The sequence below is a fragment of the Gossypium raimondii genome, chromosome 6, assembly GCF_025698545.1.
Source record: "Gossypium raimondii isolate GPD5lz chromosome 6, ASM2569854v1, whole genome shotgun sequence".
Lineage (NCBI taxonomy): Eukaryota > Viridiplantae > Streptophyta > Magnoliopsida > Malvales > Malvaceae > Gossypium > Gossypium raimondii.
In genome coordinates this window covers 28937878-29009966 of record NC_068570.1, presented here as the reverse complement: position 1 = coordinate 29009966, position 72089 = coordinate 28937878, and the positions used below count along the sequence as shown (strand labels likewise).

Here is a 72089-nt window from a genome sequence, read left to right as displayed (position 1 = left end):
TTTTGTAGGGATTTTATTTGATTACCCGAATTATGGCTGGAAACATACTTAAGAAAAAAAGCTTTGTTCTTGTCCCTTACTTTCAGCCAGTTTGCACGAGCGTGTTGCTCTTAAAAACGTTTGTCTTTATCAATTTCTAAGCTGAGATGGACTCTGGTATCAATGATGCGCGCAAGATTTTCATCGTTAACATCTTCTTCTAATAGAGCCTCCAACTGTCGCGTGAGTTTCTCATTTATCCCCTTACATTTACGAGCTATACCCCTCGACCACAGAACAAGGTTAGTTTGCAAACCTACCAACTTTTCCAAAAGAAGATCTCGTGAACCATCCCAATACGAGAGGACAATATCTTCAAAAGAATTCTTCAAGATCCACCATGCTTCAAATCGAGAGCTCATCATTGTATAGGCGTTTGTAATTTGATCAGTGTGAATGAGTATTAGGCAATGGTCAGATAAGGAATGAGGAAGATGTTTAATAAAAGCACTAGGAAACATGTTTATCCACTTAACACGAGCCATTTGTAATAGTGTGTTTTTAGTGGAATTAGAACAGTGTTTTCGGGATCACAAATATGATGAGTAAATTATTATTTTAGTTTCCATGGGAATAGTGGTTAGCATGATTAGTTAAGTGAAAAGGACTAAATCGCAAAAGGTACAAAAGTAGAGTTGTATTAGTTAAATGTGTTAAATAGCTATGCAATTTTAATCTAAGGGACTTGGATGGTAAATAGACCAATTGAGTTGATAGTGGATATTTTTGGACTTGGTTTTGTTGAAATTATGAATGTTTTAAAAGAGAAAAATGGTAAATAAGTAATTAATGTTAAAATAACTTAAAGAAAATTCATTCATCTTCTTCATTTTACAAATTCCTCAACCGAATTCACCATTGAAGACATAGCTAGGGTTTGGCCAAGCTTAGCTCACTTGTATGGTATGTAATTTTGTCTCATTTTTAATTATTTTTTTTTGGGATCGTTGTAGCTTAATCTAGCTAGCCTAGAGGTTAATTTGTAAAACTGTTAAATATTTAGGGTTATGACATGAATGCTATTATTTGATTCTTGATGTTTAATGAAAGATTATGAGTTATTATTGATAAATAAACAAGTTTTGTAAAGTGATTTTGATTAAAATGACATTTAATGACTTGTTTGTATGAATGGTAAAAGCTCATGGTAAATTTATGAAATAATAGTTTGCATGGATTGATTTAAGTCCCTAGAGAATTTGACTAGCTTGAGAAGAGGATTAAAATGTTTGAATTTCAATTTATGAGCTTAAGGACTAATTTGTGAAAAGTTAAAATATTAGGGGTAAAATAGTAATTTTGTAAAAATATGAAATGTGGATTAAATTGAATGCCAGAGATATTAAATGGATTAAATTTATCTATTTAGATCAAGATAGATCACGTACAGATCTAGATCGGGGAAAAGTTAAAGCCTCAGATTAGTTGATCTCGTTTCTATGCCCTAGTCATCGAGGTAAGTTCATATGTACCGATTGCATATTCATGTTAGTCAATTGTATGTCATTATGCATTTATAATGATATTAATCAATGTGTATCCATAGAAATGCCATGACGGCTATCGAGTCCCGGTTAAAACTTACAAATTCGTAGGATACAAATGACACGTCGTTAGGGATTTCATGTTTCGGGTGTTAGTCTTGAATGTCCTACCAATGGTTGTGGTCCTGCATTTGTTGCAGATACTCCACAGTTGTGTGAGCAGCATCGTGTAGCTTACATTCCACCCACAACTCATCTGAGCAGACCCATTTCATAGCTCGTATGAGCAACGATGTAAAGAAAATGTTATAGTTATATGTTTAAGCACATTTTGTGTGAGCTTTCCCTAGTATCCGATGATTTTCTAAATAGTTCAATGAGTATGAGAAGGAATTGGAAAGGTAAGTTTCGAAATGGTGTAATGCATATGCATATGAAAAGGTGAATGAATCAAATGAAGTATGTTCATGTAGAAATGGCGTACCTTATGTTTAATTCAAGTAAGCTACGTAATAATGCACTAACTTGTGTATTGTTGATGATGATGCTTAGGCTTGTGCCAAGCTTGTGGTTAGATTACATTATGCTTATACTTAATGTTATTTAGAGGAAATGGTAAGTTATGTTTCATGTTTTACGAACTTACTAAGCATTATGTGCTTACGTAGTTTTCTTTTCTATGTTTTATAGATTATCAAAAGCTCGATCAGTTTGGAAGCTCGTCAGAGATCTATCACACTATCTAGCATAAAACTCAGCAGTTTTTGATGTTTTGACGAAGATTATAATGGAATGTATATGTGGACTTATAATGATGTTTAGTTGAATGCTTAGATGGAGATTTGGTATGTATAAGTTGTTTGGTTTGGTACATTTGATGCCTTGCTAGTTTATGTCAATGTGACTATGTTTTTGCATGTTTGGATGTCTAAAATGGTATGTGTTTCGTTGGTTTGATTATGGATAAGATATGGCATGTTTCGGGAATGTATTGAGTTAGATGTTGATGATTGAAATATGGTAACATATACATGTTTAGGTAAGTTGTGGATGGATGTATTTAAGGTGCCTTGTATGACATATTGGTTAATTGATTTTGGACTATTGAATTGGTCATTACATGTAAGTTTTGGTCATGTTTTGATGTCTTGATTATGTGTACAAAAGGCCTTTAGGTGTGTGCATGGTTTGGTGTTGGAAATGACTTGATTTTGGGCAAATTTATGTCCACACGGCTTGAGATACAGGCGTGTGACTCAGCCATGTGTGACACACAGCCTGACGACATAGCCGTATGTCCCCTGTAGGTTCTATTGCATACAAGTCAGCTAGTTACACGACCTAGCACATGGCTTGACACACAAGCGTGTTGAGCTGTTTTGAAAGTCATAGGACCTAGCACTCGGTCTGACACACAGGCGTGTGGGGATATTTTGGGAGTTACACGGCTTGACACACGGGTGTCTGACATGACCGTGTGACCCTACTCAGAGAGTTACATAGGTGAGAATATGGGTAGGACACGGCAGCGTGTCCTTAGTTTGAAGGTTACATGGCTTGAGACACGGGAATGTGTCTTAGCTGCAGTGAGGCACATGGTACATGTTTTGACCATGTGAGGCACTACTGCAGATGTGACCCTGTAGTAAAATTTTTCTAACTTTTTCTTAAAATTTTTAAATGTTTCCAATTTTGTCTCGAATTGTTTCTAAGACATTTCTAGGGCTTAGAGGGCTCGATTAGGTGATGATATGCATGTGAATGAATGTAGTATAATATGTTTTCAATGATGTATGAAATGTATGCTTTAATGTTCCATTTGTATGATAATGTTTTGTAACCCTAAATCGGTGACAAATATGTGTTAGGGTGTTATATTTAGTGGTATCGAGCAATGGTTTAGTCATTCTCGGATTGAGCGTAACATGTATGAGTCTAGAAATACATTTCATTATATAACCTTCAATAGTGTGATAACTCTTGACTCAAATTGAACTATGTTTGCATATATATAAAATATCACTCAACTGAGCTAATTTCGATGAAGTTAAAAGTAACGCAAGCCTCCGTTCATGGGGAAATGTTTAGTGGTAGTAGGCTCGTGTCGAGGGCCGGGGAGGAGAGGCTAAGGAAACCTTTTTAGATGATGTCGAGTGGTTTTCGAGTTCGTGTGAGCGAACCTAATGGCTTAGTTTGAAGGTTACATGGCTTGAGACACGGGAATGTGTCTTAGCCGTGTGAGGCACATGGCCCTGTGTTTCAGCCATGTGAGGCACACGGCCGTGTGACCCCTGTAGTAAAATTTTTCTAACTTTTTCTTAAAATTTTTAAATGTTTCCAATTTTGTCTCGAATTGTTTCTAAGACATTTCTAGGGCTTAGAGGGCTCGATTAGGTGATGATATGCATGTGAATGAATGTAGTATAATATGTTTTCAATGATGTATGAAATGTATGCTTTAATGTTCCATTTGTATGATAATGTTTTGTAACCCTAAATCGGTGACAAATATGTGTTAGGGGTGTTATATTTAGTGGTATCAGAGCAATGGTTTAGTCTGTTCTCGGATTGAACGTAACATGTATGAGTCTAGAAATACATTTCATTATATAACCTTCAATAGTGTGATAACTCTTGACTCAAATTGAACTATGTTTGCATATATATAAAATATCACTCAACTGAGCTAATTTCGATGAAGTTAAAAGTAACGCGCAAGCCTCCGTTCATGGGGAAATGTTTAGTGGTAGTAGGCTCGTATCTGAGGGCCAGGGAGGAGAGGCTAAGGAAACCTTTTTTTAGATGATGTCTGAGTGGTTTTCAGAGTTCGTGTGAACGAACCTAATGGCTTAACGACCTCCACCCCCACTTGTACCTCAACTGGTCCCTGTAGTTCCTCAAGGTTTGGAACCAGTGCGAGGAAACAAGTCTCCAATTGATAAGATTCATAAGTATGAGGCTGAAGAGTTTCGAGGTACAATTGAAGATGACTTTGAGAAAGTCGAGTTCTGGTTAGAAAACACGGTGAGAGTTTTTGATGAATTATCGTGTACACCGACGAAATTCTTGAAATGTGTTGTTTCATTGTTGAAAGATTTGACTTATCAGTGGTAGAACACATTGGTTGCGGTAGTATAGAGAGATCGAGTAAACTGGGATTTATTTGAGACTAAGTTTAGAAAGAAATATGTGACTTAGAGATTTTTCGATAAGAAACGTAAAGAGCTTCTTAAATTGAAGTAAGGCCGTATGTCAGTATCGGAGTATGAGAGGAAATTTGTGTGACTCAATAAGTATTCCTGGGAATGTATATGATAAAGGTTGCTATGTGCACTCTGTTTGAAGATGGGTTAAACGAAGGCATCAAGTTGTTAGTTAGGATTCTTGAGTTGAAAGAATTTGTAGTTTTGGTTGATAGAGCATACAAGGCAAAGAGAAAATTTGATTTTGAGGCTCGTAACTCTGGAAAAAAGGCCTATGGGAAAGTTATACTCATCTCCTAGTTTAAAAGTTACACGGCTTGAGACACGAGCGTGTGTCTCAGCCATGTGAGGCATATGGTCTGGCCACACGGCTGTGTTACCCTTATAGTCAAATTTTTCTAACTTTTTCTTAAAATTTCCAAATGTTTCCAATTCCGTCCCGAATTGTTTCTAAGGCGTTTCTAAGGCCTCGAGGGCTCGATTAAGGGACGATATGTATTTGAATTAAATGAATGTAATATAATATGGTTTCAATGATGTAAGAAATGTATGTTTTAATGTTCCATTTGTACGGTATTGTTTTATAACCTTAAATTGACTATGGATACGAGTTAGGGGTGTTACATCGCTCCTCTATCTAGCCTTTCTCGGATGTTTGTTTCTAGTAAATTTCCCCTATCCTGTGTGTGCCATGCCATCGAATAACCTAAATCTAATAGCTGACATTCTTTTAATACATTTCTAAAAACCTCCATGCGTCGCTCATCTCTAGGGAGACCTCTCTTCTTTTCACACATGTATGTAATCTCATTAAAATCCCTGTAGACTAACCAAGGAATTCATTGATCCTGACCCAAAAGCCAAAGTCAATCCCATGATTCCTCCCTACCGCGGGCATATGAAGATCCATAAAAATAAGAAAATCTCCACCTACGCACTTCATCGTCTTCCTCAACCCCCACATGAACATGACTGATGGAGAAACTTTTTAAACTAATAGTGACTTCCCTTTCAATGCGAAGCAAAGCCCTTCTCTTGATCCCTCTGCCACTACCTCAATACCATTAAGGAAGCCATACAAATGTTTAACTTTCTCCATTCTAAATTTATTGATTTTTGTCTCTATAAAGAAGACAATTTGGGGATTATGTAGTTTCAGCACATGCCAAAGCATTCAAATCTCCCTAAAGTTCCCCAAACCCCGGATGTTCCAACTTATAATTTTCATTGCGACCGATCAGCTTGCCTTTTTGGCAGCCGTTGATATAAATTGAAATTTTCTCGAACCCTGCTCAGTAATCTTCTCCACCCCACCTTTGGCTTACGTGGTGTGGTTCTCACCCAAGGTTTGTCGAGGGCATTTTTTCCCTTCTTCCCCTTCTAGCACCACATCCTCAGAATCATGTTCCTGTGATGTCTCTTTAGATACAAGAGATGGGTCCCCTATTAAATTCAAACCCAACATGGAATCAAAACTCTTGTAGTTTCCATATTGATTTACAGATTCCTATGTTGTGTGGCCTATCCACCAATTTTGCAAGCTGCTTCCCCGATTTTATTAGTTCCCATCATCTCTTAACCATATACTATCCATCGCCAGGGTAAGTTTTGATTATGACCTAAAAGACAGATCCCAACCCATCTCAGCAACCTCAAAACCTAGAGACATCCTCTCATCACAGAAAGAATCGCTATGGCCTAGCTTGCCACAAACGAAGCATAACAAAGTCAAACGTTCATATTTAAAGTGAACATAGCCTATATTTTTGACTGAAAACAATAATCCTTTCTTCATTTTCAAGGGGAGATGTATATCCATAAAAATCTTAATTCTCATAGAACTCCTTAGGCCCCTAGCAATACTCTCACCATCATATTCAACAAAATGTCCAATAAAGTGACCAAGCTGTCTGGCTAAGACTTTGGAGAAAAACCTAGGAGGGATATCATGCATTTGGACCCAAAAACAGACATAAATCAAAGGAACTTTTAGGGGATCCTCTCCAATACCCAATCGATGAAATAATAATACGTGGTTATTAAATGTCTAAGGAAACCCATTAGTTACTCACTCTAAATCCATCAGATGAAAGAAACAAAACAAGAAACATTTCTCCCTTAAATCCAACATCTAAATACCTTTGAAGGGATGCCAAAGATTAGCTAACATACTCCGCATGGCTGGAAAATGAATAACACTTGTTGTCAAAAAACGTCCAACCAAACAGAAATCAGGTTCTTCTTCTTCAATTGGATCGCTCCTTTGTGCTTCTTAAATTTCATTTTCTTGATCATCAAGGGACGATGCAGCCAACGCGTTCTCCATCTCTAAGACAAACCCCTCAGATACGTTTTGTCCCACTAGTGTGTTAGAATTGAAAAATCTATATTCGTACCAAGAAAATTGACAAGAAACCTTAGAAAACAGTCATCGTTGTAAACAAAAGAACAAAAATAATTAAAACCCTAATCATGCTTTAGAGAGAAAGCAAACAATAACGTGCAAAGAAAGCAGGCCAATTTTGAGGATCAAAATTTATTATAAAGAGTATTTTTGAATATTGAAAAAAAACTATTAAATGGTATATTATTCAAGTAAGTATTTGGTATACATATAGTGAATTTTTTTTATTTCACAAGCAACTTTAAAAATCTGACATGTGTCTTTTTTTAATACTTACTATACCCTTATAGGATACTTGTCAACCCCATAACCCTGCTTGTGAGTTCTAAAAACTCTGCTAATAGTGTACCAAATAATTTCCCATATTGTTCATTTCAACTTTTTTTTTCTTATGTTATTACAATATGTATTCCTTTGAACTAAACATAACAATACCCATTCCATCCCACCCAACAAAACTACTATAATACTCATTTCATTTTTTTATAACTCTTTTCCATTCCCATATAAAAAACATTCTATTTATAACACCCCTAGCCCGACCCGATCGTCGAGTCCAAGCTATTGGATGCCACATTCATTTCCGGAGCAACTGCAACCAAATCCATAGTAAATAATCATTCACACATGCAATTACATGTCAATTATATTCAAACTATGATAAAAAATAGTTTCGAGTCTTAATCGAGCTTATGAAAGCTCTTTTTACAACCTGAGAATGTAATAGGACCAAATTGCAAAGTTTTAGAAATTCAAGGTCAACGTCGTGATTCATTTCCTCCACATCATGACTCGCCAAAACAATATGTCATGTGATGACCTCAGGCCATTCGACGTCGCCACGTGACTCACTATCAATTGATGTTGCAACGAAGTAGGTTGCTCATCGGGACATAGACTTTGTTTTTCGGTAAAAATGAACCATTTGGTACCTATTTCAAAACTTCCAACCAAACCTAGCATTTTGTGCACCAAATATAAAGCTCAATTGAATCAAAACACACCAGAGCATATCAAAACAAATCATTTAATCATTTCTAATGAAAACCAATTCATTATGAGCTCAACTTATTACAAAACTAACCATTTTTATATAATGGTTCAAATACCATTCAAACCAACCAATTAAATCTTCAAACAATAATCTTACTTATGCTATATCACATCAAAACTCACCAATTGATACACATGTATACAATTTGCGTCTTAATGGTTTATAGGCATCAAACTTGAACTAAATCAACTAGCACATACCTCAAAGATATAAATCAAACTTACCATTCATATATACCAATTCATTGCATGCTTCAACTTGGCCATATCATATCGTTCAATATGCCATTCATATCATACGCAGAACAACCAAAATATACCATTTCAACTAGACATCACCATAAGCAACATAACATACCAAACTTTTCAATTTACCACAACTTATATACATTAAGAACATCAAGGTATCTTATAAATACATACCACAACTTTACCGTCGCCAAACGTGCGAGCATTTGACTAGAAAATACCACACCAAAAATATTGTAACACCTCTAACTCGTATTCGTCGCCAAAATAGGGCTACAGAGCATTACCAAAAGTTTACATCTCACAACGAACAATTATTCAACATATTCAAAATGTAACATAAATCATGGCAATATTATTCAAAGTCATACTTATTGTCCCTTATACGAGCCCTGGAGGCTCTAAAAACACATTTGAAACGAATAGAGACTAAATTGGAAACATATAGAATTTTTGGGAAAAATTACAAGTTTTTCATTCTGCAGGGATCACACGGCCATGTGACTCACACGGCTGAGATACACGCCCATGTCTCAAGCCGTGTGGGTATTTGAAGTAGGGACACACGACTATGTCCCAGCCCGTATCTGTGCTAGTGTAACTCTCTGACAAGTCACACGGCCAAGCCACACGCCCATGTGCCAGGCCATGTACCCCTCGAAATGGCCTCACACGCCTGTGTGCTAGGCCATGTGCTAGGCTGTGTAACTGCCTGACTTGCAACCTTTTAAAACCTATAGGGAACACATGCCGTGTCGCATGGCCATGTGTCGCACACGACTGAGACACACGCCTGTGTCTTTGGCTGTGTGGACAAAAAATAGGCCACTTCCAAGCAAATTTTCTCACCCAAAGCTTAGTCACTTATACAAACCAAATGCACCTATTTTCATGTATTGAAATTATACCTAACATAAGCATATTAAAGCTAAAACAAAATAGTATTTAACCATACAACCAATATGCCTAAAAGACACCTCAACCACAACAATTAAACTTGATTAGTCATTTCCTAAGTTTAGCCAAAAATCAATCAACCAATTAAACCAATTCTATGCCAACATTTACCATAATGTTCACCCACCATTTTTGTACTCACAATCACCAATATGACTATTCAACACCTATCATTACTACCTTAACAACTTGACCATAAGTCAACCATACCCAAAGCTACCAAAACTAGCCATTTAATAACAAAGTTCAGTATCAAATTTCATACCTCAATAACCACAATCAAACATATCAAAACAACATTCCATAGCATGCATTTGATTTACCATTCCATCATTCACCATTTAAGCACCAAATTACCAAAATGTCAACAATTAAAACATCACACTTACATGCCAACATAAGAACCTAATCATCAACCAAAACATCATATTTACAAGCCAAACATAATGGCTTTCATCAAACAAAATTTCATATACATGCCATTATAACCATGACTCAAAATTATCAAAATCTACTGATATAGCCGATGGATAGTGTGATGTATCTCTTACAAGCTTCCAACCTGAACGAGCTTTCGAATATCTAAAGACAGCATGGAAAATAACACAGAGTAAGCATGTAATGCTTAGTAAGTTCGTAAATAAAACAATGCTTACCATTTCATTATATAAGCTTAAAAGCAATTTATGAACTAATCCAACATAGCTTGGCACAAGCCTAAGCATCAACAACAATTCAAGTTAATGATAAACACATAACTTAGCTAATTCATTACATAACATAATAGCTTTCATGTACATAACATATAAGCATTCATACTTTCATGAACATGGCTATGCATACTATTAGCATCAACAACTCATACCTTTTCATGCTTTCATGGCTAATCAAAAAATCTATTGTTCCTTCCCTTTGTATACCCATTGAACCACTTAGAATAATATCAGATACGCAGGAATCTCACACAATATGTGCTAACATATGGTCGAAACCATTTCTTTCTTTTTCTCACATAGATGCTCTCTCTCGAGCCACAAGCAAGTTTGCTCACCCAAGCTGTCGGTCAGAACGTAGCTACACGGTGCTGCTCACACAAGCTGTCAAGTATCCGCAACACATGTCAAAACTCAGTCACCAGTAGGACGTTCAGGACTAGCACCCGAAACACGATAGCCCTAATGGCATGTCATTTGTATCCTATATATTCCTAAGGTTCAAACGGGATTTGAAATTCATCGAAACATCGTTGGATTTCTTCGTAGAGACATAATATAATAATACAACGAAATAGCTTTAAATTAAACATGTTAAAATGCTATTTAAATGTATGAACTTACCTCGATCACAAACGAGGAGATAGGATCAACTAATCCGACACTTTTTCTTTCCTCCAATCTAAACCTGTACGATGCTTATCTTGATCTAAATAATCAAATTCAACCCATTCAATAATTATTCTATTCAATTCAATCCAAAAATCATATTTTTAAAAAATTACACTTTTGCCCCTAATGTTTTAATTTCATTACAATTTATTCCCTAATCTCATAAAAATGAAATTCATGCAAATTCATCCTTAAGACAAGCTAGCCAAATTTCAAATAGGTCCCTAGCAGCTCATACTTTTCATTATTTCATAATTTTACCATTAATATTACTCATATTTCAATTTAACCCCTAATTCACATTTTCATAAAAATTCACTTTACAAAAGTTGTTTAACTAACAACAAACATTCAGTTTCTTCCACCAAACATCACAAACAACCAATATACATTCATGGTAAAACCTTATACTTTCTACAGTTTTGTAAATTAGTCCTTTGGTTAACTAGATTAAGCTACATCGACTCTAGAAACATAAAAAATATTAAAACGGGATGAAAATTGACTTATATGCAAAGGAGAGAGATGGTTGAATGTTTGAATGCACAACAATGGTGTTTTCTTAGGTTAAAATTAAGCTAAGGAAGAAAAACAAAGATGATAGCTTTTGTTTTTTTATCATTTTACTATACTTTAATTATTAAATTACTTAAATAACCTTTGATATTAACCTTTAATTCACTTAATAAAGTTTCTAGATATGTCCACTAGAAACTTATATGGTCTAATTGTCACATAAAACCCTCAACCATTGAATTTCATGGCTATTAAATCCCTTTAGCTTATAGAACCCAAAATTTTCACCTTTTGTAATTTAGTCCTTTTTAGCGAATTAAGCATGCAAACAGTAAAATTTCTTAATGAATTTTTTATATGATGCTACTAACATGCTGCACACATTAAAATATTAATAAAATAAATATTTTCATGTCGAATTTGTAGTCCCAAAACCACTATTCTAATTTCATTGAAAACAGGCTGTTACAAATATATTAAATGAAATCAGCGATGTCTGTAACTATACGAGTCAAATTGTAATATAGATGTGTACAATGGAACACAAAGAATTGTTTTGATGATCGTACCCAAAGGAGGATGAATTAAATCAAAAAGCTACTTCTACAATAACAAGTCTAAACAATAATAACTAAAAATTATATTATGACAAATAATAAAAGAGATGAAAATCATAAAATAAAATAAATTGAATTGAATTAACAGAAAACTGACAAACAACTAAATCAGAATAACCAACAAAATATTAACTCATTTCAGTGGTTGTAATTAACTTTAGAATTCAGGTTTAGATGGAATTAACTATTAATTCACTAGTATTACCTCCCAGCCTCTACAAATTATGTAACACCCCACGCCTGGCTTGTTTGCCGGATCTGGGTATGGAGCGTTACAAATCTACCGAGTTCACCTATACCTAATTTTTTTCAACTAAACTTTTATGAAACTGACTAAAATAAAACCAATAATAATTCTTACATGAAAATCATTTAGCTCATCTAAAAGCTCAGTCTCACTAGATTTCTTTTTCTCTATAGACTATTTGTTTACAAAAATACTCTTAAAATATTGCTAAAGACTATCCGTCCTAAAAATCTAGATTCTAGGGATGCTATATGGCTTCGTTGTTATAGATCTTGAGGCAAAGCCATCAATGGTACCCCTTCCTATGTGCATGAATTTGATCCAACAACGATCCTCAATCTCCACTTCATTTGGCTTGGTCCCTCCTCGAAGTCCTCAATCATCCTTACAAGTCCTGCGAACATTAGCCACACTGTTGTAAGTTCAAATGACCTTAGTGAGTTCCGTCACTAGTTCACACATAAATAAACCATATCGCATGAGAGTAGCAAATGTAAAATATGTCAGACCCTAAATGTTGATGATCCGAGTTGAAGGCGAGTAGAGGTAAAGTTGTTTGTGCTGGAGTAATCTGGTAGTTAGTTCACTTAATTATAAACTTCTGTCAAACTTATGTTCTGGCGAATTGAGTATACCCCTATGGGTGAATATCAAGGTTTAGTCTTTGATGAGTTTTTTAGTAAAAGAAAGAATTTGATAAAAGAAAGTAAGGATTATGTAAGATACTGCCAAAAGTATAATACGCCTAATTAATTTAAGTTTTGTGAAGAGCAGGTTTTGGTAACTAGATTTGATTGTAAACCAGCTAAACTGACTGGTCAAGTAACCTATAGAAAAGACTCTCATTTATATTCTTCCAGATTATGTAGACCATTAAGAAGAAAACTTTTGAAACGTTTGACACTTGTTAGGTTCCATTAAGTGCATTGGGTTATATATATATGTGAGTAGGGTTTGTGAGAGGGTTTTTCTTCTTCCTTCAGAATGACTCTTTAATTCTTTCTTTTTCTTAAATATTAAATGTTATTTGTTGGTTGCTCTTTTTATGTAAGAGGAAGCTAAGATTCTTGGACTAATCATTGGTTATTTCATCTCTGAGTAAGTGTTACAGCTCTGCATGTTAAGTTTTGAAAGAGTAAGATCGTAAGAGTAAATGAACATTAAAGCTTTAAGTATAAGGTTTTGTATGAGGTTGTCAGCGATTGATATGTTAAGTAAATTGTATGTATAAGAGTTGTGATAGTGAATTTATGTTCTTTAAGCAGTTGATGCTGCTGGGTCGAGAAGGATGTCAGAGTTTGGAGTTTAGAAATGCAGTAGGTGAGAATAAGGCGAGTCTCTATTCTGACTCTTTCATGTGTACTGTTTATTTTGAAGGATACTTAAATACAAATGGTAATCCTACTAAGCGGTAAACATGAAATGTAACACCCCTTACCCATCACTGTCATCGGATTACAGTTACGGGAAGTTACAACAATTAACAAAACACAAGTAAAACACTTCATTTCAAAAATTTATGTTCGGAATAGTTAAAAATAATTTCATTTAATAAACATGTCATTCAATCATATAAAAAGCTTAATTCGAACCTATAAGGCCTTAAAAATGATTTAGAAACAATCAAGGATTAAATCAAATCAAAATATGAAAACAAGGTAAAAATTGAAAATATGGGTCATGCGGCCGTGTGGTTAGGCCGTGTGAAAGAGACTAGCCCATGTGGCCTCACACCATGTACAAACTGAAAATAGGGTCACACGGTCGTGTCGCCAGACTATGTGCAGTTCAAGATAGGGTCATATGGCCGTGTCACCAAGCCATGTAACAAACGACCGTGTGGGGTGGTTGTGTGAAAGCCGGTGTCTTAGGCTGTGTGCACCCAAATGAATTCATATTCAAGTCAATTCATCAACCATTTCTTAGGTACCAAGCCAAACCATTTCCAACCACTTTCACCTTTTCAAAACACATATGAACACACCTAAAACATACCAAAACCACACAACCTAAGTGCCTAACCAATATGCACTCATTAGCCCCACAATTTATATATATCAACAAGTAATATAACCAATAACATAACCATCTAGTAAATCTTATTCAAACATCAGCAAAGCTCAAAATACCGAATGCTAAGCTCATTCATTTCTACAACATATCAGGGACCAATAAATTTATCCAAAACTATAAACTAGTTAGACCAGAATGTCCACTTCACATTTATGCACAAATGAGGCATCAAAGCTTCTACCATATCAATGTAACAAACATCAATTCATGCTTTCCATATTAATGACACAAAACATTTCTGCACCCATTAAATCCATCAAGACAATTCAATTAGACTTTTCCACCAACATCACAAATTAAACACAAAACATGATATTACTATGATATATCATTATGAACCAAATTTACAAATCCAACTAGAAAACTAAACTCATTAACTTCAATGCCCTATATACATGCCACAAACCAAAATAGTCAAGTCAAAAACTATCGAACAAAGGCTAGATAGTTTGAGCTCTGAAGTTGATCCATTCGACTAGTTCTGCAAAACGTCAACTACAAAAAACAAGAATTAAACTAGTAAGCTTAAGAAGCTCAGTAAGTTCATAATTATTTAAACAAAACTCTTACCTTAGTTTACAATTAAGTAAATAAATATAACTAAATTTAATACGAGTTCTGTTAATACATTTAAAATAATTAGGTGAGCATTTCACATATCAATCGTATAATCTCTCAATCATTTAATATGACATATTTCCGTATCATTCAATAGGAAATATTCGACACATATAAAACATATCAACCATTTGATTATGTCAATTCATAATCATATTCCATTTCTTTTAAACACATGACTCTGTCACCAATGTCACACTCACAAAGCAAGTGTTTCATATCTATAGCTATAAACTTTCCAGATATTTCATATCGTTTTAAACAAACTTTAAACACATAAACATTATTTATTCAATTTCATCATTTAACATTTTAATATTCATATAAACATATGATCTCCAAATAATTCATGAATTCAATACATATATTTTTTTCAACAGATGGCCTGATGAACTATAGCAAAGTAATTCGAATACTCGGGTACCCCAAAACACACTAGAGAGCATCAAAATGCTAACAAAGGCACTGAAGTACAAATCGAGGCACCGAAGTGCAAATCCGTATAAGCGCGCATTCTAACCCTATTAGCATCAAACCTATCCTAATTGTTTACTACATTCAAACAAGCATTTAAACAAAATTTTTAAAATTTATAAATTAGAGGCTCTTCCATAATATTCATACACATGCGATAAATTTGTTACGTTCATTCTGAGATCGTATATCTCATATTTCACAATCATTCATCAATTCCAATTAAATATTCTCTCACCTTATACTTAATTGTAAAATATTTATAATTATAAACCGATATTAAATATTCAACCACAAATCAATTTAATCTAATTCAAAACAATATAAATTCTAAATATTTATATATACATTCATCACATTTCAAGTAATTCTTTCTCACCTTACATTCAACCGTAAAAGCAGTTAATATCCTCAATTCAATATTAATAATTCAACCACAAATTAATTAACTAATTCATACTTCATATAAATTTAACATATAAACATATATCTATTCTATGAACTTACCTAGTATATGCTATCGGTTGACTCGTAGGGACTAATTCGTGATTTTTCCCTTTTTCCCCAATTATCCTCCATTCGGTTCAATTCTTGATCCATATAATAACTAAATTCAATATATAAATTTAAAATACATTATTGTATTCATTTTTATGTATATGACTTCTAGTTTTCATTTTACAATTTTTCCTTGAACTTTTACACTTTGTTCAATTTAGGCCATAAAATCCAAACTATTAAAAATTTCACATTTAAGCCCCAATACACATAGCCAATTCTAATTCCATCCATAATCAGCCTTCAATCACTAAAAAAATTACAATATTTTCATGCTAAGTTTAACATATTTATATTTTAGTCCTTAATTGCAAAACAAACAAAATTCACTTAACAAAATAGTCTTAAAACATTTCCTAGCTTCAAAATCTTCCAAAATCATCAATGGTAATTTTAACAAACTTTAGCAGTTTTGAAAAAGGAGATACGAGTTAGCTAGACCTAGTTGCAACAATCTTAAAAACGTAAAAATTATAAGAAAAGGGTTGATTTGCTTACCATACAAGAGGGCTGAAGGTTTCTTGAAGCTCTTCAATGGCTTCTTGGTTTCTTTTACTCTCAATCAGTGAAAAAGATGATAAAATAAACAAATGTTTATTTTTTATTTTACTTAATAATTAATAAAACAAAGTTAAAAGTAAATGCTCCAACCGTCCATTATAGTAAATTATGTCATGATTTCCTTTTAAATACTTAAACATTTACCTTTTAAACCCTTTTAACGAATACAAATCAATAGTGATTAACTTTTATGATTTTTACAATTTAGTCATTGTACCTTAATTAGTCATTTAATCACTAAAATTTTCGGATCAAAATTTAATACACCTATATAAAAAATCCATAAATATTTAATAAAAATATTTACGGGCTCGGTTTATAGAGGCAAGATCCCAATATCTTATATTTCAAAACCACTGTCTTCTAGTACAAACCACTTTTACCTTGACTAACAAACCATTTAATAAAATCTATAAAATCATGATTCACTATTATGCTATATTTAACTCATAATTATTAATTAAATACATCTATGGAGTATTATATCAGAATTGTGGTCCCGAAACCACTGTTCCCGACACCAATATAAAACGGGTTGTTACAACTCCCTCTTAGGAAATTTTGTTCTCGAAATTTTTACCTGAAAATAGGTTTGGATAAAATAATTTCATTAAATTTTCCATTTCTTAAGTAGCTTCTTCTATACCATATCGATTTAACAAGATTTTTCACTAACGATAGCTAATACTTTTACAGGTTCTTTTGAATGTAGAAGTCGGGTTGTATTTCTATCTTGTCAGAAGTTATCACGTAAGAGAAATCTAATCTATACCGTCATAGCATTAAAACATGGAAATAATTATGCATCTTTTCAAGTTATAACAGAAAATTCAAATTATATACTATTGGCCCCATTCTCTTGAGAACCTTGTACAGATTAATGAAACTTGAACTGAGTTCTTTTTTTTTTTGGAAAAAATGGAGAATTTTCTTTCATAGAAAAGACTTTTAGAAATATTCTGTCACTACTCTGAAACCCAATATCCTTTCTTCTCAGATCCGTATACAGTTTCTGACAAGCAGATACAACTTCCAAACAATTACTGATAATAGGAACTTTACACTCAGTTTCATGGATTAGTCAGTCCCGACTGGCTTCTTTTCATTGAATTCTTACCATTATAATAGAGTTTTTCATTTACGCCCGTACAAAGCTTCAAACGGTGCCATATTAATACTAGATTGATAGTTATTATTATAAGAAAATTTAGTCAATGGTAAATATTTCTTGCAACTGCCTACAAATTCAATAATATAACATCGAATCATATCTTTCAGAATTGAACAAATCGTTCTAATTAGTTGTATGTCTGCGAATGGAAAACAATATTGAAATTTAATCTAATACTTAGGACTAATATCATAGTTAGAAACAATGATTAACAGCACACAGTGCAATCTAACAATCTTAGATTCATATAACGTAACTAGCTTCTCAAGTGAATAATCTATTCGAACCAGAATAAAGTGAATTGATTACATCAATCTGCCAACAATTACTGGTAGTCTCGTTCTAAAATCCATTGTAATACATTCCTATTCTTAGCTTGCATAACTTCCTTTTAAAACATTTCCATGAATAGGCTAACTCTCACACAACCTATCTTCCTCTAATTCTTGTTAGGTCCTCACCTATACCTTGTTCCTTATCACTTCTATCATTTTACAGGACTCCTCCAAATCCACTTGGCACTCCTTATACTTTCTTTTAACTCTTCTTCGACCTACGTGGTTTCTCATACCTGCCGCATAGACAATTACCCTTTTGCTTAATGAATTGGCGGAGTCTATGAGTTGTCATAGCCGAGCTATGGTCATATACCCTTCTTATTTCATTTACCTTTTTGGCAGACTCCTAGCCATGACTCTTGTAGCCCTATGCGTTGTACCTAGCCCTTACCGTTTTAGCGTTTTGCATTATTAGAATGTCCTGGTGGACTACTTCTCGTATACCACTTTGATGGACTCTCTCTGGTAGTTTCCACAATCGAGTTGTGGTGTTACACCCTTTTTACCTCATGTTTTTTTCTATGTCACCTCAGACTTACCCTGTGCTTACTGTCCTGACGAACTTTGTCTATTTTCTGTTTACTATTAGAACCCTGTGCATCCTCAGTCTGTTGTCTTTGCATGATCTTCATAGATAGGTCCTGTGACCACGACTTATCTTCTGATCGATTTGCTTCTGTTTCCTTCAACGAAGAATAAAATTCTTGAACAACAGTAATGCACATCACTTCAATTGGAATTGTACAGAACTTTTCCCATCTGTGGTATTGGATTGTCTCCCTTATTTCGCTATTCAATATGAGTAGGATTTGAATCTTCTTTCCTAATGGGGTGTTTTCTTTTGGATTTCTCTAAGATGACTTCCGAATTCCCTCTATGTAACACCCCTTACCCGAGACCTTTTCCGGAGTCGAGCATGAGGCGTTACTTGACTTAACTTAAAAGTTCGAGGCTTAAAAATTAAGTTTTAAAAGTTATTTCACTGTTCATAATAAGGCTGTCCACATGTGCAGTAGTTACTAAATTAATTATAACTCGAGCTACGAAACTCAAAATTTAGATCCATAAATTTTCTCTGAAACAAGACTCATATATATTTTTACCATAAAATTTTCAGAATTTTTGGTTCAGCCAATTAGTACAGTTTATTAGTTAAAGTCTCCCCTATTTCACTAATCGACGGTCCTGACCTCTCGTCACTAAAATTCAATTATATCATTGTACAGACTTCATATAGTGTTCTCGCTTGTTTCTATAGAAAATAGGCTCAATAAGGAATCTATACATGTAAATTAAAACTCATAACTATTTTTGTACAAGTTTTAATGATTTTCTAGAATAGGGGATTCCGAAAACCACTTTGACCTTGTCTAACTAAAATGTAAATATCTCAGAATACATAATTCCTTTGTCTACACCGTTATTTTTCTATGAAAATAGACTCAAGAAGCTTTAATTCTATATCTCATCCACCCTCTAATTCATTTTCTACTATCCTTGGTAATTTTTCAAAATCATGTCACTACTGCTGTCTCAAAACTGATTTACTACTAATTTTTACTTTTTCATGATTTCTATGCATAATTTAGCACCTAGATATTTATAACCACAAACACCTTCATACTTAGCCATTTTAATAACTATTCATCATCAAATATTTACATATCATCTTTTGGTCATATTTTAAGAATATACAATCGAAATGACCAAGTCCCTATACATGCCATAGCTCAAAACATTTATCGTCTTAAAATACCAAGTTGTGGTGGTTGATAGTTTGAACGCTCTCCGACGTCTTCAAGATCCCAACTATGCTTGATAATACTATGTGAAAGAAAAAGAAATAAAAGAAGTAAGAATAAAGCTTAGTAAGTTTACAAGTAAATAAATAACAACATTTATCATAAACAATTATATTCATAAATTTTCATTAAGCATTAAGATTTTTACTTTCTTCTTTACTTACTCTCTTACTCGTTTACTTACTTGCTTGCTTAACTTACTCATTCGTTGGTGAAATTTCTTTTCTCAACTGATAACTGAGATACACTTAATCTTATTAACTCACTTGAACTTGTCTATTAGGATTTTACCTAAACTTTCATGTAACATCGTCTATTCACTAGCCCGTTGATTCACTTGGAATACTAAGGATACTCGGGTCTCCTGTCTGAATATAACATGCCAAAGCTATGTCCCAGACATAGTCTTACATGGGATGTTTCTTGTACTGCCAATGCCATATCCCAGATATGGTTTTACATGAGAGTTCTCATATAGGTGCCCATGCCATGTCTCAGACATGGTCTTACGGGGGACCTCTCATCTCGGTGCCAACGCCATGTCCCAGGCATCGTCTTACATGGGACCTCTCATCTCGGTGCCAACGCCATGTCCCAGACATGGTCTTACATGGGACCTCTCATAATTTGAATGATGCCAATGCCATGTCCCAGACATGGTCTTACATGGGATCTCATCCTCTTAATGTCATGACATTTGTATCCGATACATTCCTCATGTTTCAACTGGGCCTTTTAACACTGATTCTCTGTCATCTCATGCTTGAGTTAACATTAGATATTTTCATGAAATAAATATATAATTGCTAAAAAATAGCAACATTAATAATAATTATCAAAATATTGCATTTATTTACTGTAAACTTACCTCAGTACAAAAATGTGATCAAATCTAACACTTTAGTCCTCAATCTTTTTCTTTCCCTAGTCTAGCTCTGGATTTCGTTCTTCGTGATCTATAATTGCAAATTTAGCTTATTTAATACCCACATTCATCAAAACAGTCCTCGACTCTAACTTTGACAAAATTATGATTTTTCCCCTAAACTTTTACATAATTACAATTTTTCCCCAAAGCTCGAAAATTAAATTTCATCTCTTATTCTTATGTTTTATAACAGGCTGAACATTTTTCCCTTCTATGAAAACATCAAATTCTTACTCTAACACTTACTTATGAACATTGGGTATTTTTGCCGATTATGTGAATATACTCGTTTTCACTTAAAATCGACTAGTAAAAGTTGTTTAACATAATTTCTAGCTTCATATTCTACCATAAAACATCAAATAAACATATTTCACCTATGGGTATTTTTCCAAATATGAACCCTAGGTTAAATTATTGCTAGAATAAGTTTAATTAAGCTACCGGGATGCCAAAAACATAAAGAACACTAAAAACGGGGCTAGAATAGACTTACAATCGAGCTTGGAAGCTTGAAAAACCCTATTCATGGTTTCCCCTCTTGAAATTCGGCTATGGGTTTGAAGATGGACAAAAATTGGCTTTTAATTTTGTTTTTAATTCATTTTAATAACTAAATAACCAAAATGCCCTTAATGAAAAACTTTGGAAACATGCCTAACCATGTCCATTTTTGTCTACCAAATTAACCAATGGTCTAATTACCATATAAGAACCTCCAATTTAAAATTTCATTACAATTGGACACCTCTAACATGTAGAACTCAACTTTTGCACTTTTTACAATTTAGTCCTTTTGACTAAATTGAGTGCCCAAACGTCGAAATTTTCGAACGAAATTTTCACGAAATCATTTTGTGAAATCGTAGACCAAAAACATATAATAAAATAAATTTTTTTCCTCATCGGATTTGTGGTCACAAAACCACTGTTCCGACTAGACCCAAAATCAGGATGTTACACTCTCTTTTTCTCAGATGTGAACAAAATTATCAGAACATGATTCACTATCTTGAATGCGGTCTTGCATGTTGTCGTGTGAAGAGACTGAAGCACACTTGTGATCGTCGGTGGTTGATGAAAACACAAAATTGTCTAAAAGAAAAATAATTAGAGATATTTGGTTGCTTGAAGGTGGCTTGGGTAACTTGGCTGCTATTCGAGAGGGTTTTAGAAGGGGATTTAAGGTAAACTTTCTATGCAATCTATGTATAATCTAGGACGATTCCTTTTTGATCTATTAAAGGAAAGTTATCGAATTTGTTGTGTGTCTTGACACGACGCTCCTGTGTATCTATTTCTTTTGGTTCGAAATGCTACGTCGCAACACAGAGATACCTGTGTCGTGACACAACCTTGTATTCGAGAATTATTTAGTTTCAAAGTTGTGTTGCAACACATGGTTACCTATGTTGAGACACGACCTGGAACGTGCCAAATCCTTCTTTTTTGGTCGTGTCGAAGTCCTCCGGTTGTTCGTGGACACCTTCAACAACTTTGTGCTTCATTGCTTGCTTCTGGAAACCTTCTACCAACTAAATCAAGCATAAACGATTAAAAAGAAAAGTCTTAAAACCTAAAAAAAAATTTACAATATGTACTAGTTTATTTTAATTTTTGATGTTTTAATTATGTGTTTCTACCGGAATCGTCCAGTAGCTCCACGAGTTTTACCATTAAATTTTTTTACCTTTATTTTTATCATCACCATCTGTCCAATAGAGATCTTTCCATATGTCTCGTTCCTTCAAATTTAGCTTACTTGTATTCACACAAATACCCTTGATCAAGACTATTAGGGGTTATATCGAATAAGATGAAACATTCCTCCTCTAGTAATTCCTCACTTTGGGAATCATTACTACATTTGAATACTTTTAGTTCACCATCGATTTTCATTATCAATTCATTTTTTTGAGATTGATGGTTGATCAAGATGTGGCAAAAAATGGCCTACCCAATAGAAGGAGAATTTCTTGATCTTCCTCAAAGTTGAGGACTACGAAATCTACTAGGATTATGAAGCTCCTTACTCTAACTAATACATCCTCTAACACATATTTTGGGCGTACTAGGGACCGATCAAAAAATTGTATTGTTATCGAAGTATTATTTAATTCCCTTAATCCGAGTTTCTGGTAAATAAATAGGATTATCAAGTTAATATTGACACCTAAATCACAAAGGACCTTATTAAAATTTCTATCCCCTATCTCTATTGGAATTGTAAAACTTCCGGGATCCTTTAATTTTAGGAGTATCTTTCTCGCGATAATAGCACTACATGAGGATCAATTCAATTTGTACACCTTTTTTCATTTTTTTGAGTCTTGCCATAATTTCCTTTAGGTATTTTTTTTATTTGGGAATTTTATTGATTAGTTCTAAGAGTGGGAAATTAACATTGAGGGATTTAAATAAGTTGAAAAACTTACAAAGTCAGTTTCATCCCTCTTTTGTTTGTCCTCTAACCTAGACGGGAATGGTATCTTGATCGTATTCAACTTTGAGATTACCCGTTCAGCCATTAGTTCTGCTACTTTTTTGATCAATTCATCATGCTCGATTTCTTCCACGGGTTTATCGACAGTTTCAAATACAATTGCCTCTTCATGTGCGGGTGCATTTGGGTTATCAAGTGTCTTACCTGATCATAAGGTGATTGCATTTACGTGTTCCTTCCCATCTATCTAAGGGTTGTTCTCTGTGTTATTGGGGATGCCTTGACTAACTTATTTTTGTAACAAACCTATTATCTGACACATCTGCTCCATCATGCCATTGATATCTGCTTGGGTTTGAGTACATTCTGATCGTATAACTTGTATCTTCCTTTCGATTCGATCTAATCATTGACCACATATAGTATGGTCGTTTCTTATAGGTCTCTCTTGAGTTCTTTGTAAATGAGGAGGTTGGTATGGAAGATTCGGTCTATTCTGCACTTGGTTTCCTCCTCTTTGATTACCTTCCCGCTTGAGATTCAAATGATCCTTCCAACCAGGATTATATGTGTTTGAATAGGGATTTCCACCCCTATTACCATTATATCTCACATCCTCCAGTTGTTTCTCTACATATGGATTTACTCTCATTGGCTTGACAGTTGTCCCCAACTAATTAACTTATAAAAAAATTGTTGATATTTATCTTCTTCACTGATCGCTTTCACCGTTGGAGGTTTTGTTTTGTAAGTGAATCTCTCATTCGGCCACATGTATGAGTTCTCAGCCATGTCACTTATAATTTGGCATGCTCACTTGTATATATGGTGCATAACAGTGTAACACCCCACCTAACGAAGTTCTAGTGACAAAACGGTGTTCATAAATGTAAGGCACAAAGAGAAAGTTCTGAGTAAGTGTATAAGGCTTAAGGAATTCATTTTGGTGCCTAACATGGGATTTGATTAAGTGTAATTTATTTTCTAAGTGCGCCCGGTCTGGCAGACTCTAAACTAAAGGGAAAGAACACTAGTATGAATAGTGTATAAGATGCTTCGAATGAGTAAAAGCTAACTTTTAAGAAATGTAAGTGTAATGGATTAAGAAAGAGTAACATGTAAGTAAATATATGTGATAAGGTGCATAGCTGTAAGTAAGCATGATTGGCGAAGTAGTGTTCACCCAAGAGTTCGTCTTGGCGTTTAGAATAGAAAAACCAAGAGTGTTCTGTCCATAAGGCCCTCTGTAATAGGCAAGGTTAAGGAAATCATAGTAAGGATGAGATGAAGTATGACTGGCGAGATGGTAATCGCCTAGATGTACATTTTTGGGCATATAAGATTGGGGAACTCTGATATAAATGAGTAGACACGAATTCTTAGTCAGATTACGATGATGAGTGAAATCTGATTAGCAGTCATGAGAGAGATGAACTAAAGGAATGGGTATACGCCCATGATATAGCATAAATGTAACTAAAGTGGTTCCGTGGCAGTCAATGTAGGAGATAGGCTGGTTTGGAACTAACTAAATGAGAACTATGAAAGTTGAAGGCTAATGAGATAGCTAAGTAAGTTTTGGAAAGTGGCAGACAATGGTAAAAAATAGCTCAATTCTGATGTGACATTTTCCTAGTTCCAAAGAAGACTTAGGTTAAGTTAAAGAGTACTCAAGTTAAGTTAAAGGAGGGTTGCCTTCCTCTTTAAATCTGAGGCTTAAGGTAAAGAGAAACATCTCTCTTTGGAAGCTGAGATTGATAGCTCAAGTTTTGTTGAGAAGTCTGCCTTCTGTTAAGGTAAGTCCCCCAATTTTGCTTGTTGAAAACACATATATGTAAGTATGCATGAAGAAATAAAGCTACATCTATGTTAAAACTGATAACAAGGGTTACCCGAATGAGGTCTAATGAAATGTTTTTGTCTATCAAGGGAAAAGGAGGCTGCAATGTCTTGCTAAGCAAAGGATCTGGAGTCAAGCTGACGATGCTACAAGTAAGTGTTAGATATGAAGTTTATGCTCTATTTGAGGCTAATAGGTGAGTCTCTAAACTGCCTCTTACTTGCATGTTTGCATGATAGTCTTGTCTATTTTGAAAGGCTGATCTGTGAAATGAAAATGTAAGATATGCAAGTGTGATGCTTAAAGATGATGTGCTTCTGTTATGAAGAAATTATGTACACGCTTGAATGCGTTTAAAAGTATGATTCTGTCATGAAAAAGTCTTCGCATGAAGTTCAAGTACATAATTAACATGTCTAAAAATGTAAATGCATCAGTGTGAAGAAGTCAGAAGGAGTAAGTCTTTTAAGTATGAGTCTGCATAAATAGCCTACTTGTGTGTGAGTCTGTATGGACATTAAACACAAATTCTGATATGGAAGTCCATGGCCATGGCAAGTGAAGACCATATAGTGTAAAACCTAATCTAGGACCATGACATCATATGGGGATACGAAGACTAGGCCTAGTCTGGGACTATGGTGTCATGTGGGGAAAGAAGATAAAAGACGGGTGGGCAAGTACTAGGCGATGAGGGGCAAACCTCAAGACATTGAGTTTAGGCAAATCCCTATCGTCGAAAATGCCATTTACTGAAATGTGGAAGCCTTTGTGGCTGTTTTTTGATAAGTGGAAGCCTCTGTGGTTGTTCTTTGTGGTACATGAGCCTTTACAGTGATATGGAGCCTTTGTGGTGAAGTATATGAAAGTGGATGACTTTATGGCTGATTCTGTTAAATACACCTTCGTGGCGAAGTCTATTATATGAGGACACCTTTATGGCTATCTTATATTATGTGGACACCTCTCTGGCCATCTATTTATATGGGCCTCTCTATGGTTATCTTGTGTATGTGTTTGGACGCCCTTACAGCTATCTAATGTGAGTAGGCACCTTTGCGGCTACCTAAAGTTATGAGGATACCTTCGTGGTCATCTGGCAAAAGAAATATTTGTGGCGAACTCTATTAACGAAATACCAGCACGTCAAAGTTTGGGTAAATAACTCTCTGAAGGAAAAATAAAGATATGGTATCAGAAACATGGCAAGTGTCAGGAAAAATGAAGCAATGATCTAGGGAAAATATGACATCTAATGAACTTTGTCAAAAAGGTTCCGAACATTAAGGATGAGGCATACTCTGTATAAATGAAAAGAGAAAAAAGTCAGTAACGTGAAAGGGGCCAGAATGATATATGTGGTAAACACTAGAAGAGTAAGGACTCGAGACAGATAAGAGGATGCAGAAGTAATGAATGATGCATGAAGCACACTCTTAAGGAGGTCTTAGTCAATTACGTATGAACTGTGCCATAAGGAATGGTAGAGTAAAGTACCCGCCAAAGAAGGACATAGGCTAAAGAATACACAAAGTGTTTAGAACGCTATGACGTAATGAAATAGGTAATAGAAATTTACTAAGTCCTCAAGAACTTACATAAGTTATTTCCTATTTCAGGTTGCAAAGAGTCTTGTACAGAGGGACGATGCCAAGGCTATGCCAGTAGAGTGATGGTTTTTTCTGATGTGCATATAGAGGAGAATTTTACGATAGAGAAGCCTACTCAAGGAATGGGATAAGAAGTCATAATCTACGACAAGAAAGGCTACAAAAGTACAAGTCGTACAGAAATTTATATGGCGAAGTCAAGTCTGCATTTAAGATGTCAATGGCGCAAACATTTACGTCTTTAGTAAATGCAAGACATATTCGATAACTACTGTAGTTTATTGATTATGAATGTAAATATGAAACATACATTGCACGTAAAGATATTCGTAATGAAATGCTTGAGGTAATTCAGAACAAGAGTTAATGAAATTTTACTAAGCCATCATTAGAATAGTTACATAGGCGAGTCGAGAGAAAGTCTAGATTAGATTTGTCTTAGGAAGTAACACCCAATACTCGAATCTGGATGATCGGGTTGGGTGGAGGGTGTTACAAAGGCACCCTCCGACTGCTTCGTCTATGCTGGACTTGATGTTACTATCTACGCTGTTGTAGAAATTTTGGATTTGGAACTACTCTTGCAATCCATAGTGAGGGCACTTTCGTATCACCAATTGGAAATGCTCTCATGCCTCGTATATCGTTTCTTCTTCAAATTGCTTAAAGTTGATGATATTGTGTCTGAGTTGAATAGTTCTGTTGATGGTAAAAAATTATGAAGAAATTTTTCTGCTGGTTCATCCCATGTGGCTATAGAGCTTGGTTCTAGTGAATCTAACCAATCGGCTGCATTATTGCATAATGAGAATGAAAATAACCGAAGACAAATAGCGTATTAGTTACCCCATTATACTTAAAGGTGTTACAAAGTTGAAGGAACCACTTCAAGGGTTAATTTGGATCTTCTATCATATTTCCCTTGTCCTCTACAACTTGACCGCCGCCAAACTTGTGAATGTTTGACTAGAAAAAACCTGACCAAAATATATTAAATTAAATCAGCGGTATTCGCAAGTATACAGGTCAAATTGTAATATAGATGTGTACAACAGAACATAGGGAAGTATTCTGAAGATTGTACATAAAGGAGGATGAATTAAATCAAAAAGCTACTTCTACAATAACAAGTCTGAACAGTAATAGCTAAAAACCATATTAAAAAAATAATAAAATAGACGAAAATCATAAAATATATTAAACTGAATTGAATAAACAAGAAACTGACAAACAACTAAATTAGAATAACTAGTAGAAGATTAACTTGTTTCAGTGGTTGTAATTAACTTCAGAATTCGAGTTTAGATGGAATTAACTATTAATTAACTAGTATTACCTCCCGACCTCTGCTAATTAACTAATCGATAGATACTTGCTTATCTCTCAACCACACTTTTTGCATCGGGATAAATTATGACTTTCTCGGCAAACTTATCTCCCGATCTCATTTAACCTAGATTACTTTCTAGGTTCGTCACTCCTAACGTTTAAGAACACATAATTTAAAAGTTGCTAATTTCTATGGGAAACTCGCATTCCTCTGTCAACTACCCCCACATCCACTCCTTAATCACCCTAGAGACTGAGCCTCTCATGAACCTAGATTCCATAACTCTTAGATTTAATTTAAACATGTAAGAAGACATAAATAAATTAAAATAAGAGAAAGGTTAAGAAATTGATCCGTTGGATGAATCAAATGCGCTCGGAGTTGCGAAATATCTTGACAATGAATTGATCTTGATGTTTGCAAAAGAATAATAAAAGAAAATTGTAACCTCCCAAACCCAACCTAGATGTTATTGCCGACTCGTGGAGATCACATTTGTCACCTATGCGACAATGCTACCCCATCGTTCATTGAAAACCTTAAGTTCCCTCTCTTTTAGGAAAAAATCGGTTTACCTTTGTTAATTTTGGAAAAAACGTTCATTAATTAAATCAATCATTCTTGGGTCATGTTATTAGCAATAGTGTGGTTTTAGAAAACATTTAACCCATCGTTCTTATTGAAAAATTGTTAAATTTTATTGCAGCAGAAAACTCGATATTTAATAGATTAATCGTTTAAGCCGAGTATCATGCTTTGTCCAGTTTCAAATATTTCTATAAAAACCAAATCTACATGACAAGTACGCATGCATGAAAATCCCAAAGCAGAAAAAAAAACCCAACCACAGTTCAAATAGCTTTACAATCCAAAAACTAAATAAATTTAATTAAAACTCAAGGTAAATAAGAAGAAAGTCCAAAGTCTGTCGTATGTCCGCATGCCATATCCGATCCTAGTCTCAAGCATTACCTGAGATGGTTGAAACTATGGGGTGAGCTAACTAGCTCAGTGTGAGTCAACTCAATACATTCAGTCATACATGCAAATATCGTTCACCATTATTATAATTGCTACACAAACATAACATAAATAATATCATTCATAAGTGTCATGGACATATCATAATGCATAATGAAATCCTACCAAAACCATCCGCAACACACCACGAGTTCCTAAAACCCGTCTGCCAAACTCGAAACATTGAGAGCAAAGCTCAATCTGGTTAAACCACCATAATACATAATATAGTTATACTTCCAAGTAACTGAAAATGTGATATAATCATCATTCTCCTCATTACTCCCAGTGCAGTGTAGTAACAGCATATATACAGACTTAATATGCCACATTAGTCCACGGAACTCCTCCTTCAACCATAATATCCCACCCCATACACATGTCATATGTCATACAAATACCAATCTGAATGAATTTCCATTACATTACCATTTCAATAGCATGCTGAACATGCCCTTATATTATCATTCACTCTTATTCAGTAAGAGGACTTATTAAACGATCAATTTAACCATTAATACGGTGTCGTTCAAATATTCCTTAAATTTCCATATCATTTCATAAACATTGTTCTCAGTGCATGTATAGCAAACTTTCATTCTGTACATTTCATAACATTTTACCCAATCACGCGTTTCATGAATTCAAACTTTATTTTCATTTGATTCATTCTATACACACAACCAACATACAATATTAACAAACCAATCATATCAGTACCAATCAAACAACCATTCAGCCAATCAAGCAATTTTATGAACATTCCATTTAGTTAGGACTCATAACGTACATGATTCAACCCCTTTAAAATCATTTACTTAAAAATTTAACTAAGCCCAAACAACAAGCTTAATCAACATTTATGACATTAAAAATATTATTAAAGCATTCAAGTTAACAAGTTAGGACCCACACCTTATCTTCGTACTATTGCAACACCACTTGCGAAACTCGCGATTTCTCCTTTAGACCTTAAATAAAACCTAAATTAGAATAAATACATTATCGAGTTCAGACGCTATCAAAAAAAAATTTAGAGCACTCCCATAAAGATTTAATCAAATTGACCTTACGATAAAAATTGTCAGATCCAAAAACAATTAGGCTACTTACATTGGTTTGACGCGAAATGTACGCGTGAATGTCTAATGGCTTCACTGGTTGTAGATTATCGGAATAATTTTTTTGCTGTGCCATGGGGTGTATCAACGGTCCCAACAAGAGAATGGTACAAAAACCCGTCGTCAAAGAAGGAAAAATGGGTGGTGGAGCTTGGTGGTTTGGGGAAAAGAAGAGAAAAATTGAAGAGAAAGTGAGAGAAGAAGGGGGTGGGGTAGCTAGGGCTGGTAAATAATAACTAAAGGCTCAAAAAAGTAAATCAAAGTGATATTTATACCTAGGTGTACTAGGTAGGGGCAACACAAAAATAGGGAGAAGGAAAAATTTTAGCAAAAATTAACTATTTTGCAAGGGGAGGGTTTCAATCTGAGACATTGATCCAATTACCTTGTTTCCTTATTTTCCTTTTAAACATTGGGCTATTTAGTCATATTTTAAATGATTTCACATTTTTTTAAGCTAAAATTTGGAATGCTACAAAAAGTATTGAATACTTTAATAAAAGGGACTTAGGTTCAAGTTGAACCTAGTCAAAAATAGCAAAGTATTAAGAAACAGAAAATAAAACTAATTAAAACATAAATCTACTAACTACGACTCCTAAATACTTGCTTACGAGTTAGCAATAACCTTCCTATTTATAGAGATGTTTAGAAACCTTAATTAGGTTTATTATAGGCCATAAACTCAGAAAATATTGATTGTGTGGATGATTTTAGCCTTGTCGATTTTTGCTCCCCACGTCTAGCCTTGTTTCGCGGCATAGCCAAGGGTATGTTGTGACACGACACCTTGAATTCAAGCTTTGAAGTCCATTTTCACGTGCTGCGACTCGGGAAACTTATGCTACACTCGGAAGTCGTCCATAAGGCTATTAGGCTTATAACTACTCATCCTGCACCCTCCATTAAGCAGATTAAAACTACCTAATGCCCGTATTGGCATAATAGGTAAACTGGCATAAATTATTGCGTAAAATAGCTTATTTTGCAAATAATTAAATCTAAACTACGAAAGGTGAAAATGAAATAATTAAATATAAAATGACTAAAAATAATCCCCTTAAATGCCAAAATGTACTAAAACTACTACCACAATTGGCGGCAGGTCACAACCCTAGACTCAAAATGAGCAAATAGCTACCGATTCGGTGGTAGGATAGTGTAGCTTCGAGACGATCCGACTTGACGAGTTCCGCAAGGTAATAATCTACAAGGAAAATGGAAACAAACGGGTAAGCGAATAAAATGCTTAGTAAGATCATATAGAAATTAAAACTTATCTTAATCATTTAAGCATAAAAAAATATTCTATTAACTACCAAATTAACTTTCCTTGGTACTTGAATACATATATATACATGCAATATCACTACAAATCGAATACGTTAGTTACGTTCTCGAATCGTAATATCATCATCATTTGAAATATAATCCCATAAGAATCTATATTTCAAGTATCATTATTACCATTTCATTTTCAATTCATTATTAAACTCTTGTACATCGCCCGATAGAGCTATAGTAAAATGGACTTGGATACATAGGAATGTAATGCTCACACAAACTGACATTTTATCAGAACTACTCACACAAGCTGACATCATATCGAGGTTACCCGTCCTGGATAATCCAACAATACGTATAATCTGAGAATCTGCAACAAATGTTAGATCTCATAACATCATGTAAATCCCTGATCAATTACATGATACGTATCCTAACCTTTTACTAAGTTCACTTGGGCATCATTTTCGTATAAATGACATTATTATTTCCTATACACCATTTAATTTCTCATATAAGACATATATTTAGTCAACATTTTCATTTGCATTCTATTCTATTTTCATGTAACCAATATTCTCATGAATTTACAATTCAAATTTTTTTGAGTTATAAGTGTCAAACTCTCTAATTCATTTCAATCAAATACATAAATAAAACAAAATACTAATTAACATAATGTAAAATACAGTAGTAAGTTTCATATGAACTTACCTGATCAAAACGACAAACAACCCAATTTTCAGGGACTAATCAACAATTTTGGCTTTTCCTCGATTATCACCGGTTTGATTCAATTCTTGATCTATACAACTATTCCATTCCATTCATCAATACCAAATATTTATAAACTACGTCATGACATGAATGAACCTAAACAATTTCACTTTTTGACACCCCTAAATTTTTACATTTTATTCAATTTAGACCTTAATTGAAATAGTTGTAACTGTCAATTTTAAGTCTCGGTTTGAAAACCAATTTCAATTACATCCTTTAGGGACTCCTTACTACATATTATTATCGAAATTTCACATCAATTTCACAATTTATTTAGTTTAGCCCTTAAGTTCAAAACTAACAATTAAACATTACAGTTTAGTACTTTTTCACATCTAAACTTAAAACCTATCAATTTAACACTAATTTCTTCAAGAAATCATCAATGACAACTTTAAAAAAGTTAAACAGTTTTACAAATTGGTACATGGGCTAGCTAAATCAAGCTCCCATGAACTAAAAAACACAGAAATTACAAGAAAAAGACTTAATTGAAATTAAAAATTAGGGGTCGAATGTTTGAAGCTTCCTTAAGGATTCCATTTCTTTCTTTGTACAGTGGAGAAGAAGATGAATAGAAAAATGGCCTTTTCTTTCTTTAATTTATCGTAGATATTAAAATTGTGGTTAATTAACTAGGTTTTAATAACTTAATCATAATTTTTAACTTAATCAATCGTTAACATTTATAAGTGGAATTTTACATCATATTCCACTAACACATATTATACTATGGTTTAATTTCCATTTTGATTGTCTCGCTAATTGCAATTTATGTCCTTAAGTCTTTGGCCTATTACAAATTAATAGCAATAAAACTTTTACAACTTAGTCATTGTACCCTAATTAATCAATTAATAGACAAAATTGAAAGACTAAACTTTAATATTCCATTATATCAACTACATAAATATTTATATTTAATATTTACGACCCAATTTATGAAAATGGGGTTTCAAAATTATCTTTTTCGGTACCACTAAAAATCAGGCTATTATAACCTACCTCATTAAGAAAATTTTTCCTCGAAATTTACCTAAGAAAAGATTAGGGTATTAGGATTTCATAGTTTTTTCCAGATCCCATGTAGCCTGTTTTGTACCATGACGGTGCCACATCACCTGCAGTAATGTTACCCATTTATTTCTCAATTGTTTTACCTCTTAGCCAAAATTTTAACCGGTTCTTCACTGTATGTCAAATCAGGCTACAACTCAATTTCATTGAAAGATAAACACATGGGAGGGGTCAAATCTATATCTTCATAACATCAATATATGAAATATATTATGACTCTTATCTAGTTCTAGAGGCAAAGCTATTTTATAAGCAATAGGTCCAATTCTCTCAAGAATCTCATACGACCCAAAAAACAACCTTTTTCTAGAGCGAAACTTTCAAAAAGACTTTATTTCTAATATCAAATTCAATGTCTTTTATTTTCAAGTCAACATAGTGTTCGGAAATGTGTCAATATTGTAGTAAATATGTAAATGCTTTCTATTTATTTGAACGGTGAATAATTAAAGTTAAGTTCACATTTCACTATTATATCTTTTGTGATTTTATATTTTATATTTTACATATATAGCAAAATTGTGACAAGCAAATATTAGCTCATTAATTATCTAAGTTCGAATTCATGATAAGTGACATTGTAAGAATGTTTACATTAAGACAATGACAACTTACTTTTGTAGATAATCTAAACAAGTATGTAATCTCATAAAAGAATCAAAGTGAGCATTTGATTCAAATACTCAGAAGAATTATTATGTCATTTACGATTCCAATTAGGGAGATGGTTAGTCTTGGCTATAGGAGCAGTTGACTCCACAGGTAGAGACTTAAATGTACTCATTCGAAGAATGATACATTGGACTGGACCCAAGTTGAATTTATTCTGAATCCGTTTGTGAATTAATTCACTTGTGATGTTCATGGTGTGACTTACCTAAATCTTGAGTTAGTCATTGACCATGCGTATGTACCTCATGTGCTTTGATATAAGTGGAGGCTTATGCTCTAAAAATGATTGAGCTGATAGCCGGTAAGTTGGGAACATGACTTGTGTATGGCATGACTTTACTAACAACAATGAAATTCACAGCTCCATTAAAGAGTTAACGATTTCCTCTCATTGGCATTGTGTGGATTGATAAATATGCAATGTGGACACGAGTTGCTTACTCTCGAACGAGCAATTTATCACAGTCATTAGTTGGTAGTGACAATATTAATCATTAAGAAGACACAATGGTGACAATGAGATAAAATAGGATTATATTGAGTGAACGAGTTCAACTCAAAGGAATCAAGAATATCATATGAGGGTAACACACACATGGCGAGGTCATTGGACAAAGTAGTTAGATGTTTTGCTTTCTTAAAGAATATACAATAATGAGTTTCCAATCATAATACTTATTGTGGACTAACTCCAGGATTAAGTATATTGCATATTATCAGAACGATGTTTCTAGATATAATTGTAATTAACTCGAGCCTAATTGTATATGTTTAATTGGTCCATCCGCTAGCTCAACCAAAACTCGACTGAACTGTATTTTAATCAAAAGAAAATTCTACGACTTTAGAAATAATTTAATTAGGTTAATTTATTCGATGTGGAATTAAATTTTTTTTAGTTAACTATTTGCATATTTTTGTTATTTTTATTATTCTTAGTTGCCTTGTGAGCTATTTTAATTTAATCATGGATGATGATAAATGCAGGTGGTGTGACGAATGGTACGTACACGAATGAGGATCGAGTTGGTTAAACGGGGCCTCGACAAACCAATTAAGTTACAATGATGAAGATGATAAGCATGAGCACTCGGACGAACCTTTACATAAGCACTCAGATGTGGATAGAATCAGCCGAGAACGCCAAGATATGTTCAAGCAAATCTAAAACCATGCTCGATGGATTCATTACTCACTAACTAAGCTAATAAACCTATACCAATTATATTTTTTTGTCACTTTTAGCTAGGATTCTCCTCTCGACCACATCATAGACTAAAAAATACCACTTACGCTCTCCTCTCGGTCTCACCTAGGTATATAGATCTCCTCTCGATCTCACAATTCAACACAATTATATTGAACTATTTAAGGATAAACCCTCCCCTCGGTCTCATTTATCTAGCGTATTAAGCATTTCTATAATCAAACAATCAATTAATTAAGCATAAACATCAACTTAAACTAACAAATAACCAATCAACCAACCATCAACAAATTTAGTACATAATCAAATTTAAATTCCAACTAAACATTTTATCAAACACATGGTAGGCATAAAGTAAAAGTAAAGAATTTGAGAAATGGTCATTTAATTGATTGGAAACCAACGAAGCCCAAGAGTTTCATCATCTCCCTTTTACATAGCCTTCAACAATGAGAAAGAAATAAAATAAAATCTATCCTAAAAAGAAAAGAGAAAACTTAATTTAAAATGAAAAGAAAAGAAAAACCTAACCTAAAACTATGAAAACTAAGGAGAGATAATTTTTTTCAACCACCAATTCTGAAAATACAAAGCTTATATAGTATTTATAGTCTACTAACATTTAACCTAACATTAATAATTATTCCCTTAAATGAAAACAAAGACTTAAGCTTGCTTGGACATAAAATTGTCCCTACAGTGTTTTCACCTATTAGGTAGCGGTATCGCGATACCCAAAAAAATGTTGAACTTGGGGGACTTGGGGACCTCGGTATCGGGATACCCATGCTCTAGTATCACGATATCACTGTAGTTGGCCTCAATTTTTCTCACTTCAGAATTGTCAAAGGTATCACAACTTTCATGCTTCGATATTGCGATGCCTACATTCTAAGTGATGCTTTCTTCAAGTTCATGTCATTATAGACTCCCTACACCACTCAAGCGCATTGTTAGGTTTCTCATGGCATGTTGGCCAATTTGGGTCTCAAAGGAGCATAAAACTCACAAAAAAATAATTTATTAACAACAAAAATTGCTTGAGCATAAGCTTTTTAAATGTAACAGAGATCCTCATTTGACGTATCAAATTATGACAGATCACCACCACGGGTCTCCAGTATCGCCACCGTTGTCGATTGTTTGACTAATACTGGTTGAACCACCACCGGCCCCTGCCAACTTTTACTGGTTATCTAGGTTGGGTTTGTGTTGTCTCAATTGATTTTGGATATGTCTTGGTTCTTTGGGTTTCGTAGAAAAATTAGGTTACAAAAACCCTAAGTCCATTTCTAACTCACATGAATAATTATAAAAAATAAAATAAAACCTATCTGGAAATGATAGTCCACGATCTAATTACATATCCCTAAATTTATTAAAATCTAAAATTACATAGTCTAATTTCTAGGAAACACAACTTTGAAAAAATTACTTTATCATATATATAATAAAATAATTAAACACATTTATTCACATTCATAACCTAAAACATGCATATAATTAAAAGAATGTCACATCTTATCAAAATTAACCAAACATGAAGAAGAGAAAAAATTTGATATCAGTTTATAATATAAACATAGCATAACCTAAATCTAACACCAATAGTTCAAAAAATCCAGTTAAGAAAACTATTTAAAGTTATAGCGAAAGTTTAAAATTTTCAAAACCGAGTCGATTTGTGCTATTTATAGCAATAAAGTTTTTACTGAAAAGTAAATATGCTTTGCGTGAGACGAATTCGAGTCAATAATGACATTCAAACAAACGACCTTCTTCACTATCCTCGTACCACAAGTAGCGTTGAATGTAGGCTTGACCAGTATGCACCGAACACATGAAAAGAAACAATATTATTACTTTTAGCAGGAAAACAATTCTCTCAATAAAATCCAATAAAGACCGTAATTCTTAGAAAACAAAATTAATTCTAAGTAAATAAGTTATCACTATTTTCTAAGATAATAATGATAACTCAATAATTAAGAAGTGTGTATTAGGTCAATTGGTTCTATATATTTAGAAGGAAAGATCGAAGAATCCTGGTTGGACAAGCTCTAAACAAATAATATTTATTTAATAGAAAACACAATCCTACTCTAATTAGAGTGAGGGTGGGTGTGCCACCCTAGTTAATAATACTAACCCCTCTTATCTATCATAAAAGGTTTTGGGCCTCTCATGTTTTCAGTCCAATTATATGTGATTCGTGGACTTTTGATCTAATATTTTATAATTTTATCCAACACAATATTTGTTTTCTACTTCCCAAATAAAAATTATCTATTCAATTAATTTAATTAACTACATTAATTTTCTAATCAAATAATTTTCCCAACTTAATTCTAATTTCGCTAAAGTCATAACAACTTTATCGTAAAAGATTCTATGATGAAATATATTTAATTTTTCTTGTTTAATGGATTCATAATAACTAATTAATTTAATTTAATTTTTAACTACATTTATTTAATTATGATTAATGAAATAATAATTGAAAACCTAAAATTGATTTTCATGTCATTTCTATATTTAGTGAGAAAACACATTTATTTGTGAATGTGACCCATTTCTCTAACTTCATCATTTCAATTCATTTATATTAATTTGGTTCAACTTGTAATTCATTTCTAGTTTCAACAAGTTAGAAGAGAGACCGATTGGACATATATAATGAGGTCTCAAATAATCTATAATTAAATTTTATCTTTTCAACTATTAATTATAAATTTATTTAGTAACGATGTCATTTCATTACAATACCATGACTTAGCTCTCCCTAATTGCATATCATTATGAAAGCTACTTATTAAGTGCTCGTTCAATGACCTTCTCATAAGTGTGTTACCCTCATAGAATATCCTTAATCTATTTGGGATAAATTTGTTCTCCCAATATTATCCTATTTTATTTCATGGTAACTATTACACATTCCTTCATGAAAAGTCAATTATTATCAAATAGTAATTAATTCATTCATCACTAAGATAAATGACCCATGAATCTGCTACTTTCCATTTACCATGTAATGCTGATGAAAGGACACAATTTACCCTTTGTTGCGTTATGAATTCCACTACTGCAAATGAAGCTATTTCATTTAGAAGATTGTATACCCCAACATACCAACTTTCTGCTCTATTATCAATTGAACATAAGCTATCAATATATCAAATGAGATGAGTCATGCACATAGTCAATCACTTACTCAAGTATAGGATCTATTCTACTCGAGTCTTGTATGATACACTATCAGTTTAGTCAGTCACATCCATGTCTCTGTCTTTTGAGAGTCGTCCGCTCCGATACCGAAAACAAAGTATCTCCCAATTTGAACTTGATAGATGACATATTAGTATTTTAGTTGATTTGCTCAATTTCTATTAGACTAAGCACATGTTTAGATTATCTACTAATATAAGGTGTCTTCTCACACTATGTTTTGATCACGTAGTGTCACTTAATGTTAGTTTAAACGTTAAATAATTAGTGAGTCAATATTTGCTTTCATTTTTCTTTGTGTGCAAAAACAATTGAGGAAAATATACAAAAGATATTAATGATAATGATGGATTTTTATTAAATCAATTTGTTTGAAAATTACAAGTACATACACAAAATCACTACAACAAGGGAACTAGATCCCAAAATAATGGGGGTATTCGATGAGGCAATCAGACTCCAATTATTCAAATTTTCTCTAGATGGGAGAGCGAAGGATTGACTCAAATCTTTTCCCCAAGCCTCTATTACCTCATGAGATTAATTAGTGTAGAAATTTTTGGGTAGATATTTACCCCTCACGAAGATGGCTAGACTTTTGAAGGATATTCAAACTTTCACTCAATAGGATGAGGAAAATTTGTACGATGCATGAGAAAGGTACAAGGAACTTCTTAAAAAGTGCCCACACCATGGTTTAGAAAGTGCTCAATAGATATTATTTTTTATAATGGGCTAGATGTTGCAATGAAAATTCAAGTTGATTGTGCATTTTTAGGTTCATTGGTGCAAAAGTTTCTAGAATATGCATATGCAATTTTAGAAGAATTAACCTTCCAAAATTATGAGGTTTATTAGTGCATCGCACCAAAGAAACTAGTGGGAGTTAATGAAATCGATCAAGCTTCAAACCTTTTGGCACAATTGATGACACGGTTGAATGCGATAAACAAGAGGTTAAATTCTTTATCTTTACAACAAACTCGAATGAGTCATTCAGTGAATAGTGCGATGACTATTTTGGAGGTTCCCATCTTACCGAGCAATATTATGGATATGTTGAAGAGGTAAATTACATGTGTAATTAGAGCCATCAACAAAACAATGCTTTTGCCAACATTAGTAATCCTAAATGGAGGAATCACCCAAAATTCTCATAAAGGAATAATCAACAAGGAATTAATGCACCGTTCAAATAGAATGCTTTGTTCGGGTTTCAAAAAAGACAACCACAATTCCAATAAGTTCCACATAAGGAAACAACTAAAGATCTATTGTTGGAAAAAATTGATGTGTGAATCTCGAGTCAAGGAGCTACTGTTCGACTATTGGAAGCATGAATAGGCCAACCTACAATTTATTTAAGTAGTTGACAACAAGAAACTTTATCGACTGACACACAACTGAATCCCAAGATAGATGATCAGAATGAACACTGTAAGTAAATTATTCTTAGAAGGATAGAGAGATTCTTAATGGTTGTGAGTTGAATAAAAAGGTTATTCCATATGAGAAACAAAGTGTATACTTAAGAATGAAGTGGAATAGACTCGGTCTCACATCCCAAATTTCACAAATCCAGGAGCAAGGAGAATAAATGTGAAGGTTATCTATCTTGGCACACTTTGGTAGTTAGTCCACCAATTTATAAACTTCTAGCGAATTGATGTTTGGTGTATAGAGTACCCGCCCATAGAAGTTTCTTAGGATTTAATTCTTGTAGTATTCTTCAATTGAAGGAGTACAACAAACTAAGAGTATGCCTTGGAAGTTCTTGTTGAGCATAACATATCATAAATGAGTTACCGCCAATAGGTATAGTTTGCTAAGCTTACTCGAATGATGTGCAGAAGAGGTTCTGTAATGTGATTGGTTGGGAGTCAACTGAAGGGATTTACTGGTCAAATAGCAACAATATCAGATTTCCTTTTATATTTCTTTCGGGTTTTGTAGGACATTAAAGAGACAACTTATGTATGCATTAGACATTTGTCAAGATCCATTAAAAGGTACTGGGGGATATATATATGTTGAGAAGGGAATGAATGTTTTTTTCTTCCTTCAATATTACCCTCTGGTTTTTCTTCTTAAACTTAAATGTTTTATTCTTCTTTATTAAGTTTGAAGCTAAGGATTTGAGATAAGCAGTGGATGTTCCATCTCCTGGTAAGTCTGATAACTTTACATGTTGAGTATTTGAATGAGTAAAGAAGTTATAAAGCATAAACAATAAGATATGAATAAGAGACCCTGCATGGGGGTTGTCTATAATTGAGATGTATTAGCAATATGTCTGTAAATGAGTTTTAATGGTAGTTTTATGTTCTTTAAGTAGGTATTGTTGTTGCTGGTTCGAGAAGAATGTTAGAGTCTAGGGTCTCCAAGCTACAGCAGGCGAGTTTCAAGTGAGTCCTTATCTTAACTCATGCATGTTAAATTTACAAGGGAAGTGATTATGTTGATGCAATCTTAAATGTTCGGTAAGATGTGAGAAGTATCATCAAATTGCTGCATGTTATGAATGAAATATATTTGTTACTGGAATAAGAAGAGTGTGAATCACTAAGATGAGTGCACGAATCTGGGTAAGTACATGTGGTGTTAAGTAAGTCAATCGTCCATTTGTGATGTTTCCAGTAGGGGCTACATTGCTAACCAAATAGGCAGATCACGTTGACCACAAAGACCTTAATGGTGTAGTCTCCGGTGAAATGTAAACCGAACTGACAGAACATGACATAAGGATCTGTAAGTTCATGAGCCTAAGACCCATGGCATTGTATGTCAACAAAAACACTCATGGTGATCCCTTCAGTGAGATATGGACTAGACTGACAGATCACGACATGAAGTTATGTATAAGACTATGAGGGAGAAACCCCGTGGCAACCTCTGAGATGGTTCGACATGACAGTAAAAATGTAATTCCCTGTGACGCCTATGTGGCGTGTTCTGTAAGGCCTTTATGGTGTATTCAGTGAAGCCTGTAAGGCTTAAACTATGGTATTCTTGTGACATTATGTAACACCCTTGAGGCGAAGCCTGGAAAAATGTTTCGGTGTCGTGATCTGGGTAAGTTTTGAGACTTTTCTGCTAATTGATGCTATGCTAAAAATCTGGTAAGTTTGAATATAGCTCTGTTTGGTTAGTTTTATGACAAAGAGTAAATATGACCTAAGGGAAACTTTTGAAGGGATTTCCAGAGGTGTAATTTGAAAGGTAAATCTGCCATATGAATTTGCCAATACAAGAGATTTGGCGTATTCAAAATTATGAGTAATATGTGTTTGTCAGATTTGAGTTTGGTAATGCTATGTATGAAAGATATCTAAATTCTATGGTATCGGCCAAATTGTGTATTTCAGGCTATAAAGAGGTTATAAAAATGTATATTGTCCGCCAATAATTGGTGTTCTTATGGATTGTGTTATGGTTGTTTGGGATTTCCTAGGTTGACTTAGAGCATTGCCTCTATCAGAATATGGTGAGAATTGGACTGTTTCACGTTATGGTTTATTGTAGTTCTGATAGTTATCAAACTCAGTATGAGAATCCGCCAAATGTAAGATCAGTAGGGAGTTCATTGTAAAAGATCAGTTTGTTAATTATTCGCTAAAGAATAGTATCTGTGAGTAACCATCCTAGGGAAAATATTTAATGTTTGTTTGAAGAAGAATCCATTGAAAATGGGCTTTGTATAGATATTCTTCTGAAGGTACCTTGGTTATTCTAAGAAGGAATAAGATATGTATTATGTGATAAGATCTAGAGTTAGCCAATGAGTGAAGTGAGAGTAGATATTTAAGTATGGAAGTCGGCGTATAGGTATATATATGATATTATGAAAGTATCCGCCAAAGATAGAGATGTAGTCTGAAAATTTCAAGATAAGGAGTTCAAATAGAAAAGGTTCTAAGTTATTCTGTATTAAAACTCACTAAGTTCGCGTGAACTTACAAAGTGTTTGTTCATGCTTCAAGCCCTACTATGAGAATAGGTGTCCTATGAGGGGTCAAACCAAGAATGCGTCAGGAAAACGACAAGTTGGGTTATTATGCGTACAGAGGACATCTTAGAAGAAAGGCGTATAGTATACCACGCCTTAAAGAGTGTTTTAATAAAATTTTATGTTGGAATGTTGTATACTGTTTAATACCTTAATGTAATTATTTGATGTTCTCTTATATACTATAGAACAGTAGAAATTAATATGAAGTATGTTTAGATATAGTTTACACCTACTGTATAATTTTTTATTAAGTGTTTTGTGTTGTAACATCCAATATCTAGATTCAGTGATTCTAGTCGGGTAGAGGGCGTTACAATATAAGTTAAAACAAAGGTTCCGGTTTATCCATCTTTTTTTCCCAAAGCAATTGCAAAAGAGGAAATTGGATGAACAGTTTCAACAGTTCTTAGATATGTTCAAAAAACTGACTGAATATTCCATTTGTCGTAGCCTTAGAGAAGATGCCAAGCTAGGTCATGTTTATAAAGGACATTTGTCGAAAAAGAGGCATCTTGGAGATTATGAGACCGTGGCTTTAACTGAGGAGTGTAGTGTTATCTTACAACATAATTTACCTCCAAAGCTTAAGGATCTAGGTAGCTTCAATATCCCTTACTCCATCGATGTTAACTCTTCCTCTAAAGGTTTGTGTGATATGGGATCATGTCACATCCTGAAATAGGGCCTAAATGGAACAATGGTTGTGAAACCACGAATTCGAGATAGAAAAGTTTATTGTGATTAATTTTTATGATTTATCGATTGATTGGATGCATGTGTTGGAATACCGATAAGAAATTTCAATGATTGCATGTCTGAATTGCATATTAGGGATTAATTGCAAAAGTGGATAAATATGAGCTTTAGATGATAAAGGATTTAATAGAAGTGCATAATTGAAGTAGAGGTCCTTAAATGGTAATTAGACCATTAGATTTTCATGGAAAAAAATGGGCATGCATAGATAAAAATAACTAAAGTTTTAATGAAGGGCATTTTAGTCATTTGGTAATAAAAAGAATTAAAAGGGAAAAAGATGGCAAAATGTGCTCATCTTCTCCATAAGGTTCGAAACTTCAAGGGACTCCATAGCTAGGGTTTTTTCACTTTCTCAAGCTCATAGTAAGTGCATCCAAGCCCCATTTTTAATTTTTTTTACGTTTTTGGAGTCTTCAAAGCTCGATTTAGCTTATTCTACCATTAATTCATGTTAGGGTTCATATTTGGAAAAATACCCATAGGTGAAATGTGTTTATTTTGATGTTTTATGGTAGAATATGAAGCTTGAAATTATGTTAAACAACTTTTGCTAAGCAATTTTAAGTGAAAACGAGTAAAACGACATAATCAGTAAAAATACCTAATGTTCATAAGTAAATGTTAGAGTGAGAATTTGATGTTGCCATAGAAGGGAAAGATATTCAGCATGTCATAAAACATAAGAATAAGGGATGAAGTTTAATTTCTGAGCTTTGGGGCATAAGTGTAAATATGCAAAAGTTTAGGGGAAAAATTGCAATTTTGCCAAAGTTCGAGTCAATGACTGTTTTGATGAATGTGAGTATTAAATAAGTTAAATTTGCTATTATAGATCAAGAGGAACGAAATCTGGAGTTAAACCGGGGAAAGAAAAAGGTTGAGGACTAAGTTGCTAGATTTGATCGTATTTTGTACCGAGATAAGTTTACGGTAAATAAATGAAATATTTTAATAATTATTATTAATTTTGTTATTTTCCATCAATTATGTACTTATTTTATGAAATTATTTAATGTTGACTCAAGTATGAGATGATAGAGAATTAGTGTTAAAAAGTCTCGTTGAAACATTAGGAATGTATCGGATACAAATGTCATGACATTAAGGGAATGGGATCCCATGTAAGACCATGTCTGGGACATGGCATTGGCATTATTGAGGTTTTGAGAGGTCCCACGTAAGACCATGTCTGGGACATGGCGTTGGCACCGAGATGAGAGGTCCCCCGTAAGACCGTGTCTGGGACATGGCATGGGCACCGATATGAGAACTCTCATGTAAAACCATATTTGGGATATGGCATTTGCAGTACAGGAAACATCCCATGTAAGACCATGTTTGGGACATGGCTTTGGCATGTTATTATCTGATAGGAGACCCGAGTATCCTTAGTATTCCAAGTGGTTCAACGGGCTAGTAAATAGACTATGTTACATGAAAGTTCAGGTAAAAGCATAATAAATAGATTCATGTGAGTTATAAGGGTTAAGAATATCTCAGTTATCAGTTGAGAAAGAAAAGTCAGCAAGGGAGGAGTAAGTTATAATCATGAGTTATTTAAGTAAACAAGTAAGAGAGTAAGTAAAGAAGAAAGTAAAGATCATGATACTTGATGATAATTTATGAGTATAATTATTTATGATAAATGTTGTTATTTATTTTCTTGTAAACTTACTAAGCTTTATGCTTACCTCCTTTATTTTTCTTTTTTTTTTTTATAGTATCCCCAAGCAAATTCAGGGATCATAAGGACGCTGGAGATCGTTTCACACTATCAACAGATCATCTCGGTATTTTGTGATTCGAAATGTTTTAAGTTATGACATGTATAGGGACTTAGTCATTTTGTGTGTGTCTTTATGATGTGGCTAATAAATAGCATGTAAATACTCGATAATGATTAGCTATTGAATGACTATTAAGAACATGTTTGGTGTATGTATGCCTAAATGATAGTTAACACAAAGAATTATAAAAGAGAAAAAAATTGCAATGGAACAGTTTTTGGGCAGCAGCATTAACTTGATTTTGAAAAATCACCAAGGATAGTAGAAATGAAATTAGAGAGTGAATGAGATATAGAATTAAATCTTATCAAGTCTATTTTCATATGAAAGAAACGGTGTAGGCAAAAGAATTTTATATTTGGTAATATTTGAATTTTAGTGAGACAAGGTCAGAATGGTTTTTAAAGTCTCCTGTTCTGACTTTAGGAAATCATTAAAAATTTTACAGAAAGAATTATGAGTTATAATTTATGTGTAGATTCTTTAGTGAGTCTATTTTCAAAAGAAACAAACGAGAACATTATACGAATTCTATACAATGAGATAATTGATTTCTAATGAATAGGGGTCAGAACCGTCGGACAGTGAAATATGAGAGACTTTAACGAATAAACTGTACTATTTGGCTAACCCAAAAATTCTGAAAATTTTATAAAAAGAAAATATATGAGTCTAGTTTCAGGAAAAATTTACGGATCTAAATTTCGATTTTCGTAACTAGTTATAATTAAATTAGTGACTGTTACGCAAGTGGACAGTTTTATTATGAGTAGTGAAATAAATTATTTTGATTTATTTAAGTATTCGAAAAATTTTTAATGTTCCCGATTTGGACCCAAACTGTTTCCGTTGCATGTTTTAGGGTCTCGAGGGTCCTTTTTAGGGACATATTGATTGAACGTGAACGAATTAATTTTAAAAGCAAATTTTTATGCTCCGAACTAGTAAGTTAAGTCAGGTAATGCCTCGTGCTCGACTCCGGCAACGGTCTCGGGATAAATACTCCTAAAGGGCTTAACATTAATAACTGGATAGGACCGGTACGATTATCCTTATATCATTACTGACCTCATCGAGCACATTAGTTCCTTATATGCGTAGGTCGGTGACTTGTCCGAGAATGTTATAGTTTCGACTTGGGAGCACCGCATCACCATTCAAGCTATGTTGGTTGTATTCTAGCTATGTTGGTTGTCTTTTGTATTAGAATATTGACATGCACGTAAATCTTTAGATAGAATTTGTATTTGTAAATGTGAAATAAAAATTTGAATCCTTTTTGGTATTCTTAAATAAGCTTTGCTCCGTGTTTAATTTGAATGTGTTCATGACATGTATTTAAAGCTTAAATGGGTTTACATTTTGTTCTATAATGTCTTGAGAGTTGTTGAAATGATATGAAAGTGTTTAGATATATTTTTTTAATGTTTTGGGACTAGATTTCAACCTTAGGAGTTTGTGTTCTGGCGCCAATACTATAAGTATCGGAACATTACAAGACAATAACTAAAAAGCTACAATTTTTGGCACATAGGACCTATGTATCAGAACCTTATCCCAAGTACCGGTTCACATATCATTTGTACCGATACATATCCCCTGAACTTGGGCTACTCCACTATTTTTCGAGTCTTAAGCCCACTGAAGCTTGTTTTTGGTCCCAGACACTTCCAATCATCCACGAAACAAATCTAAAGGATTTGTAGATTGTTTCAGAACATTGAAATTGATTCTTTCAAAGTTTTATGATTTAATTAAATTGTTCAAAGATTGATTTCTTAAATGATTTTCGAGATTTTTGTTCCATAAGTGCTCTAGTAACATCTCTCATTCATAATGCCAAGATGGGTGAATTGTTAGAATATTATTACATTTCATCAACCAAACAACAAAATTTTATATTGCAATCAAATTAGCCAAACAAAAAAATGCAACATAATTGATAAGTGCTAAGTAGTCATAGATTCTGATAATAATGTGCTAAGTAATCATAGATTCTGATAATCCAATTCCCAAAGCAACACTCCTAAAAGTATAAAAAAGTTAGCTTATTCTGGAAATATATTACCTATCCTTAAACTAAATTGCGGTAACAATTTCCAAATCCAAGCCTAGGTTTCCTTTGCTATTTTATTATATGATAGTGTTGTAGCAGCTGGAAATAAGGAATCAAGTCAACATATTTTTAAAAAAGCATTGTAGAAATGGCTAGCTAAAGATTTATAGGTTAGTTTCAATGAATAAGTATTAGTGCAATTCAGAGTTCGTATTTAGAATCCTTATCATGAATAATTTATGATACGAGGAGGCTTCCCTTAGTTTATTGGAGAATTCAGTGCCAATTTAGAAGTAAAATGCAAAAGAAACCCTTACCGGCAAAGTAAATAAAGATGGCAAACTGAACCTCTGCAACAAAGTCGATAAAAAAAAGGTTAGATTTTGTTGTTTCACTCATGAAGTCAAAGATAAATACGTAATGCCATGTGCAATGGTTAAAACGTAAATTTCACTATAAAATGCAGATTTACAAACATCAACTACGAAGTTGTCCACTCCATATATAAATATACAAATATATTACCTAAATGTTTATAAGCTACTTACAATATTTCTCATGATAGCAAAAATATTACCAAGACAATCATCATTTTCCCCATTGCAAGTTCACGAAGAAATTCGACTCAACAGCTCAACAACTTGGCTCATGACAGGCCTTTCTTTGGAAAGTTCATTAGTACACATACATGCAATTCGGAAATACTCCTTAACCTCATCCTCGATTAATTCTTTATTTGGGATCTTTTGATATATCATTTCGATTTGTCGATTTTGGGCCACCATTTTTCTAGCCCACTCCACTAGTCCCACGTCTTTCCCCTCGAACCTCACCGGCCAATTGGGTCGGTTTTGGGTGGCAATCTCGATCATTAATATCCCGAAACTATAAACATCGGCCATCACTGTCGCAGCAGTGTTTCCTTCACGGTACTCGGGCGGCATGTATCCCATAGTCCCGGCGACTTGTGTGGATACGTGTGAATGGGCCTCTTTGACTTGCCGAGCGAGTCCGAAATCAGCGATATGGGGCTCAAAATCGCTATCCAGCAAGACATTGCTAGCCTTGATATCTCTGTGGATAATGGGCGTATCAAGGCCATGTAAATATGCCAGACCATTAGCTATCCCATTCACTATCTTCTTCCTCGTATCCCAAGATAACGTTAAACGGCCAACCGAGTTTTCTTGTTCCTCATCGTACAACCATTGGTCCAAGCTTCCTCTCTCAATGAATTCATATATCAAAACCCGATCCACACCCGAAGAGCAGAACCCGAGGATCTTGATGATGTTGTCGTGACGCAGCTTGCCTAGGGTTTCCATCTCAGCTCGGAACTCCCGGAGCCCCTGAAAGGCATTTGGGTCGAGCTTTTTAATTGCGACGGTGACACCGTAAGAGAGGGTAGCTTTGTAAACTATTCCGAAGCTGCCGTCGCCAATGATGAGGTCGGAGGAGAAGTTCTTCGTGGCGGCAGCGAGTTCCGCCATGTCGAGACGTTTGAGAGAGGGGTCGAAGGCGGCGCTGTCGCATGTGGTGAGATCGGGAGGATTAGGGGCGGGTTGGGTTCGGTTTAAGGACCGGATTTGAGGAGGGTTTGGGCGGGTGGACTTTTTAGTTGATTTGCAGATTAAGATGAGGAAAGCTAAGACTACAGAGACTAAAAAGAAGCTTAAGATTGCTGCAATAACTGCTTGAAGACTTCGATCCATTTAGCGAATAAGAAAAGAACCGCTATGAAATTAGATGAAGAAAAGAAGAGCGAAAGGAGGGAGAAGAAGAAAGCGACCGTCCGGTTTTGTTTTTCAATGATTGACGGGAGAGGGGAGGTTTGGGTCGTGGAAATTGTGGACGAATCAACGGTAGCGAGAGGACGGATACAGTGGGGCTGATCTTAGGATAAGAAAAAAAACTGTCTGACTTCAAAATTAGCCTCACTCATTTTCCGTTTTGGGTCCTATTTTTATTTTTCCATCAATTAGGTTTGTTTTGAAATTGTAGGTTAATTTTTGGGTTTTTTACACAAATAGGGTGAAAATTTTTTTTACTGAAATAGGGTGTCAGAAAAAATATTTATCAAAATGGGTTACTTTTTTCATTAGAGCCTATTAGATAGGCGTCAATGAATAAAAAAATAATAATTTTTTTTGAATAAAATATAATTTTATATTTTTTTAATATATTTTTTAAAAAAATACGGGTCAAAATACGGTCAAAGGATCGGGTCGAGTCGGGTGGCGCCTATCAAGTAGGCGCCAATGAAGGTGCCTCATAGAGAGGCGTCAATGGTGGCCTTCGCCCATCACGCACTTGCATTACATCTTCTTTGCATGTGTTGTCCCTTCATGCATGTTTTTTTTTGCCTATAAGTAAATGTAAATGGTCCCAACATGCCACACGGTAGAGAAAAAAAAGAGAGAGAAAGGATAAGAAGAAGAGAAGAAGAAGAAAGAAAGAAAAAGGTAATGTATTTTTTTAGTAAATAATTTTGTTTATAATTTAAAAAGTTTATAGTTTGTGAATTTTTTAGAAGATATTGTGAACTTTTGTTATTAATTATAAATTATCTATATTTAGTGTTTATAGTTTAGATTAGAATTTTGTATGAATATTCTAACTTTTTGTATGAATATTGTAATTTTTATGAATATTGTAATGTTGTATGAATATTGTAATTATTTTATAATTAAATTTGTATTTATAGTTTTGGATTAGTAATTTGTATGAATGCTGTAATTTTTGTATGAATATTGTAATTTTTGAATGAATATTGTAATTTTTTGTATGAATATTGTAATATTATAGTTTTGTATGAATATTGTAATTTTTGTATGAATATTGTAATTTTGTAATTTTGTATGAATATTGTAACTTTTTGTATGAATATTGTAATATTATAATTTTGTATGAATATTGCAATTTTTTGTATGAATATTGTAATATTGTAATTTTGTATGAATATTGTAATGTTGGGATATATTGTAATATTGTAATTTTTGTATGAATATTGTAATTATTTTATAATTAATTTGTTAGTAATTTGGGATTATGTTATAAATTTTGGGCAAATTACCAATAAAAGCCGTTTTTTTTCAAAATTTATCGAAATGGGCCGATTTTTTTATTATTTACCGGAATGGGCCATTTTCCGCGAAATCGTGTCCACGTCAGCGCGATGTCAGGGTACGTGTCAGGACATCGCTTCCACGTCAGCGCGATTTGCTTACGTGGACACAAATCGCGCCTACGAGGACGCGATTTGCTGACGTGGATGAACAGTTTGTGTTTTTAAGCTTGGAAAACTTTGAAAGGCCATAACTTTTCGCTCGGTTGTCCGATTGAGACGATTTTTTTTATTTCGAATAACTTTTCGAGATCTACGCGCTAGCAAACGCCGAAGGTGATTTGCTGAAGTTTTCATCAAAAAAGATCCTTTTTTGCCCCTAAATTTCGATTTTTTCGGTTTAAAATTGAATTTTGAAACATTCAAATCATTATTTCCTTATTTATTTGAAGTAAACACAGGATATTTTTTTGCAGAATTGTCTTATATCATCCTGTTATAGGTATAAGTCAGCTCATTCCATTTTTGAGAAGTTCCCTAAAATTTTCCATTTTATTCAATTTAGTCCCTAAAACCTAAATAGTCATATTTTCAAATCTAAGCTTCGTTTTTCAATTCAAATTCAATTTCATCCTTCCATAACATTCAAATATTCTTAAATACAAAAATTTCATGCTAATTTTGAAATAATTACACTTTAGTCCCTATACTCGTAACTAACAAATTATACTTTAAAAATTAGTCCCTATTCATCTCTAAGCAGTTTGTCAGCGTGTAGATCTCAAAAATTTATTCGAAATAAAAAAAATCGTCTCAATTGGACAACGGAGCCAAAAGTTATGGCCTTTCAAAGTTTTTCAAGCTAAAAACATAAACTGTTCATGCCACGTCGACCAAATCGCGTCCTCTAGGCGCGATTTCAATCCACGTCGACAAGTCGCGCTGATGTGGATGCGATTTCTGGCGATACCACGACATCGCGCTGACGTGGACGCGATTTCGCGAAAAATGGACCATTCCGGTAAATAATTAAATAGTTGGCCCATTTCGGTAAATTTTGAAAAAAAGGGCTTTTATTGGTAAATTACCCATAAATTTTTATGTTTGTAATTATTTAAAATTTAATTTATTAGTAATTTAGGATTAAGCTATAAGTTGTTGTGTTTAGTTTGGTATTTGGTGAGTTTAACATATAAAGTTTATAAAAAATTAAAATCATTTCATTAAAAGTTTAATTATAAAAAATTAAAAATCATTTTATTAAAAGTTTAATTATAGTGACTTTTTAATCATATAGTTGTTGTTAACTCATTTAATTTTTATATAATGTAACTTTTATATAATTAAATTTTATTTGATTTTGTATTTATTTAACAATAATTATTGATTTTTGAAACAAATTAATCAATTCATTTTTATTGCGATTTGCAGAAATGGGTTCTCTAATTAATAATAATAATCACATATCAAGTACTATTAATGAGATGGTAATAAAATTTGTTTTTGATATTCATGTTATTTGTTGAATTAAATTATATTTATTAACTATTTTGCTAATTTAATAATGTCAGGGTCCGTACCGCACATTGAGGGGCCGTGTTAATAGTGTAGGGTTTCAGCCAGATGAACGCCTAATACCATACTTAGAGTTAGTCGGGTTCGGATCAGCGGCATTGATTCGGACTTTTGATCTGCGATACGACTTGATTTTCGCTTTAGTCGAGCGATGGCGTCCGGAGACCCACACATTTCATTTGACGTGCGGAGAGTGTACCGTCACTCTAGAGGATGTTGTAATACAGCTCGGGCTTCCCATAGACGGGAATACGGTCACGGGCGTAAGTTCAATCTATAGACCGGCTACCCTTTGCAATGAATTACTTGGACGCTCGCCAAGTCAGGGGAAATTTACCAGTTTGAGATTTTCATGGCTACATGCCATTTTGAGCATTTGCCAAGTACTGCTAATGAATGGGAGGTGATGCAGGCTGTTCGAGCTTACATTATGCACCTTATAAGGGGTGTACTCATGCCGGATGCAAACGGCAGTAAGGTCCACTTGATGTACTTACCCTTATTATCCAATTTGCATAACACTCGTTCATACAGTTGGGGGTCCGCAGTTTTAGCGATGCTGTATCGTGAACTTTGTCGGACAATAGATCCTTCTGCGGTTGACATAGGCAGATGCCTCATACTGCTGCAGTCGTGGGCACTTTACCGGATGCCATTCTTGGCATCTATTAGTCATCAATCATATGTATTTCCACTCGTTAATAGGTGATGAATTTTTACTCATTATAATAATTAGTTGACTTTTTTATATTATATTATTCTAACAATTTGTTTTCGTAGGTGGAGTACTAATCCGGGTATCGGGAGGTCATCGACGGTTCCGATATATCGTCTAATGATTGAGAATCATGCTAGAGAGGGGGTAAGTTTTTCGAATATAAACTTAATTTTATTATTTTATCTCACTCGACCCACGTTAATATAACAACGTTATTAACTGTGCAGTTCATTTGGATGCCGTATTATGCTTCGGAAATTATGGCAGTTATGCCATCATCTGCCCACGTCCACTCAAACCTATGGTGCATTAGCGCACCCATTATCAATTTTAACGTAGTGGAGTGGTATCATGGCAATCGAGTACTCCGGCAGTTCGGTTGCATACAGTATATCCCGACACTGCCAGTACAATTGGGAGAGATCCATGGGATGAGCAAGAGGGGGAGGTATGGAGATAATTGGGGATAAGTGCACGAAGAATATATTACGATATGGAACAACCGGTTCGGGAGGGTACATCAGATGGATCGTGCTCCGAATTTGCAGCCCTCGTTAGAGTACATACAGTAGTACTGTGAGACAGGGAAACCATTTTTGTTTGGTGGGCGGTCGATTGTAGTCCCTCCACATACGACACGAATTACGCAACCCCTTCCAGATCTGCATCATGCACCAGAGCCTGAGCCTGAGCCTGAGCCTGAGCCAGAGACAGAACTACATTCTAGGGATAGTTCTTATCATCTAGAATTAGGGGGCGATGACTATTTCGTGGCCTCGTATCCACCTCAGTACTTCGCTCCTTCCAGCCAATATCTATCGTCGTACTCCTCTCCTCCCGGATCAAGTTCATCGATGGCATTTGAGACATATGATTATTCATCTATGTTTCACACACCCCAACATACTGTTGAGGAGAATGTTGATAACCGTAATAGCCCACAATGTGAGCGTCAAGCTCCACAAAAATATACCCCTAGAACCACACTATTAAACCATCAATTTTAGGGGTTTTTGTAATAAACAACCTCATATTTATGTAATGATAGTTCCTATGTAAATAAAATTATAATGGTTTAAAAATGTAAATAAAATTATAATGTTTTTTTTTTTATTTTACAATTTCAAATTGCTCCATAACTACAACAAATTGTAGACAATTTTGTGATTCAAACCATCTTTATGTAATGAAGTACATATCAATTTCTACCCGATTGAGACGATTGTCCAACATGGTAGTTTCGGAGAGGACATTTACTCCAATTACAACCAGGTAATCTGCATACGTCACACAAATTCCCGTCAGATTTCTCCCTAATGTCCATTTCGTTATGGATTTTGGATGATTGCGGACGACCTTTCAGGTTTCTACGCAACCTTATGTCTGGGACTAGCTCGAAGGTCGTCGGAGGTACCTCCCAAGTAGATAGGTCAGGAAGCACGGGGAACTCGTTTTCCCATACACGCAACGTGCGTTCGATGGTGTACACTACATCGATAAATTGTTCTACATTGAGCCCAACTTTAGCACAACCTGCCACGACGTGTGCACATGAAAATGAAGTGTTTGAAACCTCCTGCAATCGCATCGTCTATTTCAGAGATCAACTCCATAGGACCTAGGTGGTATACTGGGTCGACAACCGATGGTCTCTGTAACTCGAAACGTTTCATTATGTCGTGAATATACTTTTACTGTCATCGACCTCGCCATTCGACGGCTTACAACCATTGCATCCCTAATGCCTTCGACAAAGACATGTCCCGCCTCCATCTGGTTCACTTGTTGTTGACCCATTCTTGGCATCAAGGTAGCCAACCTGTAGAACGTTGCCGAGAAGATAGATGAAATTGGAAGATGTCGTGTTTTTAATAACACAGCGTTGATCCCCTCCACTAAGTTTGTAGTCATTTGACCATAACGAAAACCCTCGTCAAAACATTGAGCCAATTGCCACGGCTCCATGGTATCCAGCCACTGCCGAAAAGATGTATTGGTTTGACCCTCCATGTCACTCTCAAGCCAGGCCATTTTTTGGCGAAAAATGTGTGGCTCTAGCTCGTACGCTACATATGTATTAAAAAAAATTAAGTTACAGTATTGCTCTAAAACATTAAAACTTATATTTAAAAGATAAGATAATTCTTTACCCATTCTCACAACTTGTCTCTTCCAGTCTGCATTCTTATAATCTTGCTGGAAGTTAGCAGCGATGTACCGGATGTAGTAAACAGATCTCCATGGTACACTAGAACGCCTAATGGCTACAATTAATCCTTTCCCTCTATCGGAAATGATGCAAATATTATCATTGCTAATAACATACCTCCGCAGGTTGGTAAGAAAGAACTCCCACGATTCCATGTTCTCCTTATCGACGATGGCAAATGCTATCGGGAGTACATTCCTGTTGCCGTTTTGAGCAACCGCAAGAAGTAAGATCTGTATGTATTTTCCATATAGCCAGGTTCCATCTACTTGCACAAATGGTTTGCAGTGGGGAAATGCGCGCACACATTAATCAGAAGTCCAGAACATCTGATGGAAAATTATTTTTCTCGATTGTAGTTGGTCATTTGGCCCGTAATAAGATCGTGTCTGCAACTCAATTACAATCCCCGGCACGTGTTCCCTCATGGCAGCTATCCATCCCTGTAATTCATTGTACGATGCATCGAAATCTCTGTACAATTTCTCCATTGCCATCTGTTTAGCTATCCATGCCTTCCGGTATGATACTCGATACTGGAATCGTGCTTGTATTTCAAACAATCGATCATCAAACTTTAATGGTCGGCATGTCTTTCACCATTGGCATGATGCATGTACAGATAGTTTCGGAGTCAAGTTTTCGATGATATTCTGTCATACGTGTTGAAGTGCATATGTGGGGCCCAACAAATTTTCGTATCTCCCACATCTGCGACTTCTGCATAATGTAGCTCGTATCCGCCAATTGCAGCCTTCTGCCGACCTCCAACACTCTCCAATATATAATGTTGGTTTAGAATCGATGACTTTGTAATCTACTGATATATTCATGCTATACCGCTTAATGGCAAACATGCATTCTTCCTTACTTTCAAATCTCTGGCCCACGCATAACTCCTCTGCATCAGAATATACGCCCATTCGGTTAGCTTGTGGTATTTCAGGGTACTCCAAAAACTCAGCTACCCATGCCGCATCGGGGTCTATCTGAGACATGTGTGCCCCAGGATTATTGTGTATCACAATTCGACGAATCTGGTTTCCGACTGAAGACACATTAACATTTCCATCCTCATTCACGCCTTCGTCGTCAATATCATCCGGGACCTCGTCTGCTTCGGGATCACTCTCACTATCCACTTCGTAATCAACAGGATCACTACTATAGTATACATCATCACCAGCCACATCAGTCTCGGCTGCAGCATTAAGATCAATATTTATCCCATGTATAGTTGATTGACTATCAACATAAGATACCGGAACCACCATACACGGTGCTTCAACTCCATCTTCTTCACCTAATGGAGTGGGATCTTCAGTTGCCTCCACACCGGCTAACTCAGCAAATAACTGAATCGGTGCATTTTTGTTACTCTGAGTCCCACAATAAAGAGCGACCATTGTCTCCACGTCTTCATCGTCTACAAGTTCCATTTCAGTAAATTTTATTGGATCTATTGAAACTGGAAACTTGTAGAAAACTTTTGATATCCTTCTCCTACAACGTCTATAAATTTTTTCACTAATTTTTTCCTTCATATCATCAAACGAGATATTTCTATCAAATCTCATTGTTACTTGTTTGCGACATTCAAATATATATCCCACAGTTGACTAACAAGACTCTACATTCTATTTAAAAAGAAATAAACCAAAATACCTTTTTTTTTTCTTCTTTTCCTTCCTTCTTTTCTTCTGCTTCCTTCATTCTTATTTCTTTCATTTCTGTAGTAAAATTTATGTCTGTGTTGGGGGTATTTATAGGGAAAAATCAGAGCATTGGCGCCTCTCAGTATGGCACCAATAATGACGCCTCCCAAATTGGCACCACCATTGGCGCCTCTGAGATAGGTGCCAATACTATGTATTATACGGGTTATATACTGACCTGGGAAAATAAAAAATTATATTTTATTCAAAAAAAATTTATTATTTTTTTATTCATTGGCTCCTATCTAATAGGCTCCAATGAAAAAGTAACCTATTTTGGTAAATTCTTTTTCTGACACCCTATTTCAGTATTTTTTTATAGTATTTGTGTAAAAAACCCTTAATTTTTTTTAATGGCAAAAAAACACTTCTTTCTCTACGTTAGACTTTATTCTAATGTCTAAGTTGGTAACTAAAGTATTTTTCTTTTAATTATTACCATACTTTACTCTAATTTTGGTGAGGTGGAATGCGAGCTAATGGGGTGAAAATATGTGGCAATTTTTTTGACTAAAAGTTTAAACATCTCTCAACAAAAATTCCAAATGTGCTTTTACTAAAAACTAAACTAAAAAAAAAAATTACATTTAAAGATAAAATACAAAACCGTTTTGCTAGCTTCATTTTCTTAATATTTCCACTAAAACATACTCATTCAAGTTCTTTTTATTTTTTATTTATAGAATATTCAAGGTCTAGAACTGAATAATCTAGCCTCATGGCTTCTCTGCATATGTTCTCTCTAAACCACCCAAAGTTTACCCTACATGTTGCTAAATTTCAATTTAGTCTCTTAACAAAGTACAACTTGAATCAGAATCCAACAATCTTTACTTCCAAAAGGGCATCGAATGCTCAACATCCTTGTCAAGTTTAACCTCACCAATAGAGGAAACTTTAGCTTTAGAACAAGAGGATGAGTGACCACTTCTCCAAATCTAAGTTTAAACTTTAGTTTTAGTTCTAGGTTCACAATAAAAAACACAATCATGGAATGAAAAGATTAAAATTGTAACAACTTTAGTTTGCTCTTTATCCAATTTGATGTTCAAACAATATGTTTTGACAACATGTTCAAACCAATGTTTGAACAAAACATAGGTAGTATGCAAAGAAGAGAATGAGAGAAGCAAACGAAAGAGGTTTATTAACACAGTTCAGATTTACCAATCTTACTCTACGAAGCCTTGCTCAATGAATGATTTTATTCAACAATACCTTTACACAAGAAGCAATTGCAACCCTAATAGACAGACGCAACTTGTTATAAATCACTCACCCAAAACATTGCTTACAATCAAATTCAACACTAAAAAATAATGCTTATGAAACGAGTGGAAAAAAAATAATGAAAGTCGATAGTATATAAACTAACAAAATCAACACAAGCACTCTCTGATAGATGGATCTATTCATACGAATAAGCTTCCTATTTATTGGCACGATATGGAAGCCTAACTTATTAGTACAAGTAGAGATAAACACATCGTTGTGATGAGGAGTCTTCCCGCGTCATGATGGCGCGACAAAGACAAGCCAAAATATGGTTAATTCCTTGGACAACACTTTTGGGATATTTCCTTATTTGGACCCCAAGAATTTATTAAAATATTGCATTAATTAGAACCCCCAAAGTGTATCGAGGTTAAATGGTCACCAAGTAGCCGGTAGCCTATATAAGTCACCTTAGGGTCATTGGGATTGATATATAGATTCAGACAGACAATTTTTACTATTCAGTTTTCTTTGTATTTTATTTTTATGTTCGCTTAGTCAGAAGTTTTCTATTCTAATGTGAAGATAATTGCGAGCGGAGATTACTCCGGAATCGCGCCTTAATATATTATCAATGAACACTCTCTCTACTCTTATATTTTATTATTTATTTATACTTAGTTAACCTGATCAATTAATTGTCGTATGAATATTAGAATAATTTCTCGTGTTTTATTCACACCTCGCATGATTCATTTATTGAATTGATTAATTAATTAAGTCGATTAGTTAATTAAGTTGATTAATTAACAAAAGAATAAGAGTTCATCATAGAATTAGTTGATATAAATTATGTGTTCTTAAGCCCTAGACTTGACAACCCTAGGAAGTAATCAAAGGTTAAATGAGGTCAGGAGACAAGTTTGCTAAGTAAATATATATACATGCCCGGTAAAGCAAAATTGATTGTAAGAACTTTAATCTAAGAACCTTAGTACTTGTATTATAGAAAATTTATTTGAAGTTTAATTTTTGAAATATGTTGTTATCTAATAGATTAGAATAAAGTTATACGACAAATAAGGATTAAATCTGGCATTGTTTAAGTTGTAAATAAGTCAAGTAAAAAAATGTTGTTAAGTAATACGATTTAATAGTGACATTTGCTACTTGAACCCAACAATCGGGTAGGGTATAGGGTGTTACAATACGGGTCAAATTGTAGTATTGTAAAGTGTTACAACGAAACACGCCGAGAAGTATTCTGAGGATCGTACCCAAGTGATTGCGAGTTGGAGAAATTTATTATTAAATTAATTATAGAATATAATTACTAATCTAATTGAATAACGAATTAGTAGTGTTGGTGTAAAATTAAAATATTAATTAACATAAAATAACATAATTGAATGTAATTAACCTAAGATATCCTAATGGAATTTCCTATTCTTAGTGTTAACGATGCAATTTCCTGGCCTATGATAGATTAAATCCCTAATTGTTAATTAAGTCACTAATCACCCTCAACTGAGTTATTTACCACCCTTAGTTAAGAATACCTTTTAGGTCTCATCTTCACTATGGATTACCACCTAAGTCACCCTTTCGGTCTCTTCCTAGGCATACAGATACCCATTCGGTCTCACCATTTGGCATAAGTTATACTCGATAGGATACCCTCTCGATTTCACATGTCTAGATATTCTACTATAGGTGTCATTTCCTCATATACTAAGCACTATTGAATAAACAACCAATTTTAAGTAGATTATTACTTAATTAATAAATCAGATTCATAACCATAACATGCAAGATATGAAATATGCACAAGATTTTATCTCAATATTCATATAAAAATTAGTTGGTCGGGCTAATGAAAAATAAATAACAAAATAAAATATTAAATTAAAAGAGAATGCTCATTGATGAATAATAGAAAAGTTCCGACTAAGCAAACATAAAACTAAAACTAAGTGAAAACAAAGTAAATAAAATTGTCTAAGTCTAACTAGGTCTAACAAGGTCTAACCCATCTAACCCCTTCTCAGATGACTCTAAGACGACTTATATAGGCTAAATGTTGCTAGGTGCCCATACTACCCTAGATACATTTTAATTCTAATTAATACAATTGTAACACCCCTTACACGGCCTGATCGTCGAACTCGAGTAATAGGATACTACAAATAAATACAGAATAATTGCATACCATTCATAGTTTAAAATCTCAATTGAATATCAATTTATCACATATGATCAAGTATAACATGAAATGCAACCAAATTTAGGTTTAAATCAAGCTTATGAAAACTTTAAATTAACCCGGGATCAACCAGGGATCAATTTGAAACAAATACAAAATGTTGGAAAAAAATTTTAAACAGGGGTGACACAGTTGTGTCCCCTGACCATGTGAAAGGCTAAGGCCATGTAAGGATGGGATTGTGACACCCTATACCCAACTCGATTTACCAAATCCGAATGTAGGATGTCGCAACACTTACATACTTAACAAAATTGTTTAGCTGGCAAAAAACCATACTAGATGTACTTCTTATTTATTTAAAAATATTTTCTAAGTCAAAAGATTTGAACAAAGCGTTTATCATTTATAACAGACTCTTAAAAGTAGTATAAAACATTACAACTTAAATCTTTGATAAAACAGACATATTCGTGGCGTGTAATATTATTCACCATTTGAAAACATATTTCCAAAATATCCCTCTATATGCATAACACCGCACTATGATCAACCACATTGGTGCACTATTGGCTTGGTCCCTTCTGGCGAACTGATTCAACTTAAGAATTTGCATTACAAATAAACACCCATAAGTTCAATGGAATTTAATGAGTCTCGAACAGTTTTAACTTTAAACGATGATGTTGAATTCCTCGACTTTAAAATTTTGGAATTCCTTTCAAATTTTAGAGGATACTTTTCTCATTCCTAGCAGGTAACTATACGCCAACCTTTAACTCGACCACCTTGTACACATTCCACTCAATTGGTGGATTACAAACTTTCCACCTTATAACGGATCCTATTTCGCAGTTGCTTGAAGATAGAAACTGAATACGTTTCTCATAATGATATACATACGAACACTACTTTCGACGAATTCATATACTGGCTCTGACGATTGTCGGAATACTAGTCATGCCGTATCTTCACGTCAATCTAATCAATGAATTAGGTTTGATGAAGGTAAAATTTTAGATCATTAAATGAAAGTTCATATAACTTCAGATACAAAAGGGAAAAACTTCCAAATTTGGTAGACACTTACACCACCCATAATTACTTATATGCCAAGGTCTCTTTTTGGCCTAGTGAATTACTATGGAAAATTCATTAGTCGAGGCCATCTTTAGAAAATGCCTCAAAGGCATACCCAGTTCTCACCATAGAGGCGGGCTAACAACTCGCCACTTATGCGATACAAAATTCACTTTACCTTTCCTGATAATACGCTAGAAAGTCTATTCATATAATTCACCATAAAGGCTCTTTAGATAATTCGCGTGTGAATTTATAATGCAAATGTGCAAGTGTACACGTCGAATCAAGTAGTAAAGTGATGAGTGAGTATCGTCTCCATAGGGGTTGGAATTGATTTTAAATAATTGGTTATGATATTACTTATGAAATTTACTAATTAAATTGTGCAAAAGAAACAAATGACGAATTGATAAGGAGAATTAATGAATGGATTAATAAAATCAATTATGAATGAAAAAAATGCTAAAGTAATTGAAATGATGTGGCAATTCTCAAAGAATATGTAGTGAGGATTTGTACTGTTAAATGATAAAGGTTGGGATTACTCAGGCTTTATTCTTATATCAACATAATGCCATGGCAAAATCTTGACCATTCTACTGCTTAAGGATTCACTGCTACAATTTGCTTCTTTTGAAAGCTAGACTTTGAGCTATCATTTTGAGTTTCTTTGCATATCTATAGAACTCAAGAATGATACCAAGACTGCCCTTCCTTTCCCCGTACAGATCATAACTTCTATGTCTAGAGTGTTGCAAATATTCTTTTGAATACTTTCATGTACAACAGATAATAATCCAATCGAATTAATCTTTTCAGAATTAAATCAGATCCACTAACATATCATACAATCATCTATGTCTAGAGCTTGCATGCATGCATTTAAAATATTCACAAATCGGATGAAACAATAAGCTACTCAAAATCATATTACGACATTAAAGATAATAAACATTCACCCAAATAATTCCAACCCAATGAGATTTAGCTCATGGGTTGGACATTCAAATCCAAAACAAAACCATTCAACATCATCATTCAAGTTTTCAAATCACAAAGTTCAAATTAGAAAATAAGGCAGAACTGTAGGAAGCTCTTGCTACTCTAGCTTTCATTTTAATAATAAGATTTGATGCAAAATCCATGGCAGATTCCTTTTCCCCTTCCTTATGCCTATGACTTTTCTGCTCTGTAAGTTGTTACACTTTCCTCTATTTTCTGAGATTTCCACGAAAATCTGATGCAAAGAGAAAAACTGCTCTCCAATTCTTCTCTCTCCAAAAATCCTCTTCTCTCTCCAAAAATCCTCCCCTCTCTTTTCTTCTCTCTCCAAAAATCCACTAAAATGATGATTTTTGGTCAACAAAATCCAGGAAATAGGTTCGGGAGCTGGTTACGTATGAGGAAGGATTAGCACCCTCATAATTTCCAAAATTGGTACCTAGTTGATTACTTAATGTCTTGATGTCAAAAATTAAGAATTCGAAGAGAATTTAAAATGCGATCCCTTTCGCGCGATGTTATTTGATGGTATTGAAAAGGTCCATATCTAAATTGAATTTTTAATGAGGAGGTTTTCTCATTTTGGGTCGATCAAGACGAAAAATCATGTCATGTAAGTTAGGGCACAAAATCTCAAAAATAAAAACGCTTGCCATTTAATTATTGCTCAAAACTTATATTTTTTAATTATTTTTTATAGGAGAAGGGGTGCTCGATTATTTCAATTCAAGGAGAATATCCTACCCCGTAAGTTAGGGGCATAATTTCTCGAATCCTCAAAATAAAGAATTTTTCCTTGGACAATGTATGAAAATGAATATTCTAATATGACATACTATGGACTTATTCAAACATAAAACATTATATAAGATACAAGAGTATGTTTAAATGTTTTATATGATGTCATAAGAACATAAATAATGCAATATATCATAACTAATAATAATGTTTAAAAAATGCTAATTAGTGCTAATAATAATTAATGATAATGATTAAGGACTAAATAATAAATTATACAATTTGATGGAAGTAAATATAAATAACAAAGATTAAAAGTTTAGGAATTAAAAGAAATAAGCATGCTGAATAAAATAAATAGAGGACTAAATTAAAAGTTAAACAAAATTTAAAGTGCAAATTAAAAAAACAAAGAAGTAAATAAAAGACTAAAATGAAATAATTGGGAAATTTGAGGGTAAAACTGTAAAATCTGTAATTTAAGGGGAAAAAAATAATAAATAAAAATTTAAACATGTTAGAATTTAAATAACAGAAAGTAAAGGGACCGAATCTAAAAATAAAAACTAAACTGAAACCCCAAAAAATTTGGAAGCTCGAATTGCAAGAAAACAAAGACCCAGTATGTTATTTTCCCCCAGCCCAGCGCACGTGTCATTCCTAGAAGGGGTCAACAGTCTAAGGATTAAAATTTAAGGGCATAATTTTAAAAAGAGAATAAAACCAAAACTAAGACTACATTGAAAAGCAACGAAAGGGGGAACGATCAAGGTAGCTAAAGTTAATTTAGCATTGTATTTGGCGATACATATGCCTTGCATAACTTGCAAGATTATTGTGATTAAATTGTTTCAAGGTAGAAATACTCTGTTACCTCACTTGATCTTTTATATGCTTGTGAAGATTGATTAATCGCTTGGATTGACATTGAAAAATGTTTAAGAGATTGATTAATTTAATAAGTATGTATGAGCAGTAGTTAGCAAATTACCGAGTTGCCGTGAATTTGTTCGTAGCAGTATAAACTTAAGTTTAATAATTCTAAGTTAAAGGAATGTAATTAATCCAACACAATTATATCATCTTAAATAAACTTTTTTGAAATCGTGTATTAGAACCTTTTTATGTTTAATTTTTTTACTTAGTTTTTAACCCTTAGTTTTTAATCGTCTTTAAACCAAAATATTTTCCATCACCAAAGTGTTTTAACATTAATTTCATAAATATTTCTTTTTACAATCCCTATGGGTACGATAACTCGACATTTACTTGTCACTTTATTACTTGTTGTGATTATGTACACTTGCACATTTTCATCGTTTCAAGTTTTTGGCGCCGTTGCCGGGGACTGTTTTAAAAAAAAAAAGCCATTATTTGTGAATCTGTTTTTACATTTTGGTTTATTTATTTTCCTATTTAAATATTTACTTACTTAATCTTTCTGTGATTATTTTAGGTGTTTATGAGTATTGACCAAATTATTGACTTACTCCCAATAGACCCTGAAATAGAACGAACCTTTTGACAACGAAGAAGACAAGTGAATCAAAGAAGGACCGAAGAGATAAACTTTGAGAATATGAATCAAGGAAATGATAGGGATAGAGCTTTATGACAGTATGCCGTACCAGTATTTAATGATCTTAATCCGGGTATTAGGAGACCCGAAATTGAGGCACAATAATTCGAGCTGAAGCCAGTCATGTTCTAGATGCTTCAGACTGTGGGCCAATTCAGTGCAATGCCTACTGAAGATCCTCATCTTCACTTAAGACTATTTTTGGAAGTGAGTGATTCTCAAGTTAGCCGAAGTACCCGAAGAAGCATTACGACTAAAACTGTTCCCATATTCGCTAAGGGACAGAGCTCGTGCCTGGTTGAACTCATTGCCACCGAACTCTATTTTTACATGGCAAGAGTTAGCCAAGAGATTCCTCATGAAGTATTTCCCGCCGAGCAAGAATGCCAAGTTGAGGAATGAGATCACTGCCTTCCAACAAATGGATGATGAGTCCTTGTATGAAGCATGGGAAAGCTACAAAAAGTTATTACAAAAGTGTCCTCATCAGGAATCCCACATTGCATTCAACTTGAGACATTCTATAATGGTTTCAACGCTCACACGAGGATGGTAGTGGACACCTCTGCTAATGGCGCTCTCCTTTCTAAGTCTTATAATGAGGCTTACGAAATTATTGAGAGGATTGCCAGCAATAATTATCAATGGCCAACCAATAGAGCAGCGTCAGGAAGACGAGTCCCTGGATTACATGAAGTGGACACTCTCACTTCACTCACATCTCAGGTATCTTCAATATCATCATTGTTTAAGAACCTTACCACTAATGGGTCTAACAGTTTTGCAGGTCAACTACCTAACCAATTTGAGAATATAGCATGTGTGTAATGTGGGGAAGGACATTTGTTTGAAGAATGTCCATCGAACCCCGAATCCGTATATTACATGGGTAACCAAAACCAAAACTGAGGGAGGCAAGGACTGCAATCCAACTTTTATAATTCATCGTGGAAAAATCACCTAAATTTTTCCTAAAGTAACCAAGGGGTTGGAACCAGTAACACTTACGCCCAACCTAGACCAACTCAACCGCCTAGTTTCCCCTAACAAGTTCAGAAACCAACCCAAGCAGAACCATCCAATAGCTTAGAGAATCTATTAAAGGCATATATGATGAAAAATGATGCCACTCTAAGGAATTCGGAGAATCATGTAGGCCAGCTTGCTACTAAACTCAGGAACCGACCACAAGCTGCTCTACCTAGTGATACAGAGAATCTAAGAAATCTGAGGAATGAAAATTTTAAAGCGTTGACATTGATGAGAAGAAAGACAGTAGAGCCCAACACTGTCAAAGTTGGAAAGGAGCCAACTGACGCTCAAGAGTCAAAAGAAGTTCAACCAAGTGTTGAAATTCTAGTTTCACCAGAACCAGAATCTGAAAAACCCGACAAAGTAACCTCAGGACCAGCTAATTCTGATCAACTAACAATGTCGTTAGATACAGAATTACCGGTAAAGATGAATCAACCAGAATCACTCTTAGTAATGAAACCACCACCTTACCCTCAAAGACTTCAGAAACAGAAGTAGGAGATTCAATTCAAGAAGTTCCTTGACGTACTCAAACAACTTCACATCAACATCCTGTTGGTTGAAGCACTTGAGCAAATGCCAAACTACGTCAAGTTTATGAAAGATATCTTGTCTAAGAAACAAAGGCTTGGGGAATTTGAGATGGTAGCTCTAAGGAAAGAATGCAGTGCATATCTTTAAGACAAAAGACCCCCAAAATTGAAGGATCCTGGATGTTTTACCATACTGTGCAACATTGGAGCAACATATTGTGGTAAGGCATTATGTGACTTAGGTGCAAGCATCAACTTGATGCCTATGTCAATGTTTAGAAAGTTAGGGATAGGAGAAGTTAAACTAACTACAGTTACACTTCAACTAGCAAATCGATCCTTAGCACATCCAGAAGGAAAAATCCAGGACGTATTGGTACTTGTAGATAAGTTTATCTTTCCTACTGACTTTGTAATTCTAGATTTTGAAGTAGAAAAAGAAGTACCAATCATCCTAGGAAGGTTGTTCCTAGCAACTAGAAGGACCATTATTGATGTGCAAAAGTGCGAGCTCACTATGCGTGTTCAGGATGATCAGGTAACATTTAACGTCATTAAGTCTATACGATTTCTTAAGACAATGGATGCTTGCTCTATATTGTCTGATTTAGAGGATTTAATAGTGGAGAAGGAACTCAACTGTGTTGAGGATCCACATGAAAAAAATTTGACATCAGATCCTCCAAATGATGAAGAGGAGGATGAATACTTAGCTTTGCTAGAAGCTAATCAAAGGGGATTTAATCCGCAATCCCGTTTTCAATCTTTGTAGTTAGAAAAGAGGGACTATTCCCAACCAAAAGCGTCGATCGAGGAACCATCTAAACTAGAACTTAAGGTATTACCTTATCATTTAAAATACATTTATTTAGGTAATGCTTCTACCCTGCCTGTGATTGTTTAAGTAGAATTGACCACTAAGAAATAAGAGAAACTTATCTTAGTTCTGAAACAATTCAAGAAGGCCATCGGATGGACCATAGCTGATATTTACGATATTAGTCCATCTATATGCATGCACAAGATTATCCTGGAAGATGGCAAAAAAGGGGACGATCGATGGATAGCGGAGACTGAACCCCATCATGAAGGACGTAGTAAAAAAAGAGATCATCAAGTGGTTAGATGCGGGTATCATCTATCTCATCTCAGACAGTTCATGGGTAAGCCCAATTCAGTGCGTGCCAAAAAAAGGAGGTATCACGGTCGTAGAGAACAAGAACAATGAGTTGATACTGACTAGAACGGTTACAGGATGGAGAATCTGCATCGATTACCAGAAGCTGAACAAGGCGACTAGGAAAGATCACTTTTTGCTTTGCCGTTCTTGGACCAGATGCTGGATAGATTATCAGGACGAGATTACTACTATTTTCTCGATGGATACTCAGGGTATAATCAGATTATAGTAGCACCAGAAGATCAACACAAAACGACATTCACCTGCCCGTACGGTACGTTTGCATTTAGACGCATGCCATTTGGTTTATGTAATACACCTGCTACATTTCAAAGATGTATGATGTCTATTTTTACTAACATGGTTGAGAAATATTTGGAAGTTTTTATGGATGATTTTTTAGTATTCGGAGATACTTACGATGATTTCTTAGACAATCTAACTAAGGTACTAAGGTGATTCGAAAAAATGAATTTCGTACTCAACTGGGAAAAGTGACATTTTATGGTATGAGAAGGAGTTGTTCTCGGGCATCGAATAACGAGACATGGGATCGAGGTAGACAAAGCAAAGGTAGACATTATTAAGAGGCTCCCACCTCCAACATCTGTAAAGGGTGTTTGGAGCTTTTTGGGCCACGTTGGTTTTTATCGAAGATTTATTAAGGACTTCTCCAAAGTTGCTAAACCCTTATGCAAATTATTGGAGAAGGACTCTATATTCAAGTTTGATGAGGAATGCTTAAAAGCCTTCAACGATTTAAAGAGTCGATTAGTCACGGCACCCATAATCGTCACACCAGACTGGGATTTGCCATTCGAATTGATGTGTGACGCAAGTGACTTCACAATTGGAGCTGCCTTAGGCCAGCGAAAGAACAAAGTTTTTCATCCCATCTACTACGCAAGTCGAACCCTAACAGGAGCTCAACTAAATTATACGGTAACAGAAAAAGAGTTACTTGCTATTGTGTTTGCTTTCGACAAGTTTCAATCTTGTCTGGTAGGTACCAAAGTGACTGTCTATACGGACCACTCGGCAATTAAGTATTTACTTGTGAAGAAAGATGCTAAGCCAAGGCTGATCCGATGGGTACTTCTACTTCAAGAGTTCGATCAAAAAATTCAAGATCGAAATAGAGTCAAAAATTAAGTAGCAGATCACTTGTCTAGATTGGAGCCACAAGAAGGGAATTCTCCTCTTATACCAATTCAGGAGACATTTCCAAACGAACATATCCTGAAGGTAAATCCTGTCCATAATACCCCTAGTTTGCTGATATTGCTAACTATTTAGCTTGTGGTTTGATGCCAATTGATAAGATGTATCAACAAAGGAAAAAGTTTCTTCACGATGTGAAGTACTATTTCTGGGAAGAGCCATGTGTGTTTAAAAAGTGTGCAGATCAGATGATCAGGAGATGCGTGGCAAAGATGAAATACCGAAGATTTTATACCACTGTCACTCAGCTCCAAATAGGGGACACTTCAGAGGTACATGTACAGCGGCCAAAGTATTGCAAGCTGGATTCTTTTGGCCAACACTATTCAAGGATGCATATGCTTACATGAAGAGCTATGATCGATGTCAAAGGGTTGGAAATGTCACCAACAGAAATGAGATGTCTCAAACAAACATTATTGAGGTAGAGTTGTTCGATGTATGGGGTATTGACTTTCTTGGTCCTTTTCCTCCATCTTGGGGCCACAAGTACATACTAATACCAGTAGACTATGTGTCTAAGTGGGTTGAGGCTGAGGCAAATCCGAAAAACGATGCTAAGGTTGTGATGAAGTTTCTGCAGAAGCATGTGTTCACAAGGTTTGGAACCCCAAGAGTTATCATAAGTGATGAAGTTTCCCACTTTGTGAACAAGTGGTTAAAATGGTTATTAGTCAAGCACAGAGTGAAACACAAGGTTACAATAGCTTACCATCCGCAAACAAATGGACAAGATGAACTGGCAAATAAGGAGAGCAAAGGCATACTTGAGAAGGTAGTCTACCCGAACCGACGAGATTGGTCCATAAGATTAGATGATGTTTTATGGGCTTACAGAATAGCATACAAGACACCGTTAGGGATGTCACCCTATAGGTTGGTCTTTGGGAAAGCCTACCGTCTACCATTGGAGTTACAGTACAAAGCTTACTGGGCTCTTCAACAGCTTAATTTGGATCCTAAGCTCGCAAAAGAGAAATGGATGTTCCAACTCAATGAGTTAGAAGAGTTTCGAATGTTCTCATATGAAAATGCCAAATTACTTAAAGAAATACTCAAGAAATGGCATGAAAACAACATTCGAGTTCAAGAATTTGAAGTAGGTCAGCAAGTCTTGTTGTTCAATTCTCGATTGAAGTTCTTTCCAAGTAAGCTAAAATCACGTTGGTCCAATCTATTTATGATTCACCAAGTCTATCCATATGGAGTTTTTGAACTCTAAGGTAAGAGAGGTAATTTTCGAGTTAATGCTCAGTGCCTGAAACATTATTGGGGATAAAAAAATTGAACGGGATAAAATCTCGTTCATTTTATCGGATACTTAATTATATTATTTATAATTTATATATTAATTGTTATCAAATTAGTTTAGAATTTGGATTAATTAGGAATTTCTTATTTCTGCACAATAAAATAAGAGATGGGAATCAAAAGTAAATCTGGACAAGTAGTAAAGTCTAAAGTGTGGCAATAGGTATATACATCTCTAGGATTGGATCTAGGAAGAGCTTGGTACTTAAGCAGTCAAATTGACTCACCTCCTCTTTTCTGGAATCCTACCTGGTGTATAGTATTTATTCACTTTAAACAATAAGGACATTGTTCATTTTAAGTTGGGGGGACTGAAAATTGAAATTATTTTCACTCAGAATAAAATTTTTCTTTTAATTTTGAATATGATATATTTTTGTTCAATAAATTTGAATTTTGTTAAGTATGCTAAATTTAAGTATGAATAAAGTTGGATTATTTCAATAAATTTTTATGTTAGCTTAATAATGACATGAAATGTATTTCTAATAAAGGATGCGAATCATACCATAAAATTTTAGTTCTTTAAGAAAGTTAGGCATGCATGAAAGTTTAAGTCTTTAGAATTGACTTAGTAGTTTCTTGAGGCGAAATCCTAGGAAGCATGGAACGTTGAAAATGATTTAGGCAACTATTGTTTGAACCGTTTGAGCCTTTCAAGCCAACCATGATGAAATTTTTATCCTTTGAAACCCAACTTTGAGACTTTATGTCCTAATTTTATTTGAACCCTTACAAAGTTAGCCATCACTTTTCTTAATTATCTTAAAAATGTCCCAAACACTAGACTTAGTACTATTTAGAGTATTCTTTGAAAATAAGTTTGGGGGAGTTGCAAAGAAGTATGAAATGCTCTAAAAATTGTAGTACATGTAGTAAAATACTTAGAAAAAAGAAAGCATATGTACTTGAAGTAAATTGCACTAACGAGTATGTGAAAAGGAAAGAAAAGTTGATGTATTAAAGGTAATTATTTCGAAAGGTCTGATACAAGCTAAGTCTAGGGGTTTTTTTAACATAAAATTATCCATCTTTTACCTACCCCTAAGCCCAGTCACGTTACAACCTTGTTAAAGACCTATTAATTCAAAGTTCCAATGTTACCTACATTAGTGGACGGAAATTGCTCTGTTCAACATATGAAGACATTAGTTAAGCTTAATGATTGCAGTTTAATTTTGAATAAGGGATTAAATTCAAATTGGCAGGGATTAACATGTCTTTATTAAGAAAAATTTAGTCTAATTTTGCTATTTTAGTAATTATTAAGATTAATTTGAACGATATATATACTTGAGTAGCATAATTATCAAATTTCTTGTTTTTGAGCATAAGTATATTGATTTCATGATTTTGGGAAGAATGTTGTTCTAATGGAGTTTTTCAAAAAGTTTTTTCGAGAAAATTCTTTTCAAATTTTTGCATTACTTGGGATGAGAAATGAATTAAGTTTGGGGGTGTGGAAACACGAAAATTTATGTGTTTTTACATGCCATTTTTAACTTAAAATCATGCTATTTCGGTTAAATTCTTGTCGAAAAATAATTAAATATTATAAAATAATTAAATCATGTTAAAATATGAACATGATGAATTTTAATTAATTTTATAGTTAATTTTGATTAATTTTGACTATTTTTGACAGATTCGCACAAAGGGCGAAAATTAGCTCGGCAAACAATGCTCGAACAATAAAACCGAGAAGCAATTTGAAGCATCGAGACAAATTTATTTCCAACCTAAGATGGTCCAAAAATGTGTGTTAATTGATAATATAATTAATTTTAATTTATTCTCAATTTAATTTGGGCTAAATAAATTATTATTAATTAATTGTGGAAAAAAGGTCTAGTTGAACCGCATTGGTTGAACCGAATCTAGTGAACCGAACCAGCCACCAATTGGGCTGCCAGAACCGTCCATATGCTGACCCAAATCAGCATTTTAGCTAAATAAATAAGCTTGTAAAGAAGCCCTTGAAGAAATTTCAACCTTGCATTCAAACCCCTCCAAAAAATGTGACTTTATGGATTTGCCCCAGGCTATTTTTAGCAAAGTTGAATTTCTCAACTTTGCCATGTGTGTGGCCAGCCAAGGGGGATCTCTTTGGCTGATGGAATTTTCTATTTTTAGCAGCCACAATCAGCTATAAAAGCTACCCCTTGCAGATCATTCAACTCATCCCTCACACTCTCATTCTCTCTTCTCCTCTCTCACTTTCTCTCAACTTTTCCTTCACATTTTTTCTTTTGTTCAAGTGCCAATTTCTTCTATTGGGAAAGAGGTCCTCATCAGCCATTTTCGAGAAGCAATTAAAGTGTTCATAAGTGACCTTGATAGTTGAGGACAATGGAGAACGAAGAACAGAGAAATCATTCAAGCCACGGAGAAACACCAGATTTGCTTCTTGTTCCCTATCTCTTTAAATTTCGTTGTTGTTTTGACAAACATGTTTATGAATATTTATGCTATTGAAATTGTTATTTTAATCAATCTATCTTTAATTTAATCCATTTTGGGTTGATTATATTTTGCCTACTTGAATTATTGAAAATGTGTTTGTGCTGTTATAGGCCTCGGTAAGATGCTTGATTAAGTAAAATCATGACTAAGTTATTCTTGAAATATTAATTGTTAGATAACTAATGAATTAATTATTAAATCGTATTGAAATTGTAATTAATCGACACAATACTTAATCAGTGCATGTTTATTCTTCTAAGGTAGCTGAAGTTAATTTAGCATTGTATTTGGCGATACATATGCCTTGCATAACTTGCAAGATTATTGTGATTAAACTGTTTTAAGGTA

The 72089-nt window shown here is 34.2% G+C and overlaps 2 protein-coding genes and 3 non-coding genes across 9 annotated transcripts; 2 read left to right on the top strand and 3 right to left on the bottom strand.

Moving 5' to 3' along the window:
• Nucleotides 1-27155: 27155 nt before the first annotated feature.
• On the top strand, nucleotides 27156-27262 carry LOC128042193 (small nucleolar RNA R71). Its single transcript, XR_008197398.1, has one exon. It is a non-coding gene; the product is annotated as a small nucleolar RNA R71 (small nucleolar RNA).
• A 3249-nt stretch (nucleotides 27263-30511) lies between these two features.
• On the bottom strand, nucleotides 30512-48806 carry LOC105774138 (putative serine/threonine-protein kinase). 5 transcript variants are annotated; one of them, XR_008196928.1, is made up of 3 exons: nucleotides 47446-48806; nucleotides 47215-47247; nucleotides 30512-31248 (listed from the first exon to the last, which is right to left on the bottom strand). XR_008196928.1 is itself a non-coding variant. In XM_012596512.2 (2 exons), exon 1 carries the CDS (start codon nucleotides 48607-48609, stop codon nucleotides 47506-47508), a length of 1104 nt encoding a protein of 367 aa, XP_012451966.1. In that variant the 5' UTR covers nucleotides 48610-48806; the 3' UTR covers nucleotides 46875-47247; nucleotides 47475-47505. The 5 variants fall into 5 exon arrangements, 1 of the variants encoding a protein (XP_012451966.1); XR_008196929.1 differs by having other exon boundaries at nucleotides 47475-48806; XR_008196927.1 differs by lacking the exon at nucleotides 30512-31248 and adding an exon at nucleotides 36673-36878.
• On the bottom strand, nucleotides 38879-38985 carry LOC128042060 (small nucleolar RNA R71). Its single transcript, XR_008197268.1, has one exon. It is a non-coding gene; the product is annotated as a small nucleolar RNA R71 (small nucleolar RNA).
• Nucleotides 48634-52724, top strand: LOC128041711 (serine/threonine-protein phosphatase 7 long form homolog). The gene is made up of 5 exons (XM_052632010.1): nucleotides 48634-48726; nucleotides 51533-51799; nucleotides 51949-52241; nucleotides 52317-52398; nucleotides 52482-52724. The coding sequence occupies exons 1-5, from the start codon at nucleotides 48634-48636 to the stop codon at nucleotides 52722-52724; spliced, it is 978 nt and encodes a 325-aa protein (XP_052487970.1).
• Nucleotides 52725-64386: 11662 nt separating this feature from the next.
• LOC128042008 (small nucleolar RNA R71) lies at nucleotides 64387-64493 on the bottom strand. Its single transcript, XR_008197216.1, has one exon. It is a non-coding gene; the product is annotated as a small nucleolar RNA R71 (small nucleolar RNA).
• Nucleotides 64494-72089: the final 7596 nt, after the last annotated feature.

Excerpts from the sequence above, each read along its gene's own strand:
- LOC128041711 (XM_052632010.1), top strand. The coding sequence starts at position 48,634 with ATGAAATTAGATGAAGAAAAGAAGAGCGAAAGGAGGGAGAAGAAGAAA. Across the intron at positions 48,727-51,532 it reads TGATTGACGGGAGAGGGGAG|GGTCCGTACCGCACATTGAG; the intron begins GTTTGGGTCGTG and ends TAATAATGTCAG. Across the intron at positions 52,399-52,481 it reads AGAATCATGCTAGAGAGGGG|TTCATTTGGATGCCGTATTA; the intron begins GTAAGTTTTTCG and ends TTAACTGTGCAG.
- LOC105774138 (XM_012596512.2), bottom strand. The coding sequence starts at position 48,609 with ATGGATCGAAGTCTTCAAGCAGTTATTGCAGCAATCTTAAGCTTCTTT.